Consider the following 72,089-nt stretch of genomic DNA (forward strand, 5'->3'; position numbering starts at 1 on the left):
GGAAGGGAAACTCTTCTGCTCCATGCCAGAGCTTTCAGAAGAAGTGAATAAGTTGAGGAATACCATAAAAAGCTTAGAATCAGAGAATGATTGAGAGTTAAAAAGGAAAAAAAAACAGGCAGTTTGAACAGAGAAGGAGTGGCAGGTGGTGTGGTAGTTGGAGCCTGTCTGGGGCACAGAATGAAAGGATGGAGTTGTTGAATCTTGGAGAAGTGAGAAGGGGTCAGCAGAACTGCCCTGGACTTTTGGAGGGCAGACTTTGGGCTGTTTTGTCACACTGGAAAAATCCAGCAAAACCATGCTGGAAAGAATGAAGGGATATTGAGATGTTGAAATTCCCAGTGTTAGGAAGAGAATCTAAAGAAATTAGAATTCAAGGCATTTTAAAACATCTGACATTTACACTGGGAAAGTCCACTCATTCTACATCTCATCTGTCATATCCAGTTACAAGTTTAAGGATCTGCTCTGCTTGAAATGTTTTACCTGGACATTACGTGTAGATGTTGATGAACCAGCAGGTGTGTACTGTCTGTTAGATGCCAGTGAGGGGTTCTGATACAAAACCAGAAGAAATATGTTTATATTTTATTATTTGCCTTCCTTTCATAATTCAGGAACCTAGAAAACTTGACACGAAATTTCATCTTTAAACTGTATCTGCAGAAGCTGAGCTCATACTGTGAAAATTAACAGCCCAGATGATACTGTGATATGAAGAATAAACTACAAACAAGAAATCCTTCAACAAAAGGGAGGTGGCTTTCATATAACATATATTGTTATATGTACATAGTCCTTATATAATTTTACTTCTACTACACAAAAAATTACTTATAAATATGGGATAATTATAAGATATGCTAGCAAAAGATATTCGGGAGCACTCTTTAGGAAGCATGCAAACAGAAAATTTAAATTTTTTGTCATGAAGAATTGACATTTTGATGTTGCAACCTCAAATAATAATTGTTTAATCTTTAAAATTACCAGTTAAAGTACATTTCCAGGATATCTGGCTTTAGATAAAGATTTCATATGAACGCTCATATATTAGTAAGGTTTTTTAACATGTAATTTCAAATGTAATAGCAAATTGATATATTTTTATTGGCTTATTTTACCAGCTGTATTCCAGGCAGGACAACTTGCCTATATTAGAAATACTTTATTTATGAAATCACAATGTGTGGATGCAACTCTGTACTAATAGAAACATCATTGCTCCTCTACACCCAAGTATTTCCCATACTGTTAATAAGAGAGTTTGTCACTTCAAACAGGGTTTGCTATTCAGGACCAGAACACCATAAAACACCAGCAGGATTTGAGTGATTCACAGTGCAATTCCTCAGCCCCTGCTGGCCAATGCCCAGCCCATCCCTGGGCAGGGGCTGCCCCATCTGTAGCCAGCTCAGCCCCCTGTTAATTAACGCTCAGCATGAGGTGGGATGGGAGGGAACGACCCCTTTGGTCACTGGGGTCACCTCTCCTGGCTGAGTCCCCTCCCAGCTTCTGGTGCCTCCCCAGCTCCTCGCTGGCAGGGCAGAATGGGAAGCTGGAAGGTCCTTGCCTGAGTGTAAGCACTGCTCAGCAACAGCCAAAACATCAGAGTGATCTCAACATTATTTCTTTCCTAAATCCAAAACATAGAACTTTTCCAGCTACTAGGAAGAAATTAAGTCTATCCCAGCCAAAACCAAGACACAATATTACCTGAGTCTCTGACTTCTCATCTAACAAGCCTTATATTTGAATTTTTATTTATTTGCTTTTCAATTTGAACTGTGGTTTAGCTGGAAGATTTTGAGATATTATTCTGTAGTGACATAATTTATAGCCTAAGTGAGTATGTTCTAATAAGATCTGAGATTCCAATTTCCTTTAATTCCTGTCAATTTCAAGAACCATGGTGATCTAAAAAGAACAGAAAGTAAGCTGTGTCAATTGGTAGTAACAAATAGATCCCCTTAATAAGCCAAATATCAAAATAAAATAGAATAGACTGGTTAAAATACTATCATGAGGCATGAGCAAGTTATACACAGAGAAAACAATATAACATAGAAATGGAAATTTTGTATTTTAACTACTGGAGTCTTGAAGAGTAATTTTAAATAAAGAAAAAACATTCAAACAAAATCATTGAAACTTTTTTTTTCATCCTTTTCAACAAAATTTGATTAAATAAATAAAAAAAATCCATTTCAGTTCCAGGAAGAAATTGAGACAGACAATCCAATGCAAAATAAATTTAACAACTTCCCTTAAAACACTTTAAAAGTATTATGTCCCTAAGTAATTCAAAGGATAACATCAGAAATTAGTTCATTAAGTCCCACCAGATAAATCTTTCCTGAGAGCTGTTCTGTTACTATGGGGATCCATTGCTCAACCCTTCATTCATTAGTAATTTCTGTGAAATCTCATCAGCCATCACTATAAAAATCATTCTTTTATCTGTCATAAGAATCAAGGAGTTGTGGACTAGAAGGGTCTGTCTGCAGCACTGAGGCCATTGCAATGTTCCATGAAGTCTCACTACATAATGGCATTTTGGAAAATAAATTTTCTTGTCTCTGCAATCCTTCTTGAAAATTTCCTAGTGTGGCAGCCCTGAGATTTGGGCATTTGTTCTGATTTCCAAACACAATGTTTTCATTTGCCATTGTGCCAAGGTTGTGTTTCATCCACAGCTCTGTCTCTCCCATGCACTCCCACACATCCTCCCCTATAACCTGTATTTATAGATGGCAATCACATCCCTTCTCAGTTTCTGTTATACAAGGGTAATCAAGCCAAAATATTCTCATTTAGTCATGGAATACAGGCTCTTCCTTCACTTGATTACCCAAGGAATATTTTTCCCTGCATTTCAATTAGTATTTAATAAACACATTGAAAAGAATTTACACACATTTTCCAGAAGTATCATGTCTGAGATTTCATTCTGACATAAATAATTTTTACTTCCTCAGTAAATATTTGTGAAGCTGCATTACACTTGCATTGCTCATGGCTGTTACCAGATGTGTCACCCTGTAGTCCTCCATGTATTGCAATATTTCCTTTCCCACTGGTGTTGAATAAATTATTCTGTATTCAAAACCCCTAAATTCTGCAACTGATGTAGTCCTCCCTGTATTGCAATTCCCATAGGTGTTGAGTAGATTAATCTGTAATCAAAACCCCTAAATTCTGCAAGTGACACCTGTCAGGAAGCAACTGATCAGCTGGTTAATCTTGTGTCTTCATTTATCACTCCTCTATCCCGGAAGGATAGAGGAGAACACTCTTTTCATCCTTGATCCCTTAACCTCCTGAAGGGTCCTGAAGATTCTCTTGACTCCCCTGAGACTGCTTATTGCAACTTCATTGCTGTCTGCCTGGAAAGCAATAATGGATATTAATCCAAGGGCCCTGCCGGTGACGAAGGTTTTGTCAAGAATTGGGTTCAGTCAGTATTTTTTGCCTTCTGCTTTCCTCAGAAGGGATCTCCTTAGACAATGACCCATCCTTATTTCTTTATGGAAGTGGCCAACTTAACCTTAGGGTCGCTTCCAAGCTGTAAGAAACATCTTGCACATCTTTGTTTGGTCCTACTTGCAGAGTCTTGTCCTTGCTATACCAGGAAAGGTGGAGATGTGCCTGCTGCCCAAGGCAGGAACTTGTCACAGTTGCCTCCTATCTCTTAATTCCTCAACCTACTCATCTCCCCCCCCAAGTTCTGTCATGGAGCAGAGGAGTTTCCCTCCCTGGGCTCCATCCCACAGCCATTCTCACTGCTGCAGCTGTGCTGCCATAGGAGCAGGGCCCAGCCTGCAGCTGGCACTGGGTTGGCAGAATGGTCCCAACAGGGCTCTGTCTGGGCAGCTGCCTCACTTGTGGTGGGCGTAGAAATGAGAGAGTTCTATTCTCCAAAGCTCAGAATATTCTTCATGAATCTTAGTAGAGAAGACTGCATCTGAAATGAAAAAAAAAAAACATAAATTCAGGATAGAACTCATGCTATCCATTTCAGTGTCTGCTTTAGGATGAGACAAATGCATTGCAAAAATGCACATAGCTTTGTTTTGAATGCAAATGTACCCAAGGTAAGTAATAAGTCAGGTGGTGTCTCCTAGGTGCACTGTTGAAGTTCTGTATTATTGAATCATTGGATAATAAAACATTTTTAATTCTTGAGGTCCCCCAGTTCTCTACAGTGAAATCCTCGATTTTCTCTTGTTGCACACTGCTCAAAATGCCCTAATCTTTGTGATGTTAAAAGCCTTTCCCCTGCAATTTTGCATCCTCTCTTTCCATTGAAACTCTTGAATCCTTTCCTCAGTAACTGAGGCAGTTTTCAGTGGCTCTTGGGCAGTGTATTTCCTTGTGGTTTCATGCTGCTGTCACACTGTTCTGTTCATTGCCTCACACCTGCAATCCCAAATATCACTGCAGTGGTGGGGTCTCATGGGCTGTGGCTGCCATAGCTGGAGACACCTGCACCTGATTAGGCACATCCATTCAGCACTAACAGCATCGTAAAGGGGAACAAGCTCTGTCAGCAGGCACATCTTAATTGTTAGCACTCGATGCACTGGAGAGAACACTGAGAGGAGGATACTCCTCTAAATACAGCACTGACACGCTCCACAGCCAACTTCTGGGACTCCCCTTCCCTTCCCTTCCCTTCCCTTCCCTTCCCTTCCCTTCCCTTCCCTTCCCTTCCCTTCCCTTCCCTTCCCTTCCCTTCCCTTCCCTTCCCTTCCCTTCCCTTCCCTTCCCTTCCCTTCCCTTCCCTTCCCTTCCCTTCCCTCTCTTTTGCTTTCCCCCAAAGGTAATTTTTTCTAAGTCTATGTCATCAGTCATGTACCCTGTGGGTAGTTTTGTGCAACACTCACTGTTGTCAGTGTCTTTTTGTAATCATAATTGCAATTTATCATTAATTTATCAACAATATATCACAAAACTGTCACTCGAAAAATTATTGCAAAATTTGGTAGTTCCCATGTGTTCATGTTGAGATCAATTCCTCAAAGTCTTAGATTCTGTAGGAAAACAAAAACTAAAAATAAAAAAGAAAACGAGATAATAAATTAAAATTCTTATGATGAAATTTTATTGAGTAATTGGATAAACCAGGAGACAATGATGAGAGATACAGTAACATGGAAAACAACATAATTTTCCAAGTATAACAAAGCAGTGAAAGAAGATATTTCCTATTTCCTTCATCCTATTATAGTGTCTTATCATCTGTTAAAAAAAAAGCAAGCAAGTAATCAATAAACCAAACTTACTTTCTGAAGTATTTAATAAGTTGCAGGTTGTGCAGAATTAAATGTCACATCTTATTCAGTATTATTGGTCCAAGAATTTCTCTGTTCATAAGCTATATTCACTGTTAGGCTATTTTAGCACATTTAGAAATAGCTGGCCATTCTTGTTTGGTGAAAAAGTATTTTAGTTTTCAATTTTTACATCTAATGTTAGCAGATATATTTTTGTCTAGTTAAATAAATTAGGATCTACAATGATTTTTTTGAAAATATAATTAGATTTCATAAATCAAATCTGAAAAGCATGAACTCTCTTTGCTTCATATTTTATAACAGGCCTGTGCTTCTAAGTTGATCACATCTTTTGGTCATTTATTGTGAAAAATGACAAAACATTTTTGGTGCCAGGTACTTGAAACCTGAGTCTAGAATCAAACTCAAGAGGAGCAGATTGAATATTATTCCATACTTTAGAAAACTTATTAATATGTGTGAACTAGCTTTGGTTTCTTTTTTTGGCACTCAGAACACACTGCATATTTCTAAATCAACAGTTTCTCAACCTTAATAACAACACTAGCACATGTTTGAAAATTCCAGTTTTGTCACTCTAAACCTTTGCCTGGAAAATACAGAATATTAGAATTAATGTCATATTTACAGAAAACCTTCATATTTGGAGTTTTCCCCTCTCCCTTTTTCCTTCCTTTTCCCTGCCTATGCTGCTCTTGATCCTTACACTTGGATAAATTCCTAACACTGCTTTATGCTCCCTGTGACCATGCTTAAGTTGAAACCACCAAGTTCTGGATCTCTGGATCTGAACACATCTCCTGACTCTCATGAATATGAAAGTGAAAACTCTGTCTCTACCATCTTCATTGTAAAGGAAGCATTTTGCAGAGAATCTGTAGCAAGTTCCATCAGATTCTCAAACTTTAAAAATGGATTCCTAAAAGTATTCAAACATAAAGGTGAATTTGGAAAAAGTCAAAGTACAAGGAGTAACCACTTAGTATTTCCAGAACTTCTGTTTCTCACCTGTACAAAGTCAAAAATTAGAATTTAATCCTCCAATCCTCAATATTCATCCAGTCTATGATGTTGTACCTTAATATATTTTTGTATGCAAAGGTGAGTATTTATCATCAAGGCAACTAGAGATCACCACAAGAGTTTTTAGAAGACTGGTAAATCAGATAAACTTCAAATTTTAAAGGAATTTTTACTACTTACATTGGTTAGATGACTTTGTGCTAATGGCTAATCACTATCTCACTAAAACTGTTAGTCTTTTACACTTAATCTGCTAAATAGCTCTGACTAGGCATTTCCATTGAAAGGATGCTGTGGAGTGCTGATGGCCACAGCCCACAATGGCTCCTGGTCTCCCAGGTGCAGGATGAAGAGCTCTTTGGTGAATTAACTCAAAACACAAGCAGACACCTTGCAAATTTCCTTTGCTTTTCCATGTGGTTTTATACTGCTCTACCCTCTCCCAGTGTGAGGAGATGAAGCATCTCATCTGCTCCCAAGGCTCCCGTCCTCATTTTGGGTTTTTCAAGGGTGTCCTTCCTCTTTGCTGTCTCTTGTGCTTATTTCTTCTTCCTCATTTTGCCACTGCTGATCCTTCTGTGATACCTGTTTCCATGTTTCCACGTCTCAATTTTTAAGGCTCTTAACATGCACATTTAACTTGTGTTTACTCAGCAAGTAAAGGGTATCTTCCTCCTCTAATATACTCCTACAGAAAAAAACTTGCCATTCAGTGGAGAAATTTTGTTATTTTTTTCCTCATACTTTCCCTTTTCCTAGAAGTAACTATGATAAGAGTAGAAATTTAGGGATAACTTTGTCCTGAAAACCACAGTTATTCTGTGATGGCTAAAAAATATGGAGGCATGTGAATGGAGAAGCTGCAGGACTGCTACATTAAAAGAGAGTATTTTGGGGTTTTTTTTTAACTGATATCCCCTTCAGTTTGTTTTCTTTTACTGTGTCTGTCACTGGTCCCTAACTTTCTGTTGAAAAAGCCCTTACCCTTGAGAATATTTAAATATTGCCTTGCCCTTATAGTCTGTGCAACAAGGTGTTAGTCTATGATTTTTTATAATATCTCAGTAAAAATAATAGATGAAAATAAGAAATTTGTATATGAAACAAGTTACGTTGTTGGAACAGAATAGAAGTAAAAAGAGAAATGGAAATAGAAATAACAGAACTAGAAATAGATCAGGATGTCTTATAAGTGGCATATCATCTCTACTGCCAAAGCAAACAAAATTTTAAAAATTCAGGTATAAATTAGTTTTTACTCATCACTTAAGAATGAGTTGTAATGCAAGGCAGCTGCTGTTACAGCCCTTCCAGCAGCCTAGGGAAATTTGGGAATAGATGGTTACACCTGCCACTGTGCTCAGACCCAGAAGTGCAAGTTCTTTTTCCCAGGTAAACAGGGAAGGCACAGCAATATAAAGCTGTGAAATCTGGTGTTATTTACTATTTTAGAAAATAATTTTTTTGTTGAAAGTCTGTTTTCTGTGTGTGCAGAAGATACTGACAAAAAGAAAAAAAAAAACCCAGGAAACTAATAGAGCATGCAGTGAAAGCTTTCTTTCAGCTTAGCCAATCCTATTGAATTTTATGAATGAAGCCTCCACAGTTTTTTTTCTTTTTTTCTTTTCGTTTCTGTGCCTGCAGCAGGGTTAGCAGGTGGGATGTCCTGAATGGATGCTGAGAAACAAGGGGCTGTTCTGAATTTCTCTTCTTCTTTATCTTTTTTGTTTACCAAGCCCTGTGTTACTTTGTGCTTGTCTTTCACTTCCTACATGAGTAGCGTGTTTTCAAAAAGTGAATGGGACTACTATACTCTTTAAATTAAGTACAATAGTGTTAGCCAGAGCACAAACTGCCATCACAAATCTGTCCTACTCTGTGCTGACTACATTTTATCTAAAACTTAATCTATACTTTATTTGGTGATTTTTTTTAAATTCAAAACTAGTGTATATATAACAGAGTGTTAGAGTTTTAGTGTATGAGTTGCACTGTAACAGATGGAGATGAACTTTATTTAAAAATCTGTTTAAATTTTATGCTATTTATTTATTAACATCACCCCCAAAATCTTGTTAGTAAAATTTTAAATCTGGAAGGTGGATACAGTGAAAAGAGCAGTAGTACTTCAGCCTGTGTCAGTATAATCTGAAAGAAATTAAGTTAACATTAGATATTAGGAAAAAATTCTTTACTGGGAGGGTGCTGAAACTGGCACAGGCTGCCCAGAGAAGCTGTGGATGCCCCATCCCTGGAAATGTTCAAGGCCAGATTGGATGGAGCTTGGAGCAACCTGGGATAGTGGAAGGTGTCTCTGGCAGGACAATTGGGACTAGAGGATCCTGAATGTCCTTCCCAATCCAAACCATTCCATGTTTCTGTGATTATGTGCTTGCCAGAGTAATTCCATAAGTCTGTCCCCTGGTGTAATCCTGCATCCCAGATACAGCTACTGCTGTTCCTTCTCACTGATTCTCCATTCATTACATTGGATTACTTGACATTTCAGATATTCACCATCTCCTGGCTCAGGGCAGAACTTAAGAAATCATTGTATAAATAATTGCTTTTATTTTGAGGAAAACAGTGACTTTCACACAAAAAAATTGAAACCCTTGTAGATCAAATGGTGCATGAAGGAAAGAAACTGCTGATAAAGGTGTTTAAAATGGGAAAAAAACTTTGATAAAGCAGCAGCTCTAGCATTTTGAAATCTACTACTTTTTTGTAGGCCATATTTTTTTTCTAAATTGCCTTTCTCTGAAGTCTCTCTTTTTAGATTTTGCTCAGTATGACTTTGACAGGGTCAGACTTTCAGACAGCTCCACAGTGATCTCCATTAGGAGTTGGATAGCACAAATTCAAGATTCAGGAAAGAGAGTGAACTAATCTGATCTGAGCTCTAGTACAGCACAGGACACCAAAAAGAATGGTAGTGATGACATTCCTAGCTAAAAATTAAACAGTGCCTGGTCTTAACATTCCAACCAGAACTGTCCCTCAAGTGGTTTTAACCTGGGATAACTAACACATTCCAAAAAAGTTCCTGGGCCTGCCTCAGAGCTGGTAAAAACTCATCCTGGTTTTAAAACTCCCAATTTTGATCTGGTTAAGTAATTCTTTTACAGAGACCACCTCCCACCCCATTTAGGTACAGACTTCAGTATTTATTTTTCAGGTGTTTTTTCCCCCCTAATATTTTGTATCTTCTTTTTCTAATCTGAATCCATCTGACATGATAGTCTTTCTCTTTTCATGGCAAGGTGTAAATTTTAACACTCAATAAGCTAAAGAAATAATAAAAATAGCACAAATATCAATATTCTGCCATTTGTGATTCTTCAGCTTAAGAAGGGAGTCACCACAGGGGTCTTTGCAGCTTGACCATTTTAACTTTAAAAATTAGGTGATTGGATGAAACACTATAATTTGCACTGCTGGTAAAAGCCTTCCATTTTCAGGGAGAGGATAATAAGCAGTCTCTCAGATCTGTATTAAAAGGATATTATTCTCCCACATAAAATTATTTGTTCCAGTATAGTTTTTCAAAAGCAACATTTGTACTTAACAAGTACTTGCAAGTGGACTTAAAATAATATTAACTCTAGGTGTTTGCTTTTTTTGTCCCAGCTATTTTCAAAGCTTTACTTTGTCACCTATTAGCTCTTGGAAGCAAATCTTGAACAGCCCAAAGTTGTAAAAAGTCTAGAAATAACATGAAATAAATTATTAGCAAACATAAATTAGAGCCATGGAGTTTTGACCTCTCAAAGCACTTAGCCAAGGAAGTTGCTAGAACTTTGATTTTTCTGTCATTTAACTACTGTACTAGATCTGTATCACCTCTTGCTTATTTGAGCAAACTGATCAGTCAAGTGGGTGACCGCAGGTGGAATAGAATCTTTAATTCAAGCATGAATGTCATGCCTGGGCAAAAAAGAGAAAGCATACTGGAAATTTAAAATAGCTCCTTTGAAAATTGTGGTTGTTACACAAGAAAATTTTCTGTCAATATTCAGCAAAATTCTTACTCCCACCTTCATGACAGTCCCTGTATGTAGATAAATATTATATATAGATAGCAATAGCAAGGTGAGAGGAGCTGTTGGAATGCTTGGATCCCATCTCATTGCAATGTAACTGGTGGGTTTGTGATACATTAACTGTAAATGTGATCTAAAATGCAATATTGGAGAATAATGAGCTTAAGTCCTTCGATATTGGTTGGGATATAAGTTGGCATCTCAAGCTAATTAAGTTTCCATCAGTCATGATGGTAACACTCTCTTAAGAAAAATAAGATCTTTAATGGCTTAGAGAGCTACAGAGAGACTAAATTTATCTACAAAAGAGAACATTAAACTATGCAGTATTTTGCATTTAGTTGTGGAAGGGCGGGGGGGGGGGGGATTGGATCAATAGCATAGTGTAATTTTCCAGTTCCTTTTAGCCTTTTTTTCCTTCCATAGCTTGTACTTGACCTGCATTTCTGTAAAAGAATCATTTTACTGAGAAGAGCACTGTCAGAGCCTGAGGTGATGTGACTCAAGGTTGACTGTGGATCATGAAACAATGGAGATTTATTATGCCAAGTTCATTGAGGCTGAATACAGATCTACTGAATTTTAAACCCATGAATATGAGCATTATTACCTCTAACCATGAGCTTTACTCTGAGAAAAAGACAACAATCAGCATCAGTTGAAATCTCTTCACCAGCAGGAAGATTAATTAGAATAATGAATCTGAAGACAGAGATCACAATTAAGAAGATTCAATTCGAAGGAAAAAAAAAGACAGTCAACTAATAATATTACTGTTCTATCAAAATAACTCAGAGGAGAACAAAGAATTTCTTTTGATTAGATTAAAAAAAAAAGATTTTTTTACATCATTATGTTTAGCTGATACTTAACAAATTTTTATCTAAGTCCTTATTGCATCTAAATTTATTTTTCTACATGTAATTGAACCTGCTTGAAAGTCTAAAGAAATCTCAGGAAGGTGTACAAGAGAAAGGATTGAAAATAATATTAAGAAAATGTTATATAAAATCACTATTTTACATATTTTAGTAAAATTTGATGCCCGTATTCTGTTGTAATTCTCTAGCCTTCCTATCTAATGGTAACTTTCTCTTATTTTTGCCTAAGATTTTCTCCTCACATACATATATTACAAAAGCATTTCAGCCTCTGCAAAGATATTGGAATCTAGACACATATACACACATGACTTACGGGAGCACATGAAAATACATTAAACATCTCCCATATTACTATGTAATAGAAAACAGGCTGAATATATTAAAAAAAAAAAAAAGTACTAGTTGGCAGGATCTAACTGATAAAGTTTCATGCTAACTTTTTTTTTTTTTACCAAGGAAATATTTACAATTTAAAAACAATTTCTTCCAAAACAAGCATCAAATCTATTAGATATATGCCCATATTAAAAAAAAATTAAACCAAAGACTTAGAGTAACTCTAGCATTTCTGTACTTTTTCTGTGTTTTTACTATGATTAATTGTTATTTTGCATTCCAGATTAGTATTATACAAGAAGGGCCAATTTTTGAAAAGCTTGAGAAAAGTTGTGATTAGCAAAAGCAGCATAATTTTTTGGTTTAGACAAACTGGCAATGTTCATTAAAAAAAAAAAAAAGAAGAAAAAAAAGTCTTCATCATGTTCTCCATCCCCTTCTGTGCTTCTTGCATTTACAGACCTTGATACAGTGATTTCTCAGTCCTTGATGGGATGTCCTGGGGTCCCAGCACATCCCATCTAGTCACAATAAATCACAATTAGTGACACTGAAGGTTTTCTGTGAATGCTTGTTTTTTGTACAATTCCTCAGCCATTAAGCTATATTTAATATTGCTTAATTTCTTTTAGTTTAGAAGAAGCTGGTTTAACTTTTGAAGTTTTTTGTATTTTGTTGTCTGGTGGAAGCTATAGCAGAGATTATTCACTATTCAGAGAGGTGTGATGTGCCCAATACTACAAGATAAAACCCTTGTGTCAAACTGTAAAATGTCCCACAGTTCATTGATTCCATCAATCAAAACCTGAGGCTTGTGGGAAAAAAAATCCAAAACCAACAAAAACCACAAAACAACAGAAAATGGCAGAAATCCATGTGATGGATGACAATAATGGCCAGGGTGGTCTAGCAGGCATGGATGATGCCATTCTGGCTCAAACTGGAAAACAGATGTGTGTGCACATTTATAAAATGAGTTCATGGAGATGATTTACAATTATTCTTCACAACAGAGCTTTGTTAAGATAGCCAAGTGCCAAGTCCCCAACCAGAAAAGGGTAAAAATAATGTTCCTGAATGAAATGGGAGTGAAGTGTACAAATAAATCAGAAAGAATCCTGTTCTTCTGTTGATTTGGTTCTTTTGTTTGTATTTTGGAGGGTATGTTTGTTTGTTTGCTTGTTTCTTTCTTTTTTAAGGAAGTTTGAAGCTGATCCTAAAGTACACCAATTTCCTAATAAAAACATCAGAATGCTAATAATTCTGTGCTGATTGAACTGCCTGTCACTGAATTTGGCACTGACAGAAAAGTCAGTGTGCTTAATTGTCAGATTTATGCCATCTGAAATGGCAAAACTAATAGAAGTAAAAAGCTGAGAAATAAACAAACTTGTTTATATTTTATACTCTTGTTTCCCTTGTATTGTCTCATTTAAAGACCAATTGCTATCAATCACACAAGCTAGAGAATTCTGTAAGGTAAAATCAAAACTGGGGGAAATTAGTTCCAAACAGACATTTGTTAGATGCATTCAAAAAGCTCCTATATATGTTATGTAAGACATAGACTTTAACTTATGTAGTTCTAACAAGTAACTGTTTCTCAAATTTTTTGTTATTCTGTTAATAGATGGAAAAAGTCAGCTGGGTCAAAAAAAGGGCCCACATCTACATATGTCTGCATACTTATATTTGTGTGAATATATGAATATATGTCTACTTAGACACACAAAACTATTGGTAGATTTAAATAATTATTTACAAAAAAGGGAGTTTATGAAGGGGACTCTATTTCAATTTTTGATAAGGCTTTTTTCTTTTCCTCATTTGGAATTTATTTCTAAGTCTGCAGTCTTCCTTTTTTTTCTTTTTTTCAATTGATTGAAAAAGTATCTAAACTGTTTGACTGGATTTTTCAGGTTAACTGTGTATGTCTTTCTATTGTAGTTAAATACAGAAACAGTTCTTTAAATGGCTGATGTGAGTCAAAACAAGCATGATATTGCTGATGACCACTGAATTCTTGATTAATCTCTAATTTAGTCACCATGACTGAGTTTATCTTACCCCTTAACTCACTGTACTTTCCACCTTCTTTCACCATCTCACCTTGTCAAAGGGGGAGAATTCCCTTCAGTTGTGTTCTCTGCAATCACAAAATTTTTCTCAATATTTCTCCATCTTGGCTTGCCCAGAAATTCCCAACAGGAAGATAGAGCAATAATTTTGTTGTCAGGAAATTGCTTTGCACCACCCATTCCCTGATTTTAAAAAAGTGGTTTCCACACTGGTCAGATATTTGGGGGAACAATCTGGTTTGGATGAATGTGAAGTCTCAGTATCTTAAGCAGAGGCTTCATGGAATAAGTTTAGTGAACTATTAAGCTAACACTAAAAAAGAAATATTCTCTTGCAATAATAACTCAATTCAATTAAATGATTCAAGCAACTTCTGACAGCTCTAGAGCAGGTCCAAAAAGAAGACCTTTAGAAATCAAATCTAAATTAAAAGGCACTGAGCTAATTTGAGAGATGTCTAAATGCACTTTGACTAACCTTATGGATATTTTAATTTATCTGAGCTTTTGTTCTTTATCTGTGGAGACTGCAAGGCTTTTGGGCAGGAGTGCTGTTACAAAGATATATAGATTCCTACAGTGGGGATAATCAATTTCTAGGTCACCTTTTGTGGATGATTGTACTAGGAATAACAATTTTAATTCAATAAAATAGCTGAAATCGGTGGAGTAACAGCCATGATATTAGAAGAAAACAGCTTAGCTTCAGATCTATGCAGGTTATTAATGATGCAGGCCAAGAATTAACCAGCCTCATACTCTTCACAAATCAGCAGAGATAAAATATAATTTTTTGATAATAATTAACTAACCACTTGCCATTGTCATCTCCATATTTAAAAGCCCAAACCACACAATATCTACTTTTAATTAAGCAGATATTCCTGTTTTGAATCTAGAATAATAATTTCTCTTTGTTATGAAAGAGTGCAATTAAACATATTATGAAATTAATAAACCTGAAATTTTAGTTCTAAAAATAAATAAAGTGTCTTCCAAAGTTTAAAACTTAGCTGTAAGACTCTCTTCATCATATAAATGACCTAAAGTATAATGACAATTAACAGGAGCAGATAATATTTTCTGGCTTTCCTTCAAGCAAAACTTCTAGGAGCAGCAACAGGATAGTTTAAAAATTCAAATGTTGAATTTCAGGAAAAAGCTAAGATGGCCATTACCTAACACCTCATATTGGAATGTTCAAGAATGCAGAGAAAAACTGGAAAGTTTTGTTTTGCATTTGTTTTGCAAATCACTGCCAAAAACATTCTTTAAAACAATCTGGAATGGATTCAGGGCCATAATCAAAGACTTAGATATGGGCATCTAGTGATGTTTGAGATGCTCTGGAACATCAGAGGCATCTTCTTGGGAGTGGTACTACACTGGACAAACAAGAGACATAAGGCCTAAAGCAGAGAGAAATATAGATAGAAGAAATGCTCCATGGATCTTGCACTCCACCATATAGCTGCATTTGGAAAACTGAATCTTTTTTTAATATAACAACAGCAAACTTTCAACAAAGATATCTTAAATCTCATTTATCCCATTTAGTGTCCTGCAATTCTGTTTCTTGTCAGGAAAGAAAAAGGGCACTTCTAAGGGTAGAGTTTCTCTGACTTATCATGATAAAGTCTTTTTTAGTCTCAAATCTAGATCCCTTTACTACAAATATTTATATTGTATCTCTTGAACCATGCTCTGTGACATTTACAGCTGATGTCTGGTGTGTTGGAAAAGGTTCAGAGAAGATCCTGAAAAATGACACAATATGTAATACAAGTCAGGAGGGTCTCATCCCAAGCAAAAATTAAAAAGAGGCCAGAAAATTGCCAAAAAAGTAAGATCTATCTGATTTAATGGAGACATCTGCAGGGAAAACACAAACAGATGAAGGCAATAAGTCTAAACAACTTTTATGGTTGATGCAGTGTTGGTCAACATAGTCAAGGCAATCGAGGATTGTGGGAACTCAGCACATCGTTCCCGATGTCCAGAGATGCCAGGAGAACCCTTGGGGGTCTCGGAAACCCTGGAATGTTGCCAGGAGTGCTTGGTGGCTTGATTTTGATCCATCCACAGAAGTGATAGCAGTTTGAGGACATGAGAATCACTTTAGAGTGAAATATAAACTTTAAGGTTTTTGGTACAGGGGAGGTTATGGAGACAAGATGGAGGGATCAGGGCGTGTCTCGTCCTTCTTCTTTCTTCTTCTTGTCTTCCATCTCCTGTGGTGATGTTGGCACTTGGGGATTGGTTTATGGTGAAGGTGTACTTGCCAACATGGGTGAAAAGTATTGGAAAATAAAGGTAAATATCGTGTACATAGATTTTAGTATAAAAAGACATGACCGCCTTGTGAGTCGTCACGAGTGCCCTTGGCTGCCTTGCAGATCAGACCTCTGTTGGGCAGACAGAAAATTTTGTAGATAAGAAACAATAAACAATCTGAAGATCGAAAAGCTGAAGAGTCCAGACTCGTCCTTTGAAACGCGTGCCACCCAAGAACCACCCTAGCCGTGTCGGGCAGAGACAGACAGCCGAACCCGACAGAGGATATGATTTGTTCCATTTGAAAATCTGGGCTCTTGGTCATTATAGGAATTGCATCATGAATCCTTTTGAATCTGTCAACATGATCTTTTTGGACCACAGAGGGGGACCAGGGCATCTGTGCCATATCCAGGTGTGTGCTGCCTCAGGCTGCTCTCAGGCCACGTGAGGAGAGCAGCTCTGGTTCTCAAAGCCCCATGCTCGTGGTTGGAGTGAACACACACTTTTAAATTGGTCTTTACTACTTACTTCATCAAAGCACCCCTTAACCAGGATGCAGCTTTTCTTTCCAATGAAAACATAATTTCAGTTACCTACTTTGCTACGTTTGATGGCTTTTATTAGTTAAAAAGGGCAGGGGGAAAATACAACACAAATGTTTCTACTGACACAACAAAATATGCAATGCATTATATGGTGATCAGTGAAGGCATAATTATATCTGTACTGAACAAGTCTTATTGTTCTTCAGCTTCCATTGTTTTCTTTCACAAAATAAAATGTGCTGATCCATTATTAATAATATTTATTCATGCTTATTGTTACAAATTTCTACTTTTCATTTAAAATGAAAGTTCTCATAAAAATACAGAATGTTACATAGTCAAAAGTGGTAGAAGTTTTCTTTCTAACTTAACAGAAGAAATGATGTTTTAAGAAGAAATAATTCATCTGCTATGAAAAAAGATCTTAGCAGTTTCAGGTATAAACAATGAAAACCTAAATATTTTCTTCTCTTGTCATTGCTCTGAAAACTTTTTTGTGCAAAATGAATTTTTTCAAGGATATAAATTTTTTTATGCTAAATTAACATACTGTCCTTGTAACAAAGTTTCTTGAGTATTTTGTTTCTGGGCTTCATATGGGAATTTTTGAGAGACAGAATAGCATATTTTCTACCACCCTTTGAGAAAGAAATATTTTGACAACTAGCCTGATGAACTTGATTTTAATTTAGTTTAATATTTTGTCTATGTTCTATTAATATTTTTCAATAAAGGTATAAATTCATAGATTTTGATTATTTGAATATGCAAGCAGTAGAGTACATGTTAAATACTCTAAAGTGATGCCATAAAAATATTCTGTGGAAGTTTGAATATTGAAATTCTAATTAAGGGTCTTCATATTGAAATTCAGAGATGAAATTCTAAGCTTTCTGAACTTTGAGTTCTATTTGCCACCTGACCCAGCTGTAAATGGATACCTTACCTGTCAGGCTGAGCAGCCAGTGAATGCCACATTGTTCCTTTGAATGCCACCAGAATTTATGTGCCATTCTCAAGCTTGCCAATGCACTCCTGACTCAGAATGGAAATTTGAGCTTATGAATTTCGGTATTTGGTTGTTGCTCAACAACATGCATGTACCAGGGCCATTGAGTACTACTCCTGGAGGTAAATAACATTTTCTCTTGGATAAGATGATATTGTCAAAACTTTTTGATATAATGCATAGGGCTCTTACTTGCAAAAGAGTTTCAAGAAACGTGATTAAATATCTGTGCTGAGCAATGTAATACAAGCTGTCACTGTGACTCAGATAAGAATGAAACTAAAATGTCAATAGCTTTTCATTAGGCTGGACCAGAAGACAAATCTTCAGACCACCAGATATTCCCCAGAGCCTCAGAAGAACGTGGCAATCAAAGACAAGTTCTGTCAGGGGTACCAGATAACTGATGTTTGATCAGTTTGTCACTTTGTGTTTTAGCATGGTGTAACTACAAACAAAGCCTGTACAGACAAGTTCAATGATATTTTCCTTTCAGATAGACTGAACTTGCAGAGGCTGCAGACACTTGATACAGCAATGGCAGAATACACTGTGGTCACAACAAATGGTTACCCAGGTGCTATCATCTGTTAGATGTCCTGACAGGTCACTCTTTAACACAAGAGTTCTGAAGAAAATGACACAGTGATGACCTGTGTAATTTCCATACTTGCCACAAAAGTGAATCCTTACAATGAGATTTTATCTTCTAATTTATCTATTTTATCAAACCAGAATTTATCTTCCCTTCTTTTAGAAGCAGATATGTGTGCAGATCTGGTGTCATCATGAGTAGTGTTTGGAGTCACCTTTGAAAGCAGAAGTGAACACTTGAATTTTTCTGTGAATTGTCAGCCTTTCCTACTCCCACTGAAGTGCCCATCACATGTGTTAGGAAGAAACACACTGTGACATTTCTGTAACACTTGGCAAATTCTTTGTGCATAAATTAGTTACACCCAGTAAACTAAAACAGTGATCCACAAGCCAAACGCTCCAAGTTGAAATATTTTCAGTGTTTGGGGTTAAAAAATATTAAAGAAAGCAAATGAGCTTTCAGAAGGCACATTGTCAAATTAGTCTTTAATTTTGAGAAGGCATTTTAATTTCCTTTATGTAAAGCACCCCAAATATTTACCTACTTGGAATCACCTTTGAAAACTACACCCAGATCGAAACTCCCTCCAAGACCCATTTTTATGCCCATGTATTGATAAATACAATTAACAGAAAAGCAAGAAGAAAGAAAACAAAATTACTACAGCGATGTTTACAGATGTCTGCCTCAAGACAAATGTGTTCTTGCACCAAATGCAAGACAAAACGTGAAATACTTATGAATATATATGATACAAATCATAAAGGAATTAGTCTGCAAACAGATTTTTCTATTTCTCTTAAATAACTTTCATATAATTTTTGTGAGAAACTACTTTCAGGATCATTTGTAAACTGAATAAAAATATATAACTTTCAAGAATGTAACCTTAATAAGTGTTTTGATAAGTGTCTGTTGAATATGAAGAATAATAGTGTCAAAAATTTTAGGGATGTCAAAAACTTGTTTTCTTTTGCCGTTCATCTGACATACTTAAAAAAAAGTCATAGAAAAAAGAAAAAGTGTTTTTATTCTTAAGTTACACACATAGAATGTTGCAGAAACAAGGTTTTGTCCTTGAATCACATTATGCAGTTCAGGAATTAAAACATCAATCTCTCATAACTCATAAACATGCCATGAAAGCAAATAGAGACTCTTCCATCTTTCTGCTCAGAAGCCACCCAAGAGCCTCTGAGCCACAAAAATTCAATCATAAAAAACCTCTGACCCACAGAAATAACATCAAGAGCATCCATCTATGTTAGTTATATGTGAGAAATGTTTCTTTCATTAAAACAAAAATTTTAAAAAAGAAAAGACAAGAAAAAAAAATAGTTCTAATAGTGATATAAGCTACAGAATTTTTAACCTGGAAAATACACGTGTCATTTCCACCCCTTCACCTGCAAGAGTACAAATCACACATCTGTTTTGTGATCCTTGACACAGAAAATCCAGAAATCTTAGTGGCTATTTCTGGGAAAAGAAGACAAAACAAACCCAAGATTCAGAACAGCTTATCCCAATTTTTGTAGAGATTGTTACAGTTCTTCAGGCTTTGGAGACTGCTTTGAGAATGAAGGTAGAGACAGAGCATGACTTCCCCTGCAGCCTGCACAGGAAGCACCAGGAAAGACATTCCACTGTCTTCTCATTAAGGGATGGAAGGATGACACAACACACCAAATGGAGATATCACCATTTCCAAGGAGATATTTCCTGTGAGAGGTGTGGAAGAGACAGACAACACAACAGTGCCTACCACAGGCACCTTCAAAACAGCTCTCTGGACATTGACTTTCTTTAGGAAAGGACTCAAAATGGATATAAGGCAAATCTAGCCACCAAATGGATTGAGAGAAGGATGTTTGATGTCAGTTTTCTTGGAGGGATTCACCTGCAAAGAGCACAGGTTGGATAGTCCTTGTGAGCTGTGCAGGCTACACTGGTCCTGACCATGGTCTCAGTGAAGGTACTCAAAAGGACAGCACTCCTTCTGTGAAAGGTTCTTCTTAAAACAGCCAGAAATATTTGTCACAATTGAAAACAAAGCTTTTAGGTCTTTTCAAGCCAAGCAAAAAGCACAGCTTGTTACCTTCATTTTCCTTACCATCCACCAGGCCAGGGCTCCCAAAGGAATGGCAGCAGGTCTGCATCCCATCTTGTCAGAACTGGTTGATAGCCATTTACCCAAAGCCCATGAAAAGCTGTGAGAGTCTTTCCTTTGGTTTCCTTTACCTCTGGAATGTTCCTAAGGTTTATTATTTCAGTATGTATTCACACTTCTGCTTATTTCCCTGTCTCCTGTCCTTGACCACTATTCTACTAGAAAACCTATCTAGAGGGAAAAGAGCCTTTCCATGTCAGTACAGAACTCAGACCCATAAAATTGGGATATCTCCTCAGACATGTTTATAAAATACAGACTTTATTGAGATTACTTATGCAACTTCAAGGAAGAGCAACCTAAGTAAATGAGTAACAACCAACTTGTATTTTGAATATAAAAGGCAATTTTTATTATACAGTTTTGAATGTGAATTATACATTATGAGATGAGTTAAACTAACGTCTCTGGGAAGAGAAGATTCATATTTGTCTCTAATATATATAGTTAGTGATTGACTGGCATAGGCACTTGATTTCTCTTTACTTTTCATTTTCTTATCCCTTTTGATTCTATTATTCTGCCATCAGTGAAACTGTGGCTAGAAAACCAGACAGGTAGAAGCAAAAATGAAGTTCATTTAGCATCATTTATTTGGAAATAAATGTTAATAATGCCAAATTAAACTGCTACAGTTACTGCTTAGCATTTAAGTGACAACACAAAGACAGGCTTAGACTGTGAAAGAATCTATATGAAAAATGACATGTCTTTAAGCAACTTCTCACACACCAGTAAATCCACTTTCAGCTCATGAAAAACCCGCACTGTTACAAGCCTGCAGACACAAAGTCCTTTTATGTATTTTTGCTGCTTTGATTTTTTATATTGTGGAAGAGGAGAAACTCAAATCTTAATTGTCTTTTCCCTTCAGATAACTTTCCTGAAAGCTGCCAATAATTTCTCAGTTTAAAGCCCTGTCAACATTAATTCCTAATTGCCTCTCAGAAATGCTTTATTTCTAATAGACTCTTTCAGGACTTACATTCCTACTACTACTAATAAAAAAATATCAGGACTAATGTTAAAAATAGAAGAAAATTAACTGAGTGCTAATATGACATGGAGAGTTTTTGTGTAGCCTGTACCCTGCACAAAGGGTCTCATTTATTTTTGAAGGACATACACACTTCTGTAATGTAAACAACCAGTATTACCCATTTGAAAAATGTGTATTTTCATCATTACTGGGTTTGCAAGAAAAACATTTTTGAAATGAAAAACCAACCTATCCCCAAACCCTGTTTTTCAAAGAATCAAATACCCTGTTATTAGAAGCAATTTTTGCAGGTGTTGAGACAACACAGTGACAGAAAACAAAAGGTAATAGACAGTCTTTCTAAATCAATATTCGAGAATTTTTTTCAGTACAGTGTCCCACAGCTTTCAGGGAAGAAAAAAAATCACCTGTTTTGAGCTGCAAAAATAATAAATTGAAGCAGGAGGTCTGACCAGTAAGCACAGAGCTGTTAGTAGGGGGTGACAATAGCACTTTAATGCAGACATTGATTCAAATGATGGCTTTGGCTTGGAACTGCAGATTGCACCCCAATAATTTATCCCAGACAGGGCATGAAACTCTGCAATGGCCCTTGATGGTCTAAAAGGAGGTAGTGCAGCATCTTGAAAAACTGCTGATCAAAAGTGCCATTTTCATGGATTTATATGGCCATGCATAAAGACAAAGATGGTTACCAGAGCAAAGTGATAAGAAATGAACAGGTGAAACAGAGTTTAGAAGTGCAAATATAACTCTGGCCCTTTCTTGTCAAAAATAAATTGTTTTTCTATGAAATGCTGAGCACCAACAGAAACTGAAATTGCATGATAATTGGATATCCAGTATAGAGATGTTACAAAGTTTTCATGTGTTTTTCATGCATAGGAAAGGCAGAAAGATGCTCCAGCCCACACTGGAACACTTCTTTTACCAGTGCACATTTCTAGAAGATATTATTCTCTATCCAGATTTTTTAAAACAATGTAAATTGATTGAGATCAATTATTGATGATGTCCATAATGCATAAAGATGTAAATATGGCTTATTTAAGAATAAGCAGGATCCTGGTAGCTTTTGAAATACTGATTAATTCATATGGGGAATACAAGGATAAGGTAATTCAAATTATCTAAGTGATAAAACAAAAAGAGTATTTGATGAGAGAGGTCTGGGTGGAATGCAGCAGCCTGGAACTGGAGCAAAGGCATTTAAACACTGCCTGGGATTACCAGAATTCCAAGATAGGCAACCTAGAAAGGCAAATCTAGCAAATGCCTATAAAGACAGTTTAGAATTTAGTCCAATCTCCTGGAGCAGAGGAAGTTTGTACACCAATAAATATATTCAAACAAGTGAGAAGGTCAAAAACAGCAAGATACTTTGCAGATTTTTTCATTTACAGGTTCCCAACTTTATTTCGAATGCATTTACCAGGCTGCTGCATTTGATAAAGTGTTTTTTAAAAAAATAGTTTTGCAACACAATACCAACTGGATTACAGACTCTTCCAAATTGCCATTCATCTTACAATAATTGATTACTGGTTTAAATACACTATAACTACCCCAAATAACAGTCAAGTGATGGTGCTAGAGGTTATCCTGTGTTTTGCAGGATAGTAACTGAAATATTCATTTTTGTCAGATAGATATGGCTTATCAGCTGATCCCTGATAAGCCATAAAAGCAACCATCTCTTTGAGGTAAATTGTTTAGTCTCCTAAAAGACATATCTGCACCTTGGAAAGTATGGGACACCTGTAAAATATCTAACACCTAAAACACCTTTTCCTTGTATGAATTCAATAGACCCAACTTGGATGTTAACTTTAATGAGATTTTTATAAAACTCCAAAGCTCCAAATACATAACTGCATGTAATACATCCATCTGAAGTGCTAATTAATTAGGAAGTTTTTTAATTTCTGAAAGCAGCATGATAAACAACAATGGACACATTGTTAAAGGCAAAAAAAATCTGAGAAAAAAATTAAAGATTATGAGAATGTAGGTGCCCAAGACTAAAATAAAATTTAAAAGTACTTTAGGTCTTTTTTTTTTTAAGCATTCGCTTTGTGGAAATCACTTTGGATTCTTTTTTTCTTTTTTTTTTTTCCTTTCACTGGAAAAACCTGCTTTTGCTAGACATTTAAACTCATAGTATAATTTAAATGGGTGTATAATCTCACAGAAATTAACAATGTTCTTGGGGCTTTTCTTTTTTTTTTTCCCACTAGGGTGGCAAAGTCTTAGAGGGTTTCTATTCCCTATTTTTTCCTTTCTTTGGTCATACCTACTTCTGCTTTCATAGAAACAATGTATGAGATTTGGCTTCAGTCTATAATCAATTATATTTCAGTGCCTAAACATGAAAAGATTTTCTAAGCTTCCCCTACAGTAAGCAAAGATCGAGTTACTATATTCAGTAGAGGCTGGACAAGTATTCACCTGAGTAGATGTAACACTTCAGTTCTCTTCAGAATTTGTTTTTGGTTTGGGAGTGGATGCAACTGTCTTGGAGTAAGGCTTCCCACACCCTCTGAGAACCCTGGAACACCCTACCTGGCCTTTGGGTCCTAATTCATAGAGGAATAGGATCATAGGATCATTAAAGTTGCTCCAAAATCATCAGGTCCAACCTTTACCAAACACCACCTTGTAAACCCAACTGTAGCACTGAGTGTGCACAAGTCCATGGGCATTTATCCCTCCTTTCAAAATTCCTATTTGGAAGTTTAAATATGCAAGCAAAATGCAAGCAGGGTTTAAAAAATATAAAAAATCCACCATAACATTAGAGCTGTTCTACAATATAGAATAAACAAAGCTCCTACAAAACCTGGAGGAAAGAGCTAGGTTCAGTAAGAGTTTTTAATATTTTTCAGAGCTGGTAAAAGATTTCACTAAGAACTTTTAGACTTTGTTTGAAAGGGGATTTCTGCATAAGGGATTTTTTTATTTTATATTTTTTTTAGTTGCTGATCTATTAGAAAGGCTTATTTAATACCAAAACAGCAAAGCAGTCAATCACAAGGCAGATATTACAAGGAAACCACATGTTATTAAAATAATTGGTAGTACATCACAAATTTCCTGATGTTACTATTGGTGAACTTGGCAACTGTAGGTGCCTTTTTCTCTCTCTTTTATTTTTCCACTGCATTTAAAGCAGGTTTTCAGTTTGTAAAAAAATTACGTTTTGGCTAAGAACAAAACAAAACAAAACAAAAAACAAAACAAGGCAACAAAACAAAACAAAAAAAAGAGAAAACCAAGTAAAATTTTAGGGAAAAAAACCCCAAACTATACATCATTTTCATCACTAATTTTAGAGTAAATATAGTCAACTACAAGCATCTCTTTCCTTTCAGACAATTCTTTTTAAAGAGAATTCTGTGTTCTTTATTCCCTAAGTTTACACTTGATGCTGTTCTCTTATCTTCTACACTGAATTCTTGCAAATTATTTTGCCTGCATTTTTGCTTGTGTCTGTGAATATTTCCAGCCTCCTTTGCTTAGTTGCAGCTAATTAATTTTCCTGCTTCCATTGCTCTTGTTCTGTCTGTAGGTTTGTACTCAGACACATCCTGTGAGCACTGGAATCGTCTCCATCCTCGTAGCGTTGTCATAGACACACACAGAACCATTTATTGTTGGAGGAATGCAGAGGAACAGTAGCCCAGTGTTCTGCTCTTTCCTGTTTATCTTTTAATTCAGGAATCAATGGCTCACTCCCCTCTTGCCCATCACCTCTGCTCATGAGGGGAACATCTGTGCACTGCCAGATGTGCCCCAAAGGAGACAGGGCTCCTTCTATCCCTGCTCAGACCAGCCAGAGGAGTGGATCTGCCTCTTTGCAAGGGCAGAGGGACAGTCACTCCCATTATAAATGGTCCCAAAACCTGAAGATACTGATTTTTACGTTTTGAAATCTTTGTATTTTTCATTATCTACAGAGGGAGGGCAGAAATTGGAGACCTGGAGCTCTGCCAGCCTTTGCTGTCTCTGTTGAAACCATGCTGTCCTGCAGAAGGGACTTCAAAGTTCTCAAAGTTCTTTTTTTTTTTTTTTTCTTTTAAACCAACAATAGATTAATGGTTAAAACATTCCTCTCCTACTTTAGCTGGAGTTACCCCAGGTCCTAATCTCAGCTGCAAATACAGAATCTGTTTTACTGATGCCTGTTACGAGTTTGTTTTGTGCATTTAGCCTGTCTAATGCTTAGAGTGAGGAGTGAACACATTTTGGAATTGCTGTTGTTATATAAATATATTGTTGTAGTAGTTATTGTTCTTGTTATAATCATTGTTATTATTACTACTATTTTGTTTCTCTATAGGATCCAGTACAGTCTTGCCATTACATAAGTTAAGGCCTTAGAAATTTAGGTCAACATTGGCAGAGATCCTTTACACCCCTGCACAAATGAATCTTGAATTTTATTTAAGAACAAACTTCCAACAACCCCTCAATTACTGCAACTGGTAACACAACACAGCTGAATCAGAGGAGCAAAAATTTCCTTTGGTACTCTGTAGGAAGGAATAAGAAATGCAAAAAATCTGTATGATAGGTGAGTGCAGGTCCATTGGACATAAAATTTAACATTGACTTTCATTATAGGGCAAGTTTTTTACTCTTTATTGCTGAAAGTAATTTAATCTTACTTGAAGAGTGCCTTCATAGTGAGAGAAGGGTAAAAAGATTTCTGCTTAATGGCAGACAGTGATTTCCTCTCAGATAAATTTCTAGCTTCCTTTGAGCCAATCTTAGGATATTTTTATATTAAAAAAAAAAAGCATTAACTTTTATAAATTTCAGTGTAGCATGTTCTGGTTTTAAGCTTTGTCTCATGCAAAGCCTGCAGCTTAAATGTTCAGGAAGAAAACTCTCAAGTTGTCAGAAACTCCACAACTGCCCTAAGAAAACAAGATTTTAATTTGTTTTCAAGCTCCTGAAGGACTGCCTTTCATGTGCATTTGGAATAACTAACTTCTGTTTCTCTGTAAGCTGGGATTGACTGGAGTCTTTAGATAAAATTGTTTTGGCCAACTTCTGAGGTAAGTATCCTGTATCAATGGGATACCATCCTCCAGGAAGAGTTGCTGTAGAAAAGGTTCTCACTGTGGAGACACTCGACAGTGTCTATTTATAGTTATAAAAGCTTGCTGCAAATGAATAGTGCTATAGAAATGTGAAATATAAATAATCATCATAATTAATGGGCTGTGTTCTTGCTGCAGCTCTCAGTTTAAAAGCTTATCCCAGTCTGGTTATTTCTCCATCCTGCATTTTACTCTGTTATTTCTTAACTGCTCTGGTGTATTTATCTGAGTCTGACTGTTCAGGATTGAAACATTTTCCCATCAAATCTATGTAAAAGGAAAAGATTAAAATGTTTTGATTAAATCTATTATATATTTTTTAAAAAGTCATTTGCTTTGTGTGAACTGTTCCTTAGCCATGTTCAAAACCCTTTCTATACAGAGTACAGGATTTCCCCTTCACCCCCTTTTAGAGACAGGGAAACTGAGGTAGACTGGAGGAAGTATCTGCAGTTTTCTAGAGGCAGTGCAAATTTGGAAAATAGGACAAAAAGGGTCCAGAGTTCAGAGTTTTAGAACTTGCAGCAGTTATTAAACTGTATAGAAGTTTTTGAATACTATGGACAACTTGAACATTAGTTCTTCCAAACCTGCTTATCTTCCTGAGCATGGATGAGAGCAGCCATGAGCAGTTTAATTCTCCAGAGCTGGAATTCATGGCACTGATGCTGTATTGAGCGCAGCACTTGAACCCACACTCATCACACCAATCTGCACCCTTGTGCTCAGAGGTAAGAAGGTGCCCACACCAGAGTTCAGTACTCAGAATGCACAATTTCACTGCACCTTATGCACCATACATTCTAAAATATTAGAGAAGGCAATATGAAACATTGTGATGTTTCCTTAAATCCATCTGGGAACATGACCAGTGACCCATGTGTATGCAAAAATATAAAGTGTACTCTTCAATTCCACTCTGTTTTATTGGCAAAAGTACTCGATCTTCCTCATTATAAATTCCATCTCTAGAGAAGAAAAAAACAGGCTTTAAGCCCAACCTGTTAGTGATGCTTCATGCCAACTAAATTTACCTCCATCAATTTATTACATTTTTTCTTGCACCGTTTTGCCCAAAACCATTCTCCCTTTTGCCATTGATTGCTATAGCAACCAGAAAAAACAGGAAGAATATTTCATATTTGCATTCATGAAGAGAAGTAACTGGGCTGTCATTTGAGCCAGGTTCTCCCCAAAACAGATGTGTACTGGGGTCCAAGAGCACAGGATGAATAGCAGAAAACCCCTGTGAATTGACTGGGATTTGAACAGGAGCTTTGGAATCATAAACACCGAGGAACTAGAAAACTCCTGTTGGAGTATTTCATGTACTGAATTAACCAAGACTCAGCAAGCTTTTTAGCTGAGAGTGAGTGTAAAGCCCAGGAGATGGTAGAAGAGGAGGCAGAGGCAGCCCTGGAAAGTATCCAGGGGCTGGATGCAGCAGACCAGTGGTTACTGACTACATTCCCAAAGGTACAATATTTGGAAGATGCAAATAGAAAATTGGAACTGAAAAACTTTTGATACGCCAGCGACTTGCTTGTTATGCTTTAATTCTTAAATATATTCTCATGTCTGGTGACTTGCTCATTTCTATCATATTTTTTCCTCTGTTAGATTTTAGACTTCAGATAATTGGTGTAAAATAACAACCTTGCTTTCTTGCTTTTCAAACATATTGCATAAAATTAACATCCGTGTCTGTACAAAAGAACAAAGAAAATATTTTCCAAGAAATTTTCAACCTAAAGAAGGGGAAAATCAAGGAAGTATTGATGATACTATGTGGAAACTTAAAAAAAAAATAAAACTACTTCTCCTGTCCACTTTTAAACATTCATTAGAAGGTGCTACCATGGTGACACAGTGTTAGGAGACACTCTTCTTCTCTGGGGGAAGGTTCAGAAAGGAAAACATGACCTTGTAACCTAAAATGCCTGAATTGCAGTAATAAAAGAAATAAATAGAACAAAATATAAGGATGTGTCATTAGGAGCTAATAAGGACTTCTGGTAGTGGCTGGGAATTCAGCATACAGATAAGGTGACAAGGATGTGGATGTACCTGTAAATCACAGGGTGACTGTGAGTCAGCAGGGTAACATATCCATGGAAAAGGCTGATGGGATCCAAAGTTGGCTCAGAAAAAACAATGCCAGTGGAGATCAAACATCATATTTATCAATCAGCTCTGGTAAAACCTTGGCAGAAGTAGTAGATACATTTTAGAAAATATGATCTTGAAATGGAATAAATAAATATAATCCTCTTGAAAAACTAAAGACATCAAAACCAATAACAATAACAAAAATAGCAATTTACTTTTAAACAAATAAGCTAAATAACATTTAAAATGTTTAAATCATTCCTATTTGTCTCTGTCCCTCTGGGAGCCTCTCAGGAACCCTGGGCCAGTCCCGAGTCGGCAGCGGGGAGACACTCTCTGTGCCCCGAGGGTGCTGAGGGCACCTGGGCTGGGGGGAGACACTGTCTGTGTGTGCCCCGAGGGTGCTGAGGGCACCTGGGCTGGAGGGAGACACTCTCTGTGCCCCGAGGGTGCTGAGGGCACCTGGGCTGACAGCAGGGAGACACTCTCTGTGTGTGCCCCGAGGGTACTGAGGGCACCTGGGCTGGGCGCCTGTGCAGCACAAGAGACACCAGAGACATCGGTAGAAGAGAAAGGGCCGACTCTTAGCAGGGGTTAATCCAAGGTTTTATTAGGAGTCCCGAAGGAGCCCCTACACCTCAGGGGCCTCCTGCCCAGAGCCCCGGGAGATGTGCCAGGGTCACATTTAAAGGGAGGTGGAAACCAAAAGTAGAGAACATTTTACCAACCAATGAGTGACCCTAAGGGATGAGTACTGGGGGATGGACATTTAGGACAGCGTATGGGGCAAGGCTTGGGGGGCTGACCCCTGGCCTCTGGCTGATCACTCGACAACCTGGATCGAAGCTTCTGGATGGAGGGGATGGGATGCAGAGTGATTGACAGAGAGCCAGGGTGGGGGTTTGGGGATGATCTCATCCAGGGAGAGGGATAACACAGGTAAAGGGAGTGGGGTACAGTTTGGGATAAACCATTTGGGAAAAATATGGGGATACAAAACAAAACTACTTCAAAGTATTACAAAGTAAAAAAAACGCACTACAACACATATTGTTTAATATTTAAAAAAAAAACTCAATAACATTTAGAAAAAAAAAAATAAGGCCAGAAGAAATTCTCACCCCAACAGTATAGATATTGGGATTGGACAGAAATCACTAACAAGAAGTAAAGATTACAATATGATAAATGCTGGCATAGGAAGTAGACCATAACATTGGCTCAGAATAAAAATAATGGGAATTTCTGGCTGTTTGAGTGCTGAGGTTCTGAAACAAATTTAAAATAGGAGGCAAGGAGTAAAAAATGCTTTGTGATGTATTAATCCTCTGTCAAATGTAATAAGATATTTGACCCTAAGCAGCCATACACTTTCAAGAGGACTTGTATCCATGTCTGGGAAGGATGGGTCCATTGCTCGCCTATGAAAGAAAGAGCTGAGGTTCCCTGCATCTCTCATACTGGGAGCTGGGACAATTACTTTGTCAGATTGGCTGGGTCAAATATATCATGGATAGTGTCAAAACTTGGCAGAAAAAGCCGAGATTCTGAGATTTCTAACCCTTTCTGAGTCCCTGAGATTTCTTCTCCCACTCCTTCAGTCAACTTGGGTAAGTACTGCTGTTTCCTGTTTATTCACAGGTAGTGTTAACTTGTCATTTTCTGTCTGGAGATAATAGGGATTAAAAATGAAAATCAAACAGGCAAACAAAGCAGGATTTTCTGAACCAAATTGCTGCTTTCAACATAGTATAAGTCCATGATAATGGACTTTTAAACACAATAACAAGTCATGAGCTTCATTATCTGTAGAGAGAGAAAGAACATGTTGATGTTTCAAGATTTCTATATGTCTGAAGAGAACTTTTAAGAGACTTCAGCAAAAATCAAATCTCTCCTTTGGAAATGAGAAATTAGACAGATGAGCTGCTTTGCACTTAATGGTCTTTTCCTTGATGGTTGCTGAGCCAAGGTGGAATTTTGAGTTGCTGGGGAGGGAAGTTCTATCCCAATTAATTATTGGCTCTTCACCTGACATTATTGAACAGTCCCTTTTCTGAAAAGGATCTTCAAGGGGGTGTGTTCAGGCTGGTCCCAGCCATGTGTAGCAGAATACATGACTCCTCCTCGCTCATGCTGCCCAGGACATGGTCACCTGCAGCCATTTACTGTCCCATCTAAAGCTCTTCAGTTCTGTGTCCCAGCAGTTGCAGAAATCACAGGTATTTCAGTGATGTTGACTAAAAATAGCATGAGGACTTAAATTAATAGCTATATATAGATATAGATACATTTCTAGATGTAGGTAGATCAGCATAAAAGTATTTTGTATTTCGGTATATAGGTACAGGTGATAACATCACACTAAAGTTGGAAGTTTCAGAGTCCTATCATGATGAGACCTGACAGGCAAAAGGATGACCTTACAGTGGTGTGGTTATGCCATAAAAAAGACAAAACCACAAAGAAAAGCAATTTATCCAGCTGCCAGACCTAGTGAGGGGCTGACTGGGAATAACACCTCTATTCTCTATTTCTACAACTCCTTTCTCCTATTTTCATTCTGAATATCTGATCCTCTTCCTTTTTTTTCTTTTTTTCCCCCACTTTTTTTTTAGACTCCTAATCAGAACAAAAACCAAATAATTAAATCTACATTTCAGATTTACAGAAGGAAACATGGTATTCTGAATAAACATAATTTAACTGCAACTTTTTTCCCTAGCTCTTAGGGCTCATGCTGAGGACTCACCACTTTTTGTGTCATAGTGTATATTAAATGCAGGAAATCAGTCTGAGATGTATTATTGGTTTAGGAGAATTCATGTACAATTACTTTTTAAAAATTACAACATACTTCAAACTGTAATAACTTTGCCTCTTTATAGAAATAGGGGTTATAATCTAGCCATTAAAATTCCATAACCAGCTGCTTCCAGCTATTCACATGTGTGAAATACTGCACAGCTTCCAATTTATTTTTTGGAGTTTTTTTATAAATTTGCCACTTTCAGGCTCCTACAGAGAGTAATTTCCTTGGAAAGTGTCTTCATCTAAATAATGTTTAAGTATGCCACAAAGAATATCAACAAAGACAAATTGTACTACATCTCAACATAATCAAATGCTTATTTATTAATCTGTTGAAAACCTGATCAAGATGGAATGAGCTGAAGTTCTCTCAAATCAAACTAGAAGAGAAAAATGAGGGGAAGCTCTTGGCTGACATGACTTTTAAAATGCACAAGCAAGGCTGATCTGCATTGTTGCAGCCACACACAATAATCTGAAAATAGAATTGGGCAAAAGGCTGTTGTGAGCACAGGATGATTCGTAGCACTTACGGTTGTGTAAAGGATCACCAAGAAGAAGATTACTTCACAGTATTTTTAATATATTTAGAGAACTGACCTAACAACTGGTGTCCAGGGTGGCTGTAGGTTCAGCCTTTGTGGTGTATAACACCCTGATCCTGTCCAGGAGTTTCCCAGAAAGAGTTACATTACTTTATATATAACACTCAATTACATTATCCCCAGACAGGATTTGGGTGCTGTACACCATAAAGAGATGAACCTGAAGAGTTTGAAATTTAAATACATCAAAATTCCCAGTACTCTCTGCAAAAAGGTTGGCAAAATTCCTACCTATTTTGATAGACTTGAGAACATTGCTGTTATAGCTATTTCTGAGCTAAGAACATCACAGGAAAATAAATTCATAGGCAAATGAATTATCAGACATATGGACAAAGTTAATTTGAAACAAACTGTGGGCTTTACATAAAGTGCACACAAAATGCCAACAGGATTCCAGTTTCACCTTGGAATGACACTTGCAGAGCTGGAACAGCCAACCTAACTGCTGTGTTAATCACACTGATTTTCTCCTGCACTTTATTTCAAACAGTGATATGTGAATGACTGATGCCCATAAAACAATAGAAGGAAACCCATGAAGTGACTGCAGGAATATATTTAAGATAAAAATAAAGTATATTCTGCACCCACCAAGCACATGAATTGAATCAAAATGACAGGAAAATTAAGAACAGGAAAGATATAATCTTTCAGCAATTGTGAACGGCTTTTAATGGTTCTTATTTTGGTTTACTGAATGCTGCAGTGGTAACAACCTCATGAAATATACAAGTTTCAGAAAATATACAAGTTCACTTTATCAATTTTTCAGTCATCAAGATTAGGCATGTACCTGTAACTGGACAGGGTTCACTACAAAATGACCACTATGTATTGTCAAATACCACTACACCAACTTTACTCCACTCTTCAACATCTGGAAGGAGCCCTGTAGATTGAATAGGGCTCAGTCTCTGTTTGTACTCAGCACCTCAAATTCTCCTTTCTCTGGAAGGAAACAGCTCTCTACAATATCTGTTTGTAGGTATTATTTAAAAAAAGAGAATATTTTAGATTCCTGGGGAAAAATACAATTCTGCATCTTACTTTAATGACTACATGCTGTGGAGGGGAAGTCATATTATGAACCATTAAAAATTTGAGGTGTAATTTGTCATATTATCTACCTTAAATTTCTGGGGTTTTTTTTCTTCTCCACCTTATCTAAATCCACTCTGCCACAAATGCACTCATGTAACATTCATCTGGATTATGAGCTATAAATTCAATATTTACCCTGTATAGCAGAAGATATTTTTTTCCCAAATTAGATGTGCTGCAAAGACTATCCTGTGCAGGGCCAATAAGAATCTCTACATGTTACACATCCATAGTTGTGTAACATATGGAGTGTAATTTCTAAAATGGACAATCAATTGATCCTGCCTTCATTTATTAAAAAACAAACAAATAATATTTTTTTTAATTCAAAACACAGAAATAATGCATAACAATGCTGTGAACTCTTGTTTTGATGCCATCACTAACAATTCTTTCCCAGATTAAGTAAATTGGTTTCTAGAATTTCTTCTAGCACTAATATTTTCTCATGTGAAGTATTTGAAAGATAAGATAATATTTGGGTAAATGTATGGTATTAAAGCTTGGAATATATAAAAATCTTTCCTATTTCTGGCAAAGGATGGTTGCTTAACCTGCATAAAGTCCCTTGATTCCTCTATCCAGTTGCAGCTGACTACCATTCATTTCAGTTACAGCTATGCAGTCATATAATCTTCAGGTTTTCTGCATAATTTCATTTAATTTATTGTAAGTTTTACAATAATTTTTCTAGCTGTGAATGTCTGAATGAGATCCTGGAGGACAGGGACTGTCTCATATTCTCTATTTGCACTAATCCTACTGTAATGGGCTTTCTAGTGGAATGAGACTTCTAAAGATGCATTTGTAGGAATGATAAATACCAATAATTTAAAGAACTTAATGAAACTATCCATTCCAATGAGACATTGCCACGTTAAAGAGAAAAGTTAAGCTAGGGAAACATTTACAAATCAGGACATTAAATGCAGTGTTGAACTTTCCATAATGTAATACTGTGTAACAAGACTTTGATGGAGAGCTGGTGTGGCAAAGTACTCATTTACAACGGTGACCAGTTTAGCAGGGGGAGCAGAATATTCACTAATTTCAATCTTTCAATAAAGTGTGGTCACGGTTTTCATATTTTAGTTCTGAAGGTAAGATCACATTATTCACATTATTAAGACCACAATGTTATTGTAATAATAATAACAATAACTATTATTATTATTACTATTATCAATATTATTACTATTATTATTATTCAGAAGTTTTGAGGAACAAAATTGAGTTGTATTGAGAGACAGTAGTGAAAGGGTAAAACAGATGCAGATACAAGAAGACTGGTAAATCTGTAATGCTGTATTGCATTGCCATCAATGAAGAGGTGCAAATTACACCAAACCTTCAGATAAACTGAATTTTAGTCAGTTTAGCAGTCTTATTTAAGGGCTATCTTGAAAGCTGATGCTCTTCAAATCTGAGGTTTGGCTTACTGGTCTGGGCTTAACTATGAACAATATTTTCCAAGCTCAAACACTAAGCTATGTCAGTGGCATTGCTCCCTACTGGGGTGTTTAGTGCCTTTCTAGGAAGGTTCCTGCCCATGGCAAGAGGTCAGAACTGGGTGATCTTTGAGTTCCCTTCCAACCCAAACAACTCCATGATTTTGAAGTGGAAGACATGCACATATCAGTCCTGGCTCAATCAGTGATGTTTTATAGCCTTAAATTGTTACTCTGGGGTCTTTTTCCAACATAACAAAAGTTCCTCTGTTCAGTCTGACTTTTTAAAATATCTATGATCAAGATTATTAAAACAGCCAGATGCTGTGAAAGTTTTCCATAGCCTGTAATTCTGTCCAAAGTCTGTGACTGAACCAAATTAGGACATGTTTTCCTCTGAAAACCTGCAACAAGTCTATGTTCTCTTTTGGTTTTGCTTGTATATTTGGTTTAGGAGCAAGATCTTCAAGAAACTCTCTGGTAGATAAAGAGTAAAACCTTACAGCAAAGTTTCAAATATTATTCAGCATTATAATAGACATACTTTGAAAAGATTAAATATGTATATAAGAGTAACATAAGTGAAAAGCTGTACATCTTGGGGTAAGATATAATAAAAAAACCCTCAAGTGTCAGGGAATGAAAATTGGAAATAGAGGATTTGTTGCCCCATTCAGCACAGGTTTTTTTACAATAGTATGATTTCAGGCTCTTTAACTTTTTAAACGAAATGGTTTTTGGTCAAATGTAGCACTCAGGAAATGTGAGATTAATGCCTTTGACAGAAGCAGAAAACAGAGTAAACAGGCATTACACAGGTTTCATGAGAAAGCTCAGCTACTGCCCTTGAATGTGATCTTTTGACTTTTATTATCGACTCTAACTCCTCAAACTGCCAACTATGTCATTTCTATTTTTTTTTTCGAACCATTTTACAAGGAGTATGAATGAGGCCACCACAGTCATGGGAGGTGAAAGGTTAGGCTGAGTTCAAATAAGTGTGTTCACTTTTGCCTGGTTTACCAAACACACAGTCCATAGAACCCTGCATTAAGTTTGAAACAATGTCCTGAAAAATACAAAATAAAAACCAAAATTATATTGTTTAAAAAAAATATTTAGAGAGCAAACTCTAAATTACCTACACTTCATGGAATTTCATTTCAAACACCAGATCACCATTAGAAAGATCTTTCTAGGGTGGAAGTGCATTCATTAATGTTATCTGCAATCTGAGACAATATTAACTGATGGTCTTACGGTCTTCAGTTTGAAAAATCTGTAGCAATGTTAACAGGTAAAAGATAAAATATGGGTACAGGAAGGATAGAACTTTGTGGGATTCATAGAATCATAAAGGCTGGAAAAGACCTCTAAGATCACAAAGCTCAAACATCAACCCAGCACCAACACCATGCTCTAAACCACATTCTCAAAGAAGATACAGCAGATCTTGAAAGATCACCTGCTTTGTTTGTCTACTTTCCATTTGGAGTGGAAAAGGAGCCAAAACTCCCTGCAGGACTACACTTCAATGATGATGGTTCAGCAGGCACCATGAATTCACCTGAGACAGAAGCCCAGTAACACTGTATCTTCTGGGAATTAGAATTAGAGTCAGAAATCTTCCAGAAAAAAACCCAACATTTTTCTTAAAATTACTTCTTATAGAAACAAACAAAAAACAAGAAAAATCACAGAAATTAACCACATCTTCTAACAAGCATTTCTTAAGACTATTGCAATGGTCTGGAAAAAATCTGGAAGTGAAGATATTTTCTAAATAGTCTGATGTTACAAGCAATTTCCTAGGTGATGGGTGACCCATGCTAAACCTTCTATTGTCCTGATTTGAAGCTGAAAACAACTGTCACTTTCACGAGGCAGAAATGTTGTTTTTCAGCTGGCTTTTGCACCGTCTCCTTGATAAGATGAGAAATACTGTTTGCTAAAGAGCATGACAAGATTGAATCGCTTTTTGGAAGAAGAAACGATAACTTACGACTCTCAGTGCATTTATCTGTGACTCTTGGTTTATTTTCTCCACAGTAAAAATAGTTTATTCAATGAAAGAGATGTCAGATCAAGTGCCAGGAGAAAAACCCACATTAGTTTTGTGGGTTTCACCTCACAGACCAGCTTTGGATCTGAGACTATGAATAAAAGTTTTAGCTTCTGCTTTATATGAATTTGTCTGCTAGTTTCTATTGAAGAAGGGATGTTTTTTCTTCAGTGTTTATGAACCTCTTATTGTATCATTTTTATCTAATATTAAAGAGCTGTCATTTTGAATTTTGGAAGCAGCTACAAATCAACAGCACAATTTAGGATTCCTTTCCCCCTTTTATTTGCAAGTAACAGTCACTTTTGAAAGGATTCCTTCCTGCAACTGCATCACAAGATATATTTATTGTACAACTCATTCACCTAAAGATGGATAAATGACTTCAAGCTGCCCAGAGCAAAGAGGATAAACAGTTGCAAGTGCTTATCTGTACAATTAGCAACACTTAGTTCTAATTAATAAATCACTAGCTAAAATCTTTGTTTCTTTAAGAAATTTTAGACCAATAAGCTGCCTTTCTAAGAACTGTATCTACTACACCAGCTATAGAAATGTAAATTTGAGACTTCAGCTGCATATAAAGTAGTGAATAATTTATTTTGCTCTTATCTCTTTTCCCTCTCTTACATAACAGTTTTTCATTGGAGTCTGGCAGATTTTTAAAGCTATGGTATTTTTTAAAGGTATAGATTTTATAATACAATCTCATGTTTATGCTGAAAAATTAAATGACACTTATTTATATAATATTCAACCCAGAGGTCATGTGATATATTCCAGAAAAACATTCAATCTTGATTTTTACTGCAGGAGCATCTACCATTTCACTTTGTAATTTATACAGTAGTTATTTACCCCCACTCTAGAACAGGTATGATGTGAATATTTGCATTTGCGTAAGACTGAGAGCTGAGAAACCCAAAAGAATTCCAATGAGGAGCTTTTAGAGTTTGAACCCCCAAACCTTGCTCATAGATGCAAGCAGGCTCCACAGTTAGCAATTTACAATCCTTATCGTGACCCTCATCTGTGTTCTTTTCTCATGTCTTTTTACTTTCTCTTTGCGTGTTACTCAGAGCACCAATATAGGCTTTATTTATTTTTTTTTCAAGAATGGACCAAACATATTTAGAAGAGTTTCTTTTGCTTATAGTGTTACTTTCAATGTTGACATCTGTCAAACTGTTTGTTTGAAGGGTAGAGGTTTTTGCAAATGCATAACTTACACTATAAAATTTGCAAATAAAATCAGAAATACTATCTTTAAATGTGCCAGTTATGTAAGTGATGTCAGATTTCAGATCATCTTCATGTGCTGCCTTGTTGAATAAATAATTCACATTGAGATAGAGTCTTTATTTTTACTCTTTTCCTAAATAGCTCAAATACTTTGCTAATCTTCCTACAGTCTGATTATAAAGAAGATTTGGTTTAAGATTTAAGTATTTTGTCTAGCATCTCCAATCGCATATAAACAAAGTTCAATTTATGAGTGTTTGTTCTGAGCAAACAGGTTTTAGTGAGAGTATATAATTTTTTTTTTTAAGTGTGGAGAGTTTTTTGATCCATATTAATGCACTGGCTGCTCCCAAACACCACACCTGTGCTCACACCGAGTTGCTCCTCACATTGAGTGAATAGATGAGCCTGGGAAAAAGCTGATCCTTCTTTTACATTCTCTGGGGCCCTGTTCTCCCCAGCTTAATAACTGCATTTTTGTTTTGCTGCTGCACAGAAGATCCAAACTTCTACCAGGACTTCAAACTGCAGGAAACTGTGGAAGAGCAGAATAAGAACAGGAGCCCCATCCTGTTTTAGTAACCACACCTCATCACAGTGATGCCTTAAGATTTTAGCTTTTATATTTTTTGGTCCTCTACTGCATTAGTGTATACCTCTGAAGTCCATATAGAGTGTTAATTGTCTTCACATTTTGGTCAGAAAAAACAATCCCTCCAGGCCTGATATCCAAGGACACCCTCTGCCTCAGACCCCAAAAAGCATAAATAAATGTGAAATCGGTGTGAGGGGGGAGAAGCAAACTGGGGCTACATGACTTCATTACCTGAAGCTGTAATTAGAGGATTAACCCTTGATATACTAATAGAACAAAAATATCTGTCTGAAAAACTCATGACCATCATCCATTTTGTGTATAGCCCTTTTGGAAGGCTTCATTCACCCTTAATGTCTCTGAAGGCCTTCATCAAATATATCCACTTTTATCCTTTTGTCTGGCCTCTGTTTCTAGCTAAGCCCAAAAAAAGGCATCCCCATAAGCAGGGCAGCCACTGAAGATGTGAGGGTGACCATGTTAACTACAGCTACAGGTGTGACTATTGTTTATCAATCAATAATGGCACAAAAAAACCCCAGTGAATTAAACATTTAGCTTCACCAGCTCTGTAGTACTTGGAAACCATTCCACTTGATGTGGCAGATGTTTAATAAGAGTTTTCAAGAGGCTGATGCAGTGTTTTTACCAATGACTGCCTACCAGAGCTCCAGATGAACCAAGAAGGACCCTTAGACAGCCAACACTGCACTTTTCTCCCTCCAGATTCTGTCTCATCCCTTTCAAGCAGGTACACACACTTGTATATATATGCAGACGAAGGTGCTTATTTTTGACCTGCAAACTGTTTGGACATAGGGGTTTCTGAGGTAGCACACATTCAAAATTAAAAAAAAAAAAAAAAAAGACACATCATATCATCTCAGTTGCAACCCTGCAATGGCTGCAGCTGTGGGGTTTGTGCAGGGCAATTCATCAGAGTGAATTGCTTTGCCCATAGAATGTGTAAGTGTGTGTACCTGTCCCTCTGCAATTTTCTATTTCTTGTTTTTTATTGTTGCCTCCATTTTCTTCTGCTCCTGAAAGTTAAATCCCTTTTGCTTCCTAACACTTATGATTATTTTGCACTGAAGTTTGCAAAAAATGTACTGATATGAGCTGAACGCTCTTTTGAACACTTGTGAGACAGTTTTTCTTTCCACCTATATATGTCACTCAGAGCTTTCTGGTACAGTTTAAACATTAGATGATTGTTAACCAATAAAATTTAAAATATTTTTTAAAATATTAATAAATCTAAGAGTGTAAGTTTGAAAATAGTCTAGTCAATGAGGAGCATGCAATCACACCACTGCCATCCCAATTTTCTCTACATCCTGAAGTGGTATTTTCTTTAAAATAGGTTATTTCCCTCTCCACTCACTCTTTTCTTACCCATTCTGTTCCAAAACATCACTGATCCTATGACTAGAAACCTTCTTCTAATTTCCAGCCTAAATTTATTCATAGCCAGTTAATTCCCATTTGTTCTTATGACAACATTGTCCTTTAGCTTCTCCTTCTCCTGTGTTTACCCCCATGACATATTTATAGACAGCAATCATGTCTCTTCTCAGCTTTTGTTTGGCAAGACTAAACAACCTCTGCTCTTCCAGTCTCTTCCTGTAATGAGACTGCCCCTGTGGGCTTGGGAATTAGGGCCTAATGGAAAATGGAAAGCAAGAAATGAGGAAGATCCTATGGAAAAGAAGGTGCTCAGAGCCCCTGCCTGAGCTCTTCAAACTTCTTTAAAGTAAATGACTGATTTTGTTCCACAGGTATCTCAAAATGTTTAGGTTCAATCTTTATTTTGTTTGAAAACTATGCAGAGAAGCACATTACTGCAGAGTCATTTTCAGCACAGCCAATCTCCCAAATCCAAATGACTGGTTTGGTGCTCCCTGGCAGAGACATATCTATTCAAGCTCAACTAAATGTCCTCAGATGGACCACAAAAGCCATTAGCACTGTGTAAGTATTATAAGGCTTGGAATATTTTTCACTAGGCAGGAGAAGCCCTGATAAGTTCTTGCTCATGTAACAGACCATGCTGGGGAGAGAACTCTACACTGTGACTTGCAGAGAAGCAGGACAGCAACATAGACCTTTGAGGGTTGGGGTTTTTTTTTGTTGCTGCCTATATGTTGGCTTTTTTAAATAATGCTTTGAAGAGATCTAAGAATGACATGTTGAAGCAGTTCAGGTTGCTATATTCAGTGTGTAACCCTTCTCCAGCAACATATTTCATTTTCATTCATTGCACCAAAACCACCTTGAACACCTGTATATAAAGGCCAGGTTCATAACAACTTGAAGAGCCTGAACTTAGATAAGTTAATGGAAATCAATGAGATACATCCCAGAGTCCTGAGGGAATTTTCTAATGTAGTTGCCAAGCTGCTCTCTGTGATATTTGAAAAGTCATGGTAGTCAGGTGAAGTCCCAGGTGACTGGAAAAGGGCAAATATTGTACCCAGTTTTGAAAACCATAGAAAGGAGAACCCTGGGAACTACCACCCTGTCAGACTCCCCTGAACAGGGAACAGACTCTCCTAGAAGCCATACAAAGGTATGCAGAGAACAGGGAGGTGATTTGGGACAGCCAGCATGGCTTCACCAAGGGAAGGTCCTGCCTGACCGACTCAGGGGCCTTCTATGATGGAGTGACCACATCAGTGGACAAGGGAAGGGCTTCAGAGGTCATTAGCCTGGACTTCTGTAACCCTTTGAGACAGCACCCCACAACAGCCTTCTTTCTAAATTGGAAAGAGATGGATTTGATGAGGGGACTGTTAGGTGGATAAGAAAGTGGCAGGATGGTCACATCCAGAGGGCAGTTGGTCAATGGCTCAGAGCCCCATATGGATGGGACAGTGACAAGTGATGAAGTGATGTCCCTCAGGGGTCCAATTGAGACTAGTGCTATTTAGAATCTTCATTAATGATGTGGATGAAGCAACTGAGTGCACCCTTGGTAACTTTCAGGTAACTGAAAGCTGAGTGATGAGGTAGTCACACCTGAAGGATTGGAAGCCATCCACAGGGACCTGGACAAGCTCAAGAAGTGGCCTATGGGAATCTCATGAGGTCTAACAAGATCGAGTGCAAGGTGCTTCAAACAGACAGATGGGAGGTTTAGATTGGATATTAGGAAGAAATTACTTCCTGTGGAGGTGGTGAGGCACTGGAACAGGTTGCCCAGAGAAGTTTTGGATACCTAATCCCAGGAAGTGTTCAAGGCCAGGTTGGATAGGGCTCTGAGAAACTGGGCATTGAAAAATGTTCCTGTACATGGCAGGGGTTGAACCAGGTCATTTGAAGGTCCCTTCCAACACAAGATGTTCTACAATTTTATGATAACAGAGTACAAACAAGAATGGAGTTATACAGCAGAGTATTTAAGTTATTCAACTGTCGTTTACACACTGAAGCAGAACAAAAAGTAGAAAGCATCCACTATTTGCCTGTATCTAGTATTTGCTGATACTTTATGTGTATATTCAATGAATTAGTACAGTCTTAAAAATTAAAATAACAGAATTAATCATAATGTCTTGAAACAATGAATTCCTATTTTAATTCCTTCCAGCAGATGAAAGATGAGAACTTGGTGGACGTTGCTTTTGCTATAAAATATGTGCTAAAACCATTCATGGAGTTAGTTTGAAATGACAAGCCTCTGATCTCCCCTTCTTAATTAATACTTAATTTTACATTAAGTAATTTTTTTTAAATAGCCTGAATTTTATGTTAGTTTTCATATGTTTTTAACAACCCAGTTGTCAGTGTTATTTTTAATTAATGGAAAAAACCTCTAGACAAGAGTGGAGACAACTTTTAGCCCTGTGCAATGAACCTTTGTTTTTTGAGACACCCTGTCAATGGCAAGGTGATGGCAAGGATGCTGGGATGTTACTTCAGTGACATTTCAAAATTTTTGTCTTCATGCCTAATCATTGTAGCACCAAGGAGCTTTCATAGAGATAATATGCAAATGTGTCACATGACTTAATTTCCTCTTTGAAGAACTCAGATTTTCATCAAAGCTTTAAAGAAACTACCAAGTAAAAATATGATTATAGTAATGCTGGTAGGTACTCTTTATAAAATCATTTGAAAGAAGAAAAACATGCATCTAAATTAGATTCCAAAGCACACCTTCACTTAGAAAAACACATTAAGTTAAAGCAGCATTAAACCAATTAAAATATATGTATGATTAGAGAAGTCCTTGCCTACAGTGCCTTGGACAGAAAGTCATTTCCTTCTAGCATTTTGAAAAGCAATTAGTAAATTGTCCAATTCAATCTAAACCTAAATCCTGAATTGAATCAAATTTTAGAGTTTTGAAAGCTACTTGAATTATATTGTTCCTTTTTGTGATGTGTGTAGCTGAAAAAGAGGTGTATAAGTATGGAATGTATTGTAATATTTTTATGGCTAATTGTTTTATATTGTTTTAAATGATGTGTCTTGGAAGAGGCTGTCAACTGGTGGGCAAACACTCACATTGTGCCTTTGTGGCTGAGTTCCTGCTACAGTTTTTACAGTTTTTCTACAGACTAAATAGTTGTGTTTATTTCCCTTGAAGTGTAAGAGAATCTGAGCTGAAAAATTTGGATCTAGAGGTGAGCTGGATTCAACTTGATACTGATCTTTATTAATGTGACATCTTCTTCAAGGTGGAATATAAAAGCTGTGTTCATGAGAACATCACTTTGATTTTTTTTCTAAACTAAGGGATGCTGCTTTGCTCTTCAGCAGACAACCTCTGTTTCTAGAGCTGGAGGTCCTGAATTCTATTATGGATTCCATTTGCACTCATTTGCCTGGAAAGAAAAATAATAAAAGTAAAAAAAAAAAAAAAAAAAAAAAAAAAAAAAGGTGCAAAATTTTCCTTTTACAGCCTTGCAGCCTTGAGATGGTCTTCAATGGGGCAGGAAGAATTCAATTATCTCATTTTGCAAGGCTCCTCCCACCTCCTGTTCCAAATGGCAGTCAAAAGACCCAGATGCCAGGATTAAAATAGTCTCCCTTCATCATTTACTTTGTGTGAGTGTTCTTCTTGCAGCTGTGCTGGCAGCATTAAATATATCCACAGCTATTCACGAGTTACAGCCTGATCCAGTGCACACAGAAGCCTTTTCATTAACCTCTGTGGCTTTGGATCACTCCTGGAGACTGTGCCTCTGCCTTTTTTCTTTTTTTTTTCCACAGTGTTTTGCTTTCTGTTCTCAGCTAACAGCTTTGTACTCATTTTATGAAGTGTAAGCATAGGGTATACATTCACACAGAAGTACAAGAGCACCTTTACCTCACACTGTTCTGGGTTATCATGTTGAAAAATCCCTGAGCCCGCCAGAAGGAAGCAATTACAAAGTGCTCACTGCATTGCATTATAGCTCAGTCTGTCTCTCTATGACTACAGAGTGTACACTGGATAAACAAATAAGCTATAAGAAAAAAATTGCACTGGAACGATGCTGAGAAAAATCTTATCTTTAGTTACAAACAAAGATTAGGGATGGAGATAGGAGGGGAAGTAAATGCATTCATAATTCATTCAAAGAAAGAAGAGCCAAAGGATGTAAGGTCTCACTCAAATTTTCTGAAGAAGGTAGAACAGAAAAATAACAGGAGAATTAAAAGGAGTTTTCACTGATGGCTGATGAGAGAAAAAAAAATTAAAATATGAAGCTGAAATGGCATGAAAATATGCAGGAGTAAATTCAGAAGAAGTATTTCAAGAGAAAATTTGACCCAAAACCTTTTGAACCCTGGATTTACCTTTTGTTTATATAGAACATCCTATCCTGAGTGTGTTTTTCACCACACTTACATACATACACTTGAAAACTTAATGACAATCATGCTCTGTGTTCAGGCTTTGCCATGGATTTTACTGGTATAAATGTAGAGGGTGACACCCTTTTGCATGGCTCTCTAGACTGAAGAGGCTCTTTAACAGGTCCAAGACATTGAGCTGACTTTATGTGGATGTGGATATATAACAGCCAAATTGTTGAACATCCGGGTTTCTCCACCAGCTCTTGTAAACTCCACATGTGGGATCATGCAGGAGACATTTAACTCTGAGTCATAATCTGGTTTATCATTTTGCAGTAGATAGATAAAATTGCAAGAGCCTACATAGAGATTTGGCTGGTGTTTCAGCAGTGTAAGTGGCACCCATTGCAGGCTGCCTGAACACCTAATGACAGCTTGTCATGGGATACCATGGACTGACAAGGCTCTACATGCAATTGTCTGCTGGATGTCTAGAATTCAAAAGGCTCTTGTAGATGAAATATTAGCTCATTAGGAGCTTCTTTACACTTAACTCATTTCAGCTTCTTAAATGGCTAAAATGAGGCTGATCTAGAATGATAATTTAATGTTCCTGTTTTATCCTGTTACGTTAATTTATGTGGTGGGTTGATCATGGCTGGCTGTCAGGTGTCTACCAAGGGACCCTTTCACTCCCTCCCCTCAGTGGGATGTGGAATAAATAAGATTAAAAACTTGTGGATTTAATAAAGAAAAGTAAAGGCTATGCATTAAAACAAAGGAAAATAAAAATAATTATCTCTACTTTCCCTCCATAGGCAACGTTCAGCTACCTCCTGGGAAGTAAGGCATTAGTATACACAGGGTTAATTTAGAATACAAACACCTTCTCAATAGATGCTGCCCTTGTACTCCTTTCTCTTGGCTTTTATTACTGAGCAAAATAACACATGGGATGGGATATTCCAGTCCAGTCAGTTTGGGTTGGCTGTCCTGGCTCTGTCCCCTCTCTACAGATTTCTCACCCTCAGCCTGCTGGTTTTTAGGTGGAGATCAGGGTCAGAGAGACAGCTGGTGCTGTGCCAGCTCTGCTTAGCAGGAGCCAAAACACTGCAGTGCCACCAACACCTCTGCAGCCACCAATGCCCAGCACAGCACTGGGAGGGCTGCCATGGGGAAAGTTAACTCCATCCCAGTCAGAGCCAATACAGTAACTAATTATTATTGCACTTTTTTGGGCTAAAATATGAATAGATGTATCCTTCAATACAGTATCAATGCACTTTTTTACATGCAAACATATCCCAGAAAATTCTAAATGTGTGTTCCAATAACTCATATTGATATAATTTTCTTCTGCTTCCTCAGAAAGGCAAAAAATTATTTTCACAGTATTTGCAAGTTCACACCTAAAGAAGCCCCCTAAAGGACTTTGAAACTTTCATTTAGATTTCTTTAGTCATTAGATACCAGCCAGAAATCATAAGAAAATATTTGTTAGTGTATTCCTAAAATATTTTAGTCCCAGATGAGACAAAATAGAATCATCAAAAAATAATTTGTTGTCAGTAAAGCCAGATAAAAACCCAGAGAGCCATGCTATATTTTTTCATGATTTGTGTGTTATCAAAACAAGGATGAAACTTGAACAAAACCCAAACATGGATCAGAAGTGAGAGTGTCTGAGGAGGATATAGCAAAGGAGGATACAGATTAGGGCATCATCCTGCTCTACCCTGTTGACACTTTTGCCCTTCCCTTGACTTTCCTTGCCCTCAGAAATTCACCTGGTACCTACCTCACTTCAGGGCTTACCTGCACTCTTGCTGGATGCTCTCAACTCTTCTGTAGCTTCCAAGGACCCAATGATTCTTGTAACTTGGATTCACTGACAGTTATGAGCTAGAGAATGATTTTTGCTTCCATTCAAGTTTTCATACTGAGGAAACAGATTAAAATATTCAGAAGGTCTCCAAGGCAGCACCAGCAGCTCAGGAGCTCTCATGTCATCTCATCTCTCATTTCTGTTATGGTCTCCCAGGTGATTGAGGGAAGAGTGGAAAATTGTCACTAAGTTCTAACACAGTTTGTAGGGACAGTGTGGTACCAAGTATTCCAGCACAGATACAGCTCTCCCTAACTAACTCTGTGATGAAATCAAGCTTTTGTGTTCTTAATTCTCTGTCTCAAATATTCCTTCAAGTAGCATTAAAACATTAATCTTGAGGGTTGATCAGGTACCGAACTAATGGACAAATATGTACATAATAGAGATTTTTTTTCTTTTAATATTTCTCACAGTTTCGATTCTTTGTCTTTGTCAGACATTTCTGGAATTTATTTTTAATATAAATTCTACATATCCCTTTCTAAGAGATAAAAGCCAATGCAGGGAGTTTCACTCGTGGAAAGGATCCATGGAGTGTAAAGAAGCACTGTTTTTCTTTTATGACATGAAAATATTGTCTAGAAGCATAAAAATCAAGCACAATCACATCTCTACTATACAACACTCCAAGAATACAAAAGTGTGTTTAAAGACATAGGGTTGATTAACTCTCTGTGGTTTGTGCTTCTTTAAATTACTTTAATAGAAGCACACAGCACAAAGAGGATTGTTATTTTTCACTTTGGGATTGTGGCAGCAATCTGAAAATGGTGTTTTTACAGGTGGGGAAGAGGAATAAAAGCAGTGGGGAAAAAGATCATCCAAATTCGCTTTTATGGTTTTATTACTTTAAAAAGTGATAAAGGCAACATCTTTTACAGATGGTCAGAAATGAGACACTGACAAATTATTCTTGTGGGACAATTAAAAGCAGATTTCAGTCCTCAAGTGTAAATTACTCTCTTCCTTCAGTGTTATAGTTTTTCATCTCCAGCATAAATAACTATAAATAAAAGACAAATGGGAAAGTAGAGCTAACCTAAAGATATTAAAATGAGGAATGTTGCAAAAAAAAAACAAGTACCAGTCCCAAAAACTATGCACAGTGATTTTTTTGCATTAGTGAAGAGGAAAGAATGGATGGGGGGACAAAAAACCCTCATGGAAAAGGACAGAAGGTGATATCTGTAATAATTCTTGCAACTGGAAAAATCCATATTATTCTGTTTGTGTTTTCATTCCATCATGGGGGAAAATCTAGCTGTGAGCAAAACATTTTCAGCATGCAATAAATTCAACAGCTCTCCATCCCTAGGCACACTTGGGAAAGCTGAAAATATGCTGAAATTCAATCCCTGGGGGACAGGGCAGGGAGGACATTGTGATTGTGAATTCAAGAAATGAAGTATCTCAAAAATCTGAATACTTAGCTCTGGTATTTTCAAAGTGTTTACTTGTTTCAATGAAATGCATGTTTTCAGTTCAACATTAACTCCAACATAAATATTAAAAAGGATTAAACCACCCGAAAATTAATTACAGACAAGTGTTTTTGTTCAAACCCTCAGATAAACAGAACTTTTGTTCTATTTTCCCAGAGAACAAAACCATCTCCTTCTTTCCCCCCAGCACCCTTAGTGCCAGCATCTCAAGAGTGCACGCATTGCCTGGCTCCTGCTGCGAGCAAACCTCACAGTTTTTGTGCAGGAAGGGAAAATGAGAAGACAAGCCACCTCACCGTACACACTTCTTTATTTTATTCTAGACAAAAGGATCACTTTGTTCAGCTACTTAAATCTTGCACTGAATAGAAAAGTCACTGTGGGGAAGTGGAGCTTGCAGAATGCTGCCTGAGACTAATACTCTAAATCCCTCACATTAAGTACACCAGTAACAACGAAACAAATATCCACACAGATGTCATGCCATTCTACGGAGCAGTTTTATTCCATTTATAAAATGAAAGAGCAATCCCTTGACTGCTTGTCATGGCAGGTGTCTACGTATTTAAATGCTGGTCAGTTTTAAATGGAACATGTGTATTTAACTTTCCCAGCATGTCTAAAGCTTTTAAAGCCCATCACACTGATGCTAAAATAATAAGGGCCAGCAGCCTGGTGATATGATTGCTTTTTTATTGCTCAGTTTGTGCAGAGAACTCATTTTAATTCCAGAGGTTATGGCTTTTAAAGCAGTGCTACACCCTCTTTCCTCCCCCAAACTGAAGCTGGATCAAGAAGGGCCATAAATGAGAGCTGAAAACATATGCTGGCATGGCAATCCATCCTCTGATCCGTTTTATTTTCAGTGTGCTTTCTAACCACTCTTCCCAGCAAAGATCAAAAGTGTGTCTCACTTAGACAGAAGATGTCAGCTGTTGTGAAATTGGCAGATGGACAATTAAGATACTTCAAGGTAAAAACATAAATAAAATGCAGGGAAAAGAGGAGGGAAAGCATGCAACTACTGCTCACTGCTGCTGTCTCCTTTCTTCAGAATTTCAATGTCAGAGAAAGGGTTTTGTCTCCCAATTGCTCATTGTTATCTATGGCAATTATGATACAGGAATACTAAAGGAGAGGAGGATAAATGGACATAGTGTCAAACTAAGTCTGCAGGAATGCCTTCTAAACACTTTAATGGCATGATTATGTTCTCTAATAGGGACATATTCTGTCTGTTTCCACCAAGGTTAGTCTTGCATAACACTTCATTGAATCATAAAGTTGTGGAATATTCTGATTTGGAAGGGACCCACAAAGATCATCATGTCCAACTCCTGGCCCTGCATAGGACACCCCAAAAACCTCACCATGCACCTGAGAGCACACTCAGAGAGGTTTTAAATGATTCATCCCAGATCCTCTGAAGGAATCTCAAAAAAAGTCAGAAAAACAAACAAATGAGTAGCCAAGAGGCATGGAGGGAGGCAGGATGAGTGGAATTTCTTACAAAGGACTGTGGCATATCATGTGGATATATGCTTAGGAGTTATAGGTGACATATGTATGGAATGAGCTTAATGAAGAAAACACAGAGTTAAACACTTTCAGGAGGAATTTTCACACTGAATTAAATTATAAAGATGATATTGAGAAGAAAAAGAATTTTTTTCTAGTTATAAAATAATTATTAGGTTTTACATTTTGTTTCAAACAAAAGGTGACACATAAAATTCTTCCTGTTTGAACGGATGTTCTTTCAGTAAAGCCAGTTGAAATTGCTTGAAACTCACAACAGAAAATTGGGATTTTAGAAATCAGGCTTTTATGTCTACTTTATAGATTTTAATTTTTCTTATAAAATTCAGGATAAATATTTCAGCTTACACGATAGGGTAACAGTTATGATAATATTGTACGCAGAAGTTTAATGCTTCATTCTGTAATAGAAATAGACAACAAATTCTGGAGCTGGGCCCATCTGTGCCACATTTGACATGGGTGGCACAGCAAGTTTAGCAACAGATATGGCACTGCTGTCAACAACTTTTCAAAGAAAAAGCAGAAATGTAAAAGTATGAAGAAGGGTTGACGAGCCGATGGATAGCAAATAGCATATGAAAATACTTTTAAATGTCTTAAAGAAAATATTTGGTTATCGAGAACTGAGTCCAGGGAGACTTCAAAGGATGTGTTTTCTACCAGGCATATTGAACAAATCCCGGGATGACCTGGAGAGTGAAACCAATGTATAGATTTTATTAATTAGCTTGATAAACTCAGGAGTAGTTCTGGTTCTTGTGCTAAGAGTACATTAAGAAATTTAGCCTTTCATGCACCCAGAGAAGTAAATCCTTTTATGAAAGTTGGTGTCATGGTGTGACACTGGCCAAACACCAAGCACCCATGACAGCCACTCATTCGCCTTCCCTTGCTACAGCTGGGCAGAGGAGAGAAAAAAAATAATTTAATGAAGGCCTCATCAGCTGAGATAAAGACTGACAAAAAACACTCCAACAGCAAAACTGGCCCAAGATAGAAGTACAAGATGGGCTTATTGCTAACAAAATCAGAGGAGAATAATGAGAAGTAAAAATAAGTGCTTAAAACACCTTTCTTCCCCCAGTCCCTCCCTCCTTCCCATAAACAGCACACGGAAACAGGGGATGAGGTTGTGGTCAGTTCTTCACCCAAAGTTTTCTTCTGCTTGGCTCAGGGAGAGGAGACCTTCTCCTGTGAGACCATGGGGTCCCTCCCACGGGAGACAGTTCTCCGTGAACTTCCCCGGCATGTGTTCATTCTCATGAGCAGCAGTCCTGCCAAAACTGCCACAATGTGAGTCCCTCCCACGGGCACACAGCCCTCCAAAACTGCTGTGACGTGAGTCTCTCCTTCCATGGGGTACAGTCCTCCAAGGACAAGCTGCTCCAGCCTGGAAGCAGGGCCCCCATTCTCCATCCAGTCTCCAACTGGATCACAGCCTCCTCCAGGCATCCACCTACTCCAGCTTGGGCACCTCCCCCATGGGCTGCAGGTGGGTCTCTGCATCCCCCATGGATCCCCACAGGCTGTGGGTGGATCTCTGCATCCCCCATGGATCCCCACGGGCTGCAGGTGGATCTCTGCATCCCCCATGGATCCCCATGGGCTGCAGGCGGATCTCTGCATCCCCCATGGATCCCCATGGGCTGTTGTGGGTGGATCTCTGCATCCTCTGTGGATCCCCACGGGCTGTGGGTGGATCTCTGTGGATCCCTATGGGCTGCAGGGCCACAGTTGCTTCACCACGGTCTCACCACAGCTTGCAGAGGAATCTCAGCTCTGCTGCCTGGAGCACCTCCTCCCCCTACTTCTCCACTGACCTTGGTGGCTCCATGGTGTTTCCCTCACACAGTTCTCACCTCCTTCATCTCTCTGACCAGAAGCAAAAACTGTGTGGCCTTTAATTTTTTTCTTAAATGTGTCATCACAGAGTATTACCAACTTCTCTAATTGGCCCAGCTTTGGGCAGCAGCAGGTCCATCTGCAGAGCCATCGGGGATCAGCTCTGCTGGACATGGTGGAAGCTTCCAGAAGTTTCTCACAGAAGCCACCTCTGTAGCCCCCCCCCACTATCAAAACCCAGGCCATGCAAAACCAACACATCTGGTTTGGAAGTATATTTTGATAGAGGCTTGGGCAGTTTTCCCAGTGTCCAAGGTCTCTGATGGCAGAGTCCCACAGGAGAGGAACTGGGACAGCAGTCACTTCCCAGGTGTGTTTCTAGGAGCCTGATCTTGGGAGGAAGAGATCAGATCCTGCTCATACCCAGCTAACCTGGAAATATGTGAACCTCCAAGTCAGTGTACTTTAACACAAGCTGGACTCCCCATGAGGAATTCTGGAATTAATGTCTAAATAAACATTTATCTGTTAGTTTATTGCTAGTTAGTGCATCATGTATTTGAAAAGACCTTGAAAGATAGATTATATTTTTGCAAAGAATATAGTGAAACTGTAAAAACAATAATATAGACAAAGCATATGACCAAAGCATATGACCAAGCAGAATGATTTGGATGCCAGGGGAGATTAAGGAGACTGAGAGTCTTCAGCTCAGAAGAGATAACTGACGTATAGTAAAATGAAAGAAATAAAGAAAATGCAGTGAGACTGAGTGTGTCTTGTAACAGGCAGAGGGCATAAATGGATATTAAAAAAATAATATAAAATAAGCAGAAGAGGGTTCTTTTTGTGGCTTAAATTGTGACATCCTTTGTCCCAAGAAATTACAGAGACCAGGGGCAAATATTATCTCAGGAATATAACCCTGGAAAAACCTTATTTCTATCTTCTGTTCAACATAGACTGCTCACAGACATTTCTATTTACCTAGATATGAAATAGCAATGCCTGCTAGAAGTAGCCAGGAGTAGCCTGTGGTGACACATTGCATATTCTGTATTCCAATACGTGTTCAATTTATGCATAAGTCAAGGTTAACTACTTCTGAGGAAATCTGCATGGTAGTGTATATTTGTGTAAAAGGTAAGATGCTCATACCCTTCAGCTTTGTAATGAAGACTTTTTATTGAGATTAATTTTTTTTGGCAGGGGGAGGAGGCATGTTGTCAAATATTTATCATGCCCAAACGAGCACAATTCCAAAGAAGAAATATTTACTTTGCAATTCAGAAGATCTGCCTGTGAAAGATTATGAGTTCTGTGATTACAAACATCACAAACTCCGGGGTTCATTTAACTACCCATGGATTTCTTCAATGTTGAGACATTTGATCAAATTACTCTGAGTTTCTTTTTTGAGTCTGTGCAGGACTAGTCAATAAATTCAACAGAACTGAGATCTGAAAAGTGTATCTCACCCTAAAATAAACATATTTGTCCAAATTAATCACATTAAACTCTGTTGATTCTGTTGATTAGGCTACACTGACTATTGTGGAAGCCTAAACAGTCAGCTCAGCTGGAGAGAGATATATTTTTAAATCAACAGATGAAATGGATCTTATCCCCAAATTGTCTATTCCAGTCAGCCATCACAGAGTAATATTTCGAAAAGATTTGTTTAACAGCAGAAATGGATTGTTTATTGCCATGAATATCAAGTACTTTGCATAGCTGAGCCTTAAGACAAGTCTGGGCTTAGAATCATACAAAGGATGTTAATGAATTCTGCCCTGGAATAGCCAGTGCCTGCATAAAGCTAATTCTCATTCTTCACTCTATACTTTTTTATGTAGGCTGTCTTTTATGGCCTTCTGAAATAGAAAATGTGACAGGATTCAGCACTGAAACTTAAAATGAACAGTGCAAAAAGCCCAGACAAACAACCATAAACCCCACCCCCCAAAAAAACCCCAAAACAACATCACACAAAAACCCCAAGAAACAAACAAACAAACAAACAAACAAAAAAACACACACACAAAAAAAAAACCTTTAGGGTAAATACCGAATTCACTTAACAAAGTATTGGAATGAATAGTGTATTTGTTAATAATCATTATGGAAATGAACAACTGTTTTCTGAGGTCATCAGAAAACTGCAAGTGAGCAGAACCTCTCACTTCAGGTTTCAACTGTCCTTTTGCATCCTTCCTCTCACTGGACATGAGCAGGAGTTGTTTTTTTTATCAGCCATCAGCAGCACCCAGCAAACCAATGTTTCTGATTTGGTTAATCTATTAATTATGGCTGTTGTTTATAATACATGGATGCATTTGACTTTTATCCATTTTTTGTGGTTTTAAGCCCAGCTGGAGATGAAACTCCATAAAGCCACTCGCTCAATCACTCCTTCACTTTCTGCCCACCCATCTGGAATGGGCAGGAGAGTTTAAGCAAAACTTGTATGTTGAGATAAGAACAGTTTAATAACTGAAAATAAATTAAAATACTAATGGTAAATATAATAATAATAATAATAATAATAATAATAATAATAATAATAATAATAATAATAATAATAATAATAATAATAATAATAATAATAATGGAAAAGCACAAATTATGCACAATCCAATTGTTCACCACAGTTCCTCTGAAAAAAAATCTAAAAATTTTCTTCATATACAAAACACCTCAGAATATTTTTTAAATTGATAAAAAAACCTCTGTGACAGTCAGTGTTTAATTTTATAGTTTTCTTTTCTAAATTTAGTTCAATTTCTTTTGCTACTTGAATCTACGCTGAGTGGGAGAGAATACTGTGTGCTTTCAGTGATGCAAAAGATATATTGTAATTAATAAAGAGTTTGGTCATTATATATTTAAATGAATGCTGTGAATAATTCTGCTAATTATTCACATCATCTAAATGTACAGAATCCAGAAAATCCTACAAGACAAATTCTAACCCTCAATAAACTTTCTTATACATGTGGTAGTCTTCTTATATTCATAAGAATCTCATTGTCTTTTGGCAAGAAGGTTAAAGCTGTCCCATTTATGGCATAGTTTTCTGAATTAGAAAATAAACCTAGTTCCTCAGAGGTTTTTTGTTCTCTTTTCAATAATTTTTATTTTTTTCCTTTGTAACAAGAGCAGAGGAAAGGCCTTGTTCAGAAGACCTAGCCTAGACCTTTAATTCCCAGAACTGATAATTTGTAATTTTCTGCTTAATTTCAAAATCTCACATAAGACCTTTTAATTCCTCAGCTCTCCTCTCCTTCAGTATCCCAGGAACCTGATCAGCCATTTGTTATCCATCTTGATGATATTTGCACTCTGGCCTGTGCAATAAACTCCAGGAACAAAGTCTGAGATCTGATTTTTCCTCTGTACCAAGATGGTTAAATCTTGATATGTCCCACTGTTAGAAATAACATGGCTTTACCACCATTACTTGTTTTAAGGTTATTAAGAGACCACTTCATTCAAAATCTCTGATGACCAACTCTAACCATAGCAGTAATTGCTGAGATCTGCCAATGGAAAGACAACTCTTCGCTACAATTATTAATTTTTCTATAAGGCAACACTTCAGCCGTGGAATTCACTTGACATTTACTAATTTCCTATTCCTAAAATTATTAAAATATTTGCTTATAAAAATAGGACAAGTGTTTTCTCTAACAGAAAATGTATCAAACCAATGATTTTTAAGATTACCTTTAAACCACAGACAAGCCCTGCAATGTGCACTATGCATCACTTAGAGAGAAATTAAAATAACTTCTTTTTGCCTCAGTTAACTCACAATACTTGCGTGAATACTTTCCTCATTTCAATGTGAAACTTAACGTTGTTGGGAGCTGTCAGGAAAGTATTGTGAGTTATTCCAACTGGACATAGATAAGAATACCACAACACATGATTCTTTGTCTTTTAAATGACGCATTCTCACTGCCCATGAGTCAATCAAATCTTCTCATGCATCTCCTATGACCATTTATCCTTCCTTAATGACTGAACAATCCAGGGGATGATAGAGTCAATAGCTGGTTATTAAGGACTAATATTTAATGCTAAAAAAAGTGTCAGTGGGAATTCCATAAACTTCTCAAGGTGACTGTGAAACAGGTCCAATGGGATATTTATTAAAAAAATTTTTGAGTGAATATATTACACAACTATTTGCTTTTGCTGTGGGCATAAATATAAGGAAATTTGGAGTTTTGAGAAGGTCTTGAATTCTTAGGAAATCATGACTTGATGGAAATAAATGTAGCAACTCTTCTACACATAGCAATTAATTAATACATGGAGATATAAATTAGCGGAATGCTAGAGCGAAATTCAGAAGCCTAAATTCTCTTTTAGATATGATTTCTGTAATAACATAAATCAAATGACCTGTCTTTTCTCTCACAAGTTTTCTGCTAAATTTTTTATTTTGTGGAAATTGTTTAACTTCTGGGTCTTTCTTCACTTACCACCCTGTAAAGATTGTTTTGAGACATGTCTCTGTGTGGAGAAAATAACAAGTCCACTACCTTATCATGTATCAGAGATTTGCAGCTGCCACTCTAACAGAGCTATTAGGACATTTTTTTCCCTTTTGTCTACCCCAATTTAGTCTATTAAAGCCACTTATAACCTATATCATGCTCCCTTCCTTTTCTCCCTGACATGGTACTTCCAAGAACTGACAGCAGTCCTTGTCCAGTTCTTACAGCATCATCCTGGCAGACATGATTGCACCTGCCTCTCTTGTAAATACCTGAGCATTTACAAGAGAGGCAGGTGGAAATCCAGGAGAGAAGATGGAAATCCAGCAACATACTTTGGGGAAAATAAACAAACAACAACAAAACACAAAAAATACCCCAAAACCAACCAACAACAACAACAAAAAGAAAAAAAAATATAAACAAAAAAAAAAGCAACCAAAGAAAAAGGGGAAAATATTTCTGAATGTAAGAAAAATGGGAATCAATAATTGTGTCTGTGTGAACTACTAATAAATGAAAACTCCTCATTGTATTTACACTCACAACTGTCATACTGTTGTAACCTAACACATATCTTTGCAAAGTCATGTGTGAAGCACAGAATATAGAAAGAAATATGGTTAAAAACACCCCCTACTTATATTAATATTCAGGACCAATCTAGCTTCCAGTGTAGTACACTCTCTACTCAAAGACATTCCACTTCCCCTCTCTCTAATTTTCACAGGCAGTCTTTATCTGTCCATCTGCAATGCATTTCTGCTCCATTAAGTTATTATAATACACAGCTATAAAGATAATGCAACTGTAAATTATTGCATTAACATTCTAGTCATCAACACATAGACTGAACAAAAGGCAGAAGCTATTCTACCTGAGAATGTGTCATTTCAGAAACAGAATATACTCTTTCAAAATGGTTGAAAAAACACTTGAAATGGCAATTAACACTCTTCAGAAATACCATCCTGACATGTTTTGCTTTTGCATGTGTTTAACATACAAAAGTGTTGAGTGTCTCAACACTCAAGCTGAAGGAAAAAAACCCACAAAGAATAGAATAGAATATAATAGAATATTTCTTTGTCAAGGAACATAAACCAATCATCTAGACCAACTGACTGAACAATTCAGAGCTGACTAAAAGATGACTCATTTTAAGCACCTTGTCCAAATTCCTCTTAAACACTGACATGCCAGAGGCATCAAACACCTCTCTGGGAAAAGTGTCCCAGTGTTTGACTCAATCTCTCAGCAAAGAATTGTTTCCTAACATCAAGTCTGAACCTCTCTTGATACTGTTTTGAATAATTCCCATTCAAAATTAAGAGAAATACTTTTTAAAATTCTAATTGAAACACTGATACTGAAAGATGCTGTGAAACGTATGTCAGGAGGAGGGGAAAAGTAATAATACTTGAATTCATAAAACCTGTAAGATTTTAAATTTTATTATATAACAATTCTAAGTAGTAAAGAAAATTATCAATAATTTAAATTATAAACAATTTGAGCTATTGGTCAGCCTAGGTTATATGTTTTTCTTTCATCAGTTATCAGTATCAGACCTCCCAGGAAAGTCACAAGCACATTAAGTTTCACTAGACATATCACCCCCAGTTGCAGCAATTATCAACTTAAAGATGCCTTGAACCAGAAGTGGCCTCAAAATGACTCTTTTTAAAATCCACTTAACATGGTCCTAATGGAACAAGCCAGGGATGCTTTGTAATTTTGTCTCAATATTTATAAGCATTGCAATATTAGAAGAGCTTGGGTGACAGATCTACAGGAAATTTTGAGCAGAAGCCCAAAGAACCATTTTCAGATGGCAAAAAGTATCTCTGAAATGTTAACAGCAGGAATGGAACTCGTGCTCATACAAGAATTAAAGCGTATTGTTTTGAGAGCAAGACTTTTAAATGCAAAAATAAAAGGGCTCTAGGGTTCTTTTTGGCTCAGTACAAGTTGGTGGCATGGACCCTGGGATTTCTTGCAAAAGTTACTGTAGTCTTCTCCTCACTGGTTTCAGAAATGAAACTGGGCTACCAGAAGCCTTCTGAAAGAAAAAAACAGAATTTCTTTTAGATAAATATTAAATTTAAAGTTCTGTATTTTATATTTTGTTTGTATTTTTTAAATGTAAATAAATTACTACTAAATTGCTACTTAAAACGTTTATTTCAGAACTAAATATGTTCATGAAAGACTTACAGAGGAAAAAAAAAAGAAGCAAAAATAAAAATATATGACAAGAACAAAGGACAAAGGAGCCCCTCTATTTGGTGGTGTTCCTGATCCCTTCACAATGATGGACGTTCTTAGCTGTCAATCATATTTCCTGGGCAGACTTAGACCCAGGGATACAGGTTGGACTTTATCAGTCAGGTGATATGGGAAGGTATTTCTAAAGTCCAAGTAAGAATGGACAGTGTGCACTTTTTTACCAAATTAAGCATATAAAAAACAGGCTAATGCTTTAATAAGACACAGTTTATTCTCTTTAAGACAGATTTCAGGACACTACAGTTACAAGCTATTTATTTAATCTCTTGGAGAGAGAGACCAGGAAGTCTAGCAAACAGAATGTTCCTTCTTTTCCATGGAACATTACGATAAGAATAATAAAAACAACATTTATATAGTCTCTCCTCTACATAAATGGATGATCTGTTACATAATTGCCTCTTTGGGATATGAGAGTGTTAAAAAACTTGTTTGTGCAGCAGAGGAAAAAGATGCACAAATAAGTGATGTAACTGGTCAACAGACAAGCCACACACTGGATCCCCTCTTCCCACAGTGATCATCAAGGGTGGTGCTCATCACCTTTAGCTCAAGCTTGTGGTCAATTGCCAAAAAAACATCTCTCGACCAGAGATTTGATTTCTTTTTAACAGGAACAAAATCATGCTGTTGTTACAGTTTTATTTAGAAATAATAAAGCTTCAACATGTTATTGTAAGCATTGTGTAGAGAATACAGAGATATCAAATGTGCTTGTACTTATGTCATAAGAAGTTAAATTTATATCAGTGCAACTAGCACCGTTCTTCCCCATGACTGGAATTTGAGCTTCCAGTCTGTTTACTCAAGTCTTTTACTTTAGTCAGTAATTTTGAGTCATAACACATAACAGTCATCCTTATTTAATTCTAAAACTAGTTATTTTAAGATCCATCTCCTATAATAAATAGTTCCCCTTATTTTCAACCCATTTACATTAAAACATCTGGCATAAGGCATAATCATTCGTGTTGGCCAAATACTGACATTTTTAGGAGAACCTTTTTTTATTAATATTGAAGGTCTCAGAACTATTTTAATTCTTGAAGGAAGCAAGGAATTTTCAAACAAAAAATATCTACACCCTTATTTATAAGACTTTTGTCCACATGAGACTAGAATACCTATGTTAAAAAAAATTAAATTTATTGAGGACAAAGCAAGCTGAAGACAGAGAGTGCTGGGGTCTTAAGGAAACAAAGATGCAAAGTTTGTAACTGTCACAGGTAGTGTTCTCAGATCCTCCACATGAAGTAATTAGGTTATTTTTATGAAAGTCAGAGTACAACACTATCTGAAAGAGAATTTTAAAGGGAATGAGGATAACTCTTGTTTCCAGAACTCTGGCTCCAATATAGGTGAAACTACATGAATCTGTTTATGCTCAAGTTTGAATTGTACACAGTTGTCACTGCAGATTTGCATTTCAGAACCAAAAGACAATGCAATACTGAGAAATACTTTAGAAGAATAGGTTCCCCATTACATTAAGGTCAAGAAAGCAACATTACAGTGACATGAAGACAGTCTTTTTGTTTTCTAATATAGCTGCTCATAACCCAGAATCTAGCTCTGAGACATGCTAGGAAATATTTCCTTTTCTCTTTACATACTTTTCTTTCTTTTCTTTTTCATTATTCAACTACAGAAGCATACAATCACTGCCTCATTATTTCAGGACAACAGTCACTCTCTAATTGTTTCATGTCTGATGAGCATTTCAATGATGGATGACCTGCCTCACTCTACAAAATTTTATAGCTGAAAAATAGGTTCGGGGTTAGGAGAAAGTAATACACAGTTGTGGTGGGTTCTAGCATTGGCCAAACACCAGTGCACCCAGCAGAATATGCTTATTCCTTTCCTGCTGTGAGATAGGATTAGGAGGAAGGCAAAACAGGCTCAAGACTTTGAAAAGGTATAAATAAAACTTTATTAACTATAACAAAAATAAAGAATAATAAGAAAACAGTTCTCTTGTGGCTTTTAATTTCCACAAATAACAGCCACCTGGGAATCTGCAATCACTGTCTCTCCCATCTTTCACAGCTTCTCCCACAGCTGTGCTTATGGGCCATGTCAACTTATGAGGTGCTATTTTAAGGATGAGCTGTTCAAGAGCAAAGGTTCTCTTTATCTATCTCTGAGATAATTTCTGGGAACAGAGGTCTTCCTCTTCTTTCCCTGAGGGCAAAGGGTCTTCATCACTCCTCTCTCTCTTGGTTCAAACTTCTCATGGGATCACAGCTACTTCAATATCTGCTCGATTCTTTGCTTTCTTCTTCATCTGCTTGAAGCATAGATCTCTTTGCTCATATCTAAAATTTGAACACTTGATCTCCCCATACTTTCAATGAGTTACAGGGAAAAAGAGTCTGATGTATCAATTATATTTTCTCCATAGCCTTACAAGAGGATTTCGGCCCCAGATTTGAGGTATCTCCTCAACCCTCCCAACTCGGATTTGACTTCTTACTGACCTTCAGGTCTCATGTTGTTCTCTACGTGTCTTCACTTTGTCCTTTTCTCTCACCCAAAAGAGGATTGAAGGACTGCAGGTCCTTACCTGGAGCCTGCAGATGATCACATTATCCCTGCTGGGCAGTGGCCAAAGCAGTCACGGTGATGGATTTCCAGGCCTCACGGGGACTGTGTCAGGATTGGCCTCATGGATGGTCTCCATCCCCTGCTGCATTCAATCCCAGCCACAGGGCCACTCTCTGCATGGGCTGTTTACTCAAGGGCCATCTCTGGGTTTTTTTCTGGTGGCCTTGCTGGGGAAATGGCCAGGATCTCAGCAGCCAGGCTAGGATCTCAGTGGTTGATGGCCTCCTGTCCCCCTGCCTGGCAGCCTCTGGGGCCCAGCCTGCCTCCCCTGCTGGGCCATGTGGGCCAGGGTGGAGTGGGCCTGGCCCAGGCTGAGTCTCCTTACCTGTTCAAGGCCAGAAAAAAGCGAGAGTAAGAGCTTTTCCTGGGGTTTCTTTGTTCCTAACATGTGTGTTCATAGAGGCGTGTTCAGCTTTCCGGTGGTTTAACAAAGTGTCAACATTCAAAACTAGTCAGTGATTGGTTTTCCTAGGCTCAGAGGAAGCCCTCAGCAGGTCCTCTCAGAAAAAATCACTTCCGTGGGTGGCTCCAATGCAAAACCAGCACTACAGTCTAATACACACCATCTACTAAAACCTAAGTCTTTATCTTTCTGTTATTGTCAATTCCATATATACTTTACAAATCTACTGATCAGAGATTAACTCCTCTTTCATTTACTTTCTGACATAAGTGTAAGTGATCTCCTCTCTTCCAAGATATGTTGATTTTAAAGGAAGACTCAAGTGACAACATTAATGATGCACTTGATTCTAGGAAAGACCAGATTCAAAAGATACAAGTGTCTGAATTAGTGCTTTTCTTCTCCAGACCTAGATTTTCTGGTTGGATAAAATCTGTGATGAAAAAATCCTAGGACTAATATTTAAAAACAAGAATAAGAATAATAAAAAAAATCATCTAATGTATTTTTACTAAATTTGTCCCTTTCAAAGCGAAGTGAGTACTTGAATGTCCAACAAAAACTGATGAAGTAACACTGTCTTACCAAAAACGTACCAATATCTGTGAATCAAACACCAGTCCTTGTGGATTTATAACAATTCATGTTATTTTTAAAGATTTTAGTACATTTCCCTGTTGTGCTGGTTTTGACTAGGCTAGGGTTAATTTTCTTTCCAGTAGTTAGTATGGGGCTATATTTTGTATTTGTGACCAAAACAGAGTTGGTAACACAGGGATGTTTTCATTACTGCTGATCAGAGCTCACCAGAGTTGAAGTGTGGAATGAGGAGGCTGGGGGGGAACAAGGAGTTGGAAGTGGACACAACCAGTACAGCTGACCTCAAATGACCTAAGGAATATTCCAGACCATACGGAGTCATGCTCAGCATGTAGGAGGAGGAGAAAGTGGAGACATTTGGGTGATGTTGTTTTTCTTCCCATGTCACCATATCATGTGATGGGGCCCTGCTCTCCTGGACACAGCTGAACGCCTGCCCAGACATGGGAAGGGTGAATGAATTCCTTGTTTTGCTTTGCTTGTGTGCTTGAATTTTGCTTCACCAGTTAAATGTCCCTATCTTAACTCACAAGTTTTCTCACTTTTGCCCTTCTGATTTTATTCCCCATCTCAACCAGGAGAATGAGTGAGCAGCTGTGAGGGGCTTGGTCACTGCCTGGAGTTATAGTTTAACATCTGTTGATCCCCTTTTATCTTACCCTAAAATCTTGTCTGATTTTCTCTGCACTTCTGTTTTACCTCTAAGCTGCACCCTTTTGGAAACTTACATTCCAAAATTGTTGATTAGTGCTAAAGTTGTAAGCATTTTCACCATCTTCTAAAAGGAATGTGCTGTGGAAATAAGTACCTCTTTCGTATATGCATTAAATGACTCTCTTTTTCCTTTTGATTGCATCCTGCTAATTTTGAGGCACTATGTTAGTTCATTCCCCCTAACCCTCCCAAAAAAATCCCTGAAATCTCCACTCTATAAATCTTTTAGAAATTTTTATTTCATAAATCTTACTCTTTAAGAACTTGTTTCCAACATAGTCAAAGAAGATCCACTTTCTATAAAACTACTGCTTTCTTTTCCCTCAAATCTTTCCAAACAATCATTCCAGATGCAGTACCAGAAGGTACAAACAAGTGAAGGTGAGAAGAAAGTCAGTAAGTATAACTAATATGTGTTTTACATAACAACTGGTGCTATGTTTTTTCCTACCCCCCTGACACATCCCAAGCCTTAAACTGAGCTCTCAGACTGTGCCTTATTATTTATCATGCCAATTATTAGTCTACTGTTGGTGCTATCACAGTAGGACAAAGTAGTAGCAATTTTCTGAGCATGGTTATAGGGTATAAAAGGAAAATATATTGTTTTGCAACAGTGCTGAAAGAACTGGATGGTCCTTTCAGAGGCCAATGCTTATTAACAAAAGAATTGGTATCTATTACATTATTATTTGTGACTCATCAAAAGCATTTAATCAGCTATTTTAAAGGCTAAAATAATGACATGTGATCAACCATCTCCTTGAGGACGTAATGACCTGTCAATCAGCTGTGGTGTCCAGTTTCACCTCCTTAGTCTCCTGAATTACACTTGTAGTTTTAAAAGTGCATTTTCCAGCATCCTGCCACTATATTTTCCCATCTGGCCATCTGCCAGACTTTACAAAATGCCATCTCTCCGACCTTCAGGTAAACAGGTGGTTTTATTTCTATAAAAACTAAGGAGTAAGAATGGATGATACATATCCAGCATTTGTCTCTGCTTGCTGAATACAGAAACCTGGGAGCATCCCCATGCTGTCACATAGAAGTAGACACAGTTGGTTTATAGCTAGTTTACAGCCCTAAAAATCTCATTTCAACTCTTTTTTATTTGCTCTGGTTGCTTACATCCTTTGCATTAAAATTTAGTAGGTGTAGATTATGTACTAGAATAAAATTCTTTCCTTTGAGGATGGTGAGGTGCTGGCACAGGTTGCCCAGAGTTCTGGATGCCCTCACCTGGAGGTGTTCAAGGCCAGGTTGGAGCAACCTGGTCTAGTGGAAGGTATCCCTGCCCATGGAAAAGAGTTGGAAAAGAGGGTTTGAAGGTCCTTTCCAACCCAAACTATTGCATGACTGTGAATTTACAGGCATCAGGATTAAAACCGCCTCCAAGCACAATATGACCTTAAAACTGGAAGCCAGTATAACTACCCTTCCAAGTACAAAATCCTCTGTGAACTTGGAACACACAGGAAGATAACAAAACACGTGGTAAATTCCAGTTTTCACTTACTAATCAATACAGTTCTGTAGAAATAACACAAAATACAGAAATTTATTTTAAAAATGTATCATAATGCAGGTTTTTTTATAAAAAATGTTGAAGAATTCTGGTGAGGAAATTAAGAAGAAAAAGGCATTTAAGCATCTTGAATACTTCTATCTGAATTTTTTAAACATAAAAAAGAACTTCCCATAAAAAGGCAAGTTGTTATGGATTTCTGACTACAGAAATTTTAAGGAAGGAACAAGTTTAGAAATAAATGTTTATTTTACACAGTATGCAGCATGATAACATAAATTTATCTATATCCTTCTTAGCAAAGGTCATTGGACCATTTATATTTAATAACTCAAATAAAGAAAAAAAATCATAAATAGAAAAATCGTGTACTCCTTTAAGTATGCAAGCAATGATTATCAAAAATTCAATAAATACAAACTGAAAATATAGAAGAAAAAAAAAAAACAATCCAGTAATAAAGGGCAGGGTACTCTTTATATGCCACAGAGGCTTATTTTGCTCCAAAGTGATCAGAATAATAAACAGGAAGCTTTTTCCTGCAAAGAGCAGGCATAATCACAAAAGTGTCATCAGTGGGAGATTCTAAGATAGTCCTGATAGAATAAGTATATCATTGGTAGAAGGAAATTTTTAATTTTTGACATATTCTTTGAATGTCAGGATGAGAAGGAGATGATAGTTTTATCTTAACAGCCCAGTCTCCAATCTTTTTATTATTCATATGTGGTTTACTAGTCAGCAGACTATTTTTTGAATTTGTAGGAACTCAGACACCGATTAATGACCTGATGGTACACTCCTAATGCACTCTTTCAAGCCAATTAGTTCCCACATTTATTGCAATTCTATATTATTATGCGAAAAGTTGATTTTGTTGGAATTAGGAGGTCCAGGGATTAAGTATGTCAACTGTAAAATATCTACTAGCAATAACAAATTTGATGGCCTTGGTAAATAAAAGTGAAGGCACAGAAAATAGGTTTTATTACAACTTTGCTCAAGCTGAAAACTTCAAGCCTCATTTTACTGTATTTTTGTCTCTATGGCAAAAATAAAGGAGAATGAACTGCCACATGAACATGATGGAAATGAAAGTTCATACAATGAATATGATGGAAATGAAAGGAAAGTTCATACAATTGCCCTTAAGTTTGGATGCATTCATAAACAGTAGAACCTGACAGTAATATTATTTGCATAGACAAAATGAGACTGGTATTACAATTAATAGACTCTAAATCTGCAAAGAACTCAGCATGGGGTGTAGTTTACAAACTGGGGAGCCTTATAGACTTAAAGCTCTTTTTCATGGCTATAGCCACACTAAAAAGAGCCTGAATTTGACAGGAACTGGTCTAAGCTTCGCTGCAGGTAGAAATGCAAATGTCAATTTAACTTTCAGGTCAAAGAACATGACCCAAGGCTAAGCAGCATCCCAGGAGAGATTGCCACTGAGTTTTAAACAACCAAAATTTCCCAAATTTTGTTGTAGATTGAAATAATCTTTTCAGTTTCAGTTGCTGGATTCTGTTGGCACTTTTGAAAGCAAAGGTATTTCCCAAATAGAGCTTCAATGTATTGCCATTGTACAGAAAAAAATCCTCCAATTTGCATAAGCCATTTTTTAAATAGAGGTACTTAAGTATCCACAACTTTTGTTTGCAGGTGAGGTCTCAGACAGCTCCTAACAGTCACTAGACATTAACCTATGTAAAGTATTGAATTCATTAGTATCTCTTTACCAGTGCAGAAGTACAGTTATATCAAGAGTCATAGTTTTCACTAGAAATTGATTTTGTCTCTGCAGTTCCAGCCTTTTTTAATTGATAAAACTCTCTAAAATCCTGAAATCAGCATTCAGGTCAACATTTGCAGTAAGGTGTAATGAATTTGGTCCTTAATGTGTAAAATGAAACTTAAATATTTAGAAGGTCTGAGGCCTCATGATGCACACGATCCAGAGGCTGAGTATCAGCCATTTAAGATGGTGGCACCAATATAATACTTATGCCTCTTCCAGGAGCAGAAGGAATGGATTTTCAAATAGATAAAAGACTAAATGATCAACCTATGATCTATTTTTCCCCTGATTTAATATCTTTAAATTACTCTTCATTAGAATCACAGATATTTTGAATTGGAAGGGACCCACAAGGACCATCAAGTCCAACTGTTAAGTGATTGGCCTGTATGGGAATTGGACCCACAACCTTGAACTTATTTTACCAGCTTCACAACAGGTTCATAAAAATTAAGAGATCAATGCTTCTTTATCTATGATGAGAATTTCTTAAGAATAGAGCTGGGAGAAAGAATATTAAAATAGACTTTTATCTGCAGCCAAGCATAATTACAAGGTAAATCCCCCTCTTATCGATGCAGTTATGGAAGAGATAATAAAGCTATTCCCCCTTGGTTTCAAACTGTTAGAGTCTTCCCATCCAGTTCACAAAATTGGCTTAGAGACAACATCAAAAACCCCTTTTTTTTCTGTATCTGTACCAAACCAGCACCAGATTCATACATTCTGAATCCTAAAACTGACCCCTGGTGGTTAGGATGGGTATTAAGGCATTCTCATATTTGTTTCCTCACATAGAAAAACTATAAAAAGTTTCCTATTTTCTATATCTGTTGAGAAGGAAAGCTCATATCACAGTTTGGTTTTTTTTTATTCTTTTAAAATCAAAAGGAAATTTAAGTTGCCACAAGTGGCCGTACCAAGATTTCTTTGTCAGAATTATTGTGAATAAAGGAAGATATCCATGTGGACAAAACACTATGAATGTTTTTATTTACAGACAAGTCACAGTGAGACACTGAAACACACACAAAGCCACTCTTTTTAGAAGCCAAATATCTACAGTTTATGTGAAAGTGAAGAAATAAAACCTATGAGGCAATTTAAGTAGGTGAAATTTAATTACCTGAACTGGAATTTAGCCAGGGTAGCAAGGTTAACACCTCTACTGATCCCATATTTTTATGATCAGTTACTTTAACAACCTTGTATTTGCATATTTCTCAAGTGTAATCCGAGGCAGAGCAGTTAGAGGTGAGTGTTGTTGCTGCCAATATAATACACTAAACCAACATTATTTTTGCTGCTTGCCTGTGCTCTTGATTGCTGTGCCATCTTACAATGAACATTGGAAATTAATTTCTCAGACACAGAAAAAGTGGTTGGTATTTATCAATTTCAGATTTTTTTCTTCTAGTTAACACAGGAGGGAAATTGGGTAAAATGTAAGATTTCATTGAGCAGCCAGATGTTACATCTCTGCTGAGCTTTCCCAGTCAAAAAATTACACAACCCCCCCTATTTTTTAGTATAAATAAACACGAAATAAACAAATATAAAAATATGTTATTGCATAGACAGCAAAGAACATTATATTTAGCAAATCACATGCAAACAGATGTTGATTTTTTTTTTATTTTTTTAAGAGCAATAGAAATAATTTGTGTTCTGTACATTTTAAGATTTTACTAAAGCCAGAAAAATTCATTAACTTTGAAAATTCATTCCATTGGTCTGTGTCAATCATAAAGCAGAAATTCATTTGCATCCTTAATTGCTGCCTTCCTAAGCCATCTCTTTTGCTGGTCAGTTCATTGTATATCTACTGCTATGAATGTTATAAACTGATACATTACATGGTGCTCCCAGGAGATGCATCATCAGAGGCTGCCACTTGTCTGAAGGGCTTGTGTTGCAAAAAATAGGGCAGAGAATGGAGTGGAGAGTCAACAGAAGAGACTGACAGGTATCAGGGGGAGCAGAAGAGCTTGTCAGTGGTAAGCAGGTATGTGTGGATTGACTACTCTGACAGTTCACAGGAATCTATGTGAAGTTCCTGGACAAATGTAGGTTTAACCATCTTCATGCAGAAGATCAACAGCTCATTTAAAAGTTCAGTCATCAATGACCAATGTTCAGTCATCATTCCCCAGTCCTTCTTTATCTTTGTTTGGTTTGTGTTTCCAACTGTTTGTTTTAGGAAGGTTTAGCATCACTGTTTATGTGGCTGCATTTCTGAGGTTCTAATACAATCAAAAGTAAAGCTTAGCTGAAGGCCAAAGAGGCATCACTCTGCACATCTGCACATGGAAACATGAAATTTTGGTTTGCCTTCTTCTAAATACTAAACCCTCTCTGCTCATTTGATGTAATATATGCACACAAGAAGTATACCAAAGGGGAAATGCTTTCGTTTTAAACATTAATAAAAAAGTGCAATTTCTGAGAATTTTTTTTTTTGGTGAAAGGAAAAAAAGTTTGTGTATAGAGTCAGAGCTTTAGAGCTGACCAACCATTGCAGGGGTGTTAATAAAAGGGTGTTTTGTAAAAATATCTCCCAAAAGGCCTAATTTGGAAGAGGAATAAATGACAACCTGGGCAGATGTTTTCTGCCTCAGAGGCAGATGTTTTCATAGACCTGAATGAGCTGGAGCATCCCTCAGAAAAGGAAGAGGGATATGGGCCTGTGGCACAATGACAAAGTGACCTTTCCATCATGTCTTCAACAGTCCCAAGGAAGGGAATGGCAATGGCTTTCTCTATTTTGGAACACAAGCAGAGACAATAGCAAGTTATATTCTTGAGGAACTTGAAGTTTACCTTCTCTGCTTAACTTTTTTTTTGTTGTTGTTTGTTTGTTTTAAATTTTAAATGGCTATTAAAAAAGACAAAAAACTTCCCACTCAAAGCACACAGATAATTAAAGTCAATTAGTGAAATTTCAGAAATACTGTCTGGAGATTTATTTTCATCATCATAAAATAATGTCATTATGGCAAAATACACTCTTCTCATAGATATGTAGAAAACATAAGCTCTTTTTTTTCTTTTTTCTTTTTAAGAAAAGGAGAGCAAAATAGTTTCAGTGTCTTGAAGCAATTTGAGATAATTAAAATGGAACATTGGAGTTTCTTTAATTTTAAATTGGGATTATCCCTAACTTCTCATCATTAAAGTGGGTCTGCATCCAAAGTCAACCATGAATTAAAAGAAAAGTTAAATTAAGCTTCAAATGGTATGGTTTAAGTAGCACTGATCCTCCTGGGTGCATGGGAATACCCTATTCCCTTACAACTGACTACATGAATACCCAATATCTTTTTCAGAACTATTTCATGTGATTTTTTTTTAAAAATTGCATCAAATTTCCTGTTTATTTTTGTTTACTCTTCACCTATTTCTGGTTGAAAGTAAATGTCAAATATCATGACCTTTTAGAAGAAGGATTGTTTCAGATTTTTACCACTTCCATGGCATCCAATCAACAATTATTTTCAGGTTTTCCCCCAGCTAGTTATTTTTGTCACTAATAACCTCTATTAAAATTAATAGTTCAGAAATATATTAGCAACTAGAATCAAATAGGTAATGTTATTTTCAAAGTATGATCATAATGTTAGGTCTTTATCACAATGGTAAGAAAAGAAGGAATGAAATCTAAAATGTATTCTTCTTAAAAAAGAACAAATAAATTGTTAATGAACAGAAGGAAGTTATTAGAGAAGAATTTAGGATTTTCTTCTCCATAATTTTGAAATGAAAGGCAGCTATCCAGGGACCAGAAGTTATATTGCACAGAATAACTGTCTCATTTTTGCCTCATTAAAAACCAAATTGCATAAATCTGTTATTATCAGTAATAATGCTGATCAATTAAAATGAAATTGCCTCACCAGGACCTGATTGCAGGTACTATCATACAGGACAAAATTAGAACTCAAGTGGATCTTTAAATCCCAGGCCCAGAACAAAACTGTATGGTTTTAAGCCTGAATAATGATTACCAGTAGAATTTATTGCTAGGAAAGGTCTCTGTCACAAGAAAACACTATGGCAAATAGCACTAATTGCTACCTCTGATAGCTGTGTGAGCACAAGTGTCAAGGACTGATCAAACATGAACCTTTTAAAGTCTCTACCCTATGAGGATTAGACATCTGTGATGTACAAAAATAGAGTTGATGGCTTCAAAGCATAGGAACATAGAGCAGTATTTCTATCTGAAAACAGCAAAATTCTGTCATATTCCCAAAGGAGAGGAACTCACTAACATAGATATTTTGTCCTCATTGAATGATACCTCACCCTACAAGCATTTAATCTCCCATGATTGTATAAATACCATAAAGTGACGATGAGAGTGCAGAAGAAGATCAGCATCTTACTCACAAGGAGTCCTAACAAATTATATTTATGATCATTTCCACCAGAACAATTATTGTAAGTGTATTAATTCTTTAATAGTTAAGCCCCTGAACAACCCAAATAAAAGTTCCCTTAACTAAATCTGCTTTTAGTCTTTCTCATTGCCCACTAACTACTACTTCAATAGATGGTAGGTTCATATCTTCACTCAGTGTACGTTTTCTCGCCTTTAAATCTATGAGGGCATTACACAAATGTACATTTGGGAAATCCACAGCCATCCATTATGTTTCAAATGACACATCCGAGTCCAGCTTTATTGTGAGTAACACACATTCGTCATTCAGTTCATTATGAATTTTGGTGTATAATATTGTCATTTGAAGATAAGGACATTTAACACTATCTAACTAATTTTTGAACACTTTCAGTCACAATTCAACAATTCATGGACATTAAAGAGAAAACCTGGGTATGAATGTTCTGAAGTTCTAAATCCCAGTATGAATTCCCCAACTTCTATTGCTCAAAATGGTCTGGGATGGTGTAATAAACAGTATACAACAGTGCTATTATCTCCAGGCATTTAAAATTGGGGGAATGCCACCAACTAAATGCTGAGAAAGTTATTTTAGAAGTCCTTTGCAGAGAGTCATGAGTAAGTTGTTTAAATAAGGTATCTGTGCTGTTCTTCCAAGAATCCCAACTTAGATACTCACACCAGACATGCTAATGAGAAACATGACCTACAATAGGCACAAGATTTTCTAGACAAAAAATGGGTAGTACACTTGAGAAAATCACTATAAATCTGAATTTTTATTCAACAGATAAACTAAACTGAAGGTTTTTTTGAAAAGTTTTGATCACATGCTCTTTTGTGTCAAGCAGTTTGTTGAGGCCTAAATCATTTAGGTTGTTAGGAGCTATTTGTGCCACTGTTCTTTTGTTCTGCAGTTTTCATTTTTCTTTTAAATCTCTGATCGATGTAAGTAGCTATGAATTCCAAACCACTGGTAGATCTGAAATGTATTTGTTTTTCTCTCAAATGATATTTGAGCAAGTCAATAAATCCCAAGGAAAACTGACAACACAAAAAACTATTTCTTGTTCTGATCAAATAAATTCTTAATAACTGACTTTAAAAAAAAATCTATCCCATTGACAATGTTGATTTCAATTTCCTTAGAGTCAAGTTTTGGATGAAATTGGACCATACATACCAGTATCAAGGGATGAGATTGCAATAAAAAATAACATAGAGGTGATATACTCTCTCTTTATAAGATAGCCTAAAAGCTATTTAATTCAACATAGATCATGATATCTTGGCAGCAGATTTTTACCTAATTTTCTACACTGTTTGAAAACTGAGTACAGGAGGTGAATAGCTATATATACCAAGATTTCTGTAGTTTTGGAACAGAAACATCTCATGCAGTTCTAGCCACCTACACTCATGAATCTACATAAAAACATGGGTGAGATCCAGAACCACAGCAGCTCAATCTTCACTTGGGAAAATAGTTTATCTATGCAATGTAGTGTAATTTTCACTTTATCAAATATTTTGACATTTTAGTTATATAGGTTCCTTATACAGGTCATAGAAGGAGTCCTAATCCTCAGCTTAAATGTGTAAACTGCTCCCTAATCTGTCAGCCCTCGCCACAGATTTTACAGAACAGTGTTCTAACTTTTGCTGGAATAGAGTTAACTTTCTTCATGGTAACTTGCATGATGTTGTGTTGTGGATTTGTGACCAAAACAGTATGGCTTTTGATTTAACTACAAGACTGTCCTTGATTTAACTCACAAGGTTTTTTCACTTTTACCCTTCTGATTCTCTCCCTCATCCTGGGGAGGAGTGAGTGAGGGGCTCTGTGGGGCTGAGCTGCCTGTTGGGGTTAACCCACAAGAGATGGTTGGTTCATATACAAATATCTATAGAATTGGCATTTGGAAATTGATCCCTTTGCCCAGATGTAGACATCTGGTGGTAGGTAAAAAACATTAGATAATCATATTTCAACATAGACTTTCTTTGCCATAGCTTATTCCAAAAAGTGCCTGTCCTTAGCTGATTCAAAAAGGCACTGAATGGCTCATCATTGGCTCTCACTTAGGTTTAATTCATAACACTATTAACAGTGCTATTGGATGGCTCTTAGTTCAGATAACAAAGATGGTGACAATTACAAGGAAAACAGAAATTCAGGGGTTTTTTAACGCTAAACAATGACTATGGAAAATAACTGTTCATTAGAGACTAAGCTCAGTTTTCAAATAAAGGCAAGAAGCAGCTGAAATTTCCTATGGTTCCTGAACTGATAGATGTGAACTGGCAAGTACAAAACACAGAGATATCAAGTTTTACTTGCAGAAGAGCTGTACTACCAAAGCAAGAGCCCAGGATGTACTCTAGCACATGT

This window comes from Molothrus ater, chromosome 1 (assembly GCF_012460135.2).
Source record: "Molothrus ater isolate BHLD 08-10-18 breed brown headed cowbird chromosome 1, BPBGC_Mater_1.1, whole genome shotgun sequence".
Taxonomy (NCBI): domain Eukaryota; kingdom Metazoa; phylum Chordata; class Aves; order Passeriformes; family Icteridae; genus Molothrus; species Molothrus ater.